The sequence below is a fragment of the Hydra viridissima genome, unplaced genomic scaffold (genome assembly GCF_058129835.1).
Source record: "Hydra viridissima isolate aposymbiotic clone 2 unplaced genomic scaffold, HvirCarnegie_v1 scaffold_5, whole genome shotgun sequence".
In the NCBI taxonomy this organism is placed as follows: Eukaryota; Metazoa; Cnidaria; class Hydrozoa; order Anthoathecata; family Hydridae; genus Hydra; species Hydra viridissima.
The window spans coordinates 17930693-18002781 of NW_028324304.1; the positions used below are offsets into that span (position 1 = coordinate 17930693).

At 29.4% G+C, this 72089-nt stretch overlaps 4 protein-coding genes, 1 long non-coding RNA gene and 4 pseudogenes across 6 annotated transcripts; 5 read left to right on the plus strand and 4 right to left on the minus strand.

Annotated features, from left to right (window-relative positions):
- Positions 1 to 638: 638 nt before the first annotated feature.
- On the minus strand, positions 639 to 3098 carry LOC149889100 (uncharacterized; annotated as a pseudogene).
- Positions 3099 to 6534: 3436 nt separating this feature from the next.
- On the plus strand, positions 6535 to 8961 carry LOC145190580 (uncharacterized; annotated as a pseudogene). Its single transcript, XR_016452724.1, has 2 exons — positions 6535 to 6670; positions 7113 to 8961. The product of XR_016452724.1 is annotated as an uncharacterized LOC145190580 (transcript).
- A 13370-nt stretch (positions 8962 to 22331) lies between these two features.
- On the minus strand, positions 22332 to 26535 carry LOC149889101 (uncharacterized). The gene is made up of 2 exons (XM_090088188.1): positions 25077 to 26535; positions 22332 to 24911 (listed from the first exon to the last, which is right to left on the minus strand). The coding sequence occupies exons 1-2, from the start codon at positions 25282 to 25284 to the stop codon at positions 24115 to 24117; spliced, it is 1005 nt and encodes a 334-aa protein (XP_089944314.1). The 5' UTR covers positions 25285 to 26535; the 3' UTR covers positions 22332 to 24114.
- A 9035-nt stretch (positions 26536 to 35570) lies between these two features.
- Positions 35571 to 39822, plus strand: LOC149889102 (uncharacterized; annotated as a pseudogene).
- Positions 39823 to 42406: 2584 nt separating this feature from the next.
- On the plus strand, positions 42407 to 42985 carry LOC149889103 (uncharacterized). Its single transcript, XM_090089186.1, has one exon. The coding sequence runs from the start codon at positions 42407 to 42409 to the stop codon at positions 42983 to 42985; it is 579 nt and encodes a 192-aa protein (XP_089945312.1).
- A 485-nt stretch (positions 42986 to 43470) lies between these two features.
- LOC145188574 (uncharacterized) lies at positions 43471 to 44037 on the plus strand. Its single transcript, XM_080065049.2, has one exon. It carries the CDS (start codon positions 43471 to 43473, stop codon positions 44035 to 44037), a length of 567 nt encoding a protein of 188 aa, XP_079921175.2.
- Positions 44038 to 62894: 18857 nt separating this feature from the next.
- On the minus strand, positions 62895 to 63869 carry LOC149889104 (uncharacterized). The gene is made up of 2 exons (XM_090088196.1): positions 63548 to 63869; positions 62895 to 63472 (listed from the first exon to the last, which is right to left on the minus strand). The coding sequence occupies exons 1-2, from the start codon at positions 63645 to 63647 to the stop codon at positions 63132 to 63134; spliced, it is 441 nt and encodes a 146-aa protein (XP_089944322.1). The 5' UTR covers positions 63648 to 63869; the 3' UTR covers positions 62895 to 63131.
- A 3995-nt stretch (positions 63870 to 67864) lies between these two features.
- Positions 67865 to 68659, minus strand: LOC149889105 (uncharacterized). The gene is made up of 3 exons (XR_016452741.1): positions 68541 to 68659; positions 68190 to 68339; positions 67865 to 67996 (listed from the first exon to the last, which is right to left on the minus strand). It is a non-coding gene; the product is annotated as an uncharacterized LOC149889105 (long non-coding RNA).
- Positions 68660 to 71321: 2662 nt separating this feature from the next.
- Positions 71322 to 72089, plus strand: part of LOC149889106 (uncharacterized) — a 2344-nt pseudogene continuing 1576 nt past the window's right edge.

Sequence of the window (72089 nt, forward strand, 5' to 3'; positions counted from 1 at the left end):
AAGTTGGTCCTACCTGGAATGGTTGATCACCAATATAAAAATAATTTTAAGCACAAAAATTTTAATGTCACGTGACTTTTGAGGTCCCCGCCAGCCAAATTTGTGTATAAAAACATAGCAAACTTCAGGGGTCTGGCGGTCACCTTTAAAATCAACACGGAAAGCCAGCTTTTCTTCTGTATGGTATATTTTGGACTACTTATTTATAATAGGGTAGGACCAAAAAGAAATACGGTGGTATTTATTCCACATGATGTGGAGAAAGTGGCCGAAAAACCGTTTTTTTCATAAAATGACGCATTACGATGTATAACTGACGCTGGTTTATTCTTCATATTTAGATCAAATTATGAAAATTAATATTAGAACTAAGCATTAATAATGTTTATATAGAAGGGGCATGTCAATAGCTACCCGCCCCCCTCACCCTAATAATAGGGATTTATACCCCCTCTATCCATTCTTCATTGGAAGGAGGGGGGGCTAAGTTATTTAAATTTTGTTATAAATCATATAATTTTAAACTACTATATTTTTTTTAGCAAAAAAAAACATTATTTGGCAAAATAAATATAAAAATCATAATATTTAAATATAATATAATTATTGCAATGCATAAATATGGTATATAAATCATGTTATTTTTTTCTCTGCTTTCCTATTGCTTCATACGAAAGCTGCAACTGTTCATTGGTTTATGACCCACGGAGGTGATCTCGTCTTTGCTGCACAGTTAGTATAAGTTCTTGACGATCATCCTCATTGTGAACATTGTTCACAAACTCTAATACAAGCTTTACAGCCCATTCAGAACAATCGTTCACTACTTCAAGTTTACTTACAAAATTGGAGAATGTTTTGAACTGATCAACATAGCACCACATAGGAGCAGGACAGTTTAACCAAAGTTTGTCCTCCATTCTTGTCAGGTTTAATAAACTGAAGATGAACCAAGAGTTCTCTCCAATTAATGGAGTAAGTCCTGGTGGCACTTCTTGTTTAAATTTTAACTTGTTTATCAAGTTTGACTTCTCTGAATGCTGAAAGTGATCAGGAATTGGTTTGGAGAGTAATGTTTTTGCGATGTTTTCTTTCTCCACATCAGGAAGGGTAGGGTTTAGGAGAGCAAGTAGAACCAAAGTTTCATCTAAGTACCAAGTGTGCCTTTTCATTGACATCATTGTACTTTCAATTCCGTTTAGAACTCTCTTGGAATCAGAGTCGCGTTTTTCTACATTTTCTTTGTACTGCATCATTTGCCAATAGGCTTTTACATCCTGAAATGGTGCCGCTGAGGGCAATGAGGTTCTCAGAAACCAGACAGAATAGAAAATTGCGATAAATTCTGCCATTGTCTTTAACTCTTTATTCAGCCTGGAGCTCGAACTTTGAAAAATATTTTAGGATACAGATACATCAGGGTAAGTTCCAATAACTCCCTATAATCCCCTCTTGGAAATATGTCAGTGTTTAATGCATCTTTGAAAAACTGGATAGTTTCCTCAATCTGGGTTGCCAAGAAAGTAATGCTGATGGAATTGGTATCAAACCTTATTAAATTGGAAGAATCAACAGTTTCCTTGATGTCACTCCAGTTTGTCTGAAACCGTTTGAACATTAAATTTTCTGGAACTGCTGTTTTGCCTGAGATAATTTGCTCCCAGAAATGTTTGAGATGAAGTTCATATATATGCCTCCTGCAGGCAAGCTCTAATAAAATAGATTCCTGTCTTTGACTGAACCTAATATTGGTTCCTGAATGTCTTCCAGTATTTAAGGCAGTTGTGTCAAAACATAGTCCCTTCACATCGTCACGTATTCCATAATCTTCAAGTACATTATACAAAGCTTCATACTGAGCAGCTCCAGTCCCATGCTCCATTGCTGGAATTCCAAGAAGCTTAATGTCTCCATCAATATTAGCTGAAACAGCAAACCTGTCTCTTTTCTCTTTTTTCCCATTAGTAATATCTTCCATAATTTTTCCATCAAAGTGAGCTATGATGGGGAAAAGTGATTTCTCAGCAGCTTTTTTAACCCCAATTTTGAGCTTTGCAGCATTTTGCTGGATGGTTTTCTTTTGTGCCCGCCAAATAATAGATTGAGACAGTAAAAAGTCTTTAACATTTCCACCTGAATTAACAACCAAATCTGTATACACATGCAGCAAATCTCAAGAAGGAAATATTTTTGGAAACTGAAGTCATAGCAATATCTTTTACAAAATCCTTGGCTAATTGTGGCGTGTCATTACTTGGACCTGGCTGATTGAAATCAAACAAACAATCTGAGTCTATGGTGGTATTTACATCACTGGTTTCTGAGGAAAACTGAAGCTCTGTAGTAAAATCATCTCTCTGAGAAAACTGTTCAACACTGTGTACTAACTGTGGATGTTTCAATCTTCTCTGTTCTCTCTTCTTAATTCTCCGGTTATAAAGTTTGTCTTTTTTACCCAGAGTCATTTTACGACTGGTTTAATGATCTCTCAAAAATTTCATATCGGTACAATACGAATCTTAATCAAGACAAGTCTTCTTTAGAATATCTTAGATATTTGGTTTAGCAATCCAAAAAACTTTCTTTCCTTTTTTTTTGAAATTTTGTCAAGCTTTTCCTGCTTCTTTTGAGTTCTTACACTTACTTTTCTTTAAATTCTCCCAGCTATTGATCAGATCAGTGATATGCTTCCTATAATAATATATATAACAGGTTTAGAAAATATTATATTATCCAAATTTTGTGGTTTGTTTATGGTAACCTGTCCCTTTAATTTGAATTAAATTTTGTTTGGTGTACCTTATAAATGGATCAGTGAGTATCCCATCCTTGTATCCTCCGTCTACCCATGGTTTCTTAACTGCGAACATAATGCAATTTTCAGGACAGCTACCAAGACCAGAACACTTTGCTGTTTGACGACCAATGGTACAAGCAATCAGCTTTTTTGTTGGAGTTATTTTGTCTCCAGATCGTCTAAACTGAAAGTAGAGAATAATGTCTTTATTTGTTGAAAACATTATTTCTGGAAGATTTACTTTAAGATCCTCTTCTTCAAAAAGATATGCCCTTGTTTTAAGTCTAGTCGATCTTGACATCTTGGTTTCTAAAAAGTAATTTGATTAAAGAAAACAATTGATATTCATTCTTTGTTTAAGCCAAATGTATTTTACAATAATAGTTTTGTATATAACCGCAGATAGTATACCTTTTGTAGATTGTTATGGATACACCACATACACACAGAATGTAAAATTACGACAAAATGTCTTCCGCAAATACGACGTTTATAAAACCGCGGAAAAGAATAATTATTCCAAAGTATTAAGGAATCAAAACGTTATCATAATTTAATGTTTATATTGTCTTTTTTACTAAAGAAAATATTTATAACAAAATTTAAATAACTTAGCCCCCCCTCCTTCCAATGAAGAAGGGATAGAGGGGGTATAAATCCCTATTAATAGGGTGAGGGGGGCGGGTAGCTATTGACATGCCCCTTCTATATAAACATTATTAATGCTTAGTTCTAATATTAATTTTCATAATTTGATCTAAATATGAAGAATAAACCAGCGTCAGTTATACATCGTAATGCGTCATTTTATGAAAAAAACGGTTTTTCGGCCACTTTCTCCACATCATGTGGAATAAATACCACCGTATTTCTTTTTGGTCCTACCCTATTATAAATAAGTAGTCCAAAATATACCATACAGAAGAAAAGCTGGCTTTCCGTGTTGATTTTAAAGGTGACCGCCAGACCCCTGAAGTTTGCTATGTTTTTATACACAAACTTGGCTGGCGGGGACCTCAAAAGTCACGTGACATTAAAATTTTTGTGCTTAAAATTATTTTTATATTGGTGATCAACCATTCCAGGTAGGACCAACTTGATTTTCAAAAATTCGTCAAATATGAATCACCCTAATATATATATATATATATATATATATATATATATATATATATATATATATTAGGGTGATTCATATTTGACGAATATGAATCACCCTAATATATATATATATATATATATATATATATATATATATTAGGGTGATTCATATTTGACATTTATATGTATATATATATATATATATATATATATATATATATATATATATATATACATCAACTACCGCAAGTAACTACCGCAAGTAACAACCGCAAATGCTTCAGTCACAGCATTCTCAGCTTTAATATTATGTATTCTCGTTGTGCTTTTAAAAAGAAGCAGCTTTCTCCAATTTTAATCAGAAGAAAATAATCGAGACTATAAATTACAATAAACAATATCAAACAGGTTATTGAGACTGACTTGAAACACTTGCTGATTTTTCAAGATGACTTGATTTGTTGATGTGTAGTTGACTTGAAATTGATAAACTTTTTAGCTCCTATCATTCTAAAGGAAACTTAAGTGGGAGTTGATATATTCATATCTTTATCACATTTTTATATACAATTTATATCAATTTATTTATTATACTTATACATTTATTTATTTGCTATATGTTATTTGACAAAAACCATAACTAAATGATTTATTGCTTTTATTGGTGTTCGTGAAGTTTCCCATATTATTAAAAGAAATTATGTTTTTTGACACTTCCTTCAACTCTATTTATAACCCGATGATAAAATAACACCTATAAAACTCTCGAAGGAGGAAGTTTTAAACGTTTCCTTCAGTTTTTCCATTTCACCGTATTGCATTTGTTGCCTGAATAAATTTAGCCGATATGTTTAATGCTGACCTGTAAGTTATATACGAAAAATTGCTGTTAAATGACTTATTTTTTGTTAGTTCAATATCGCATTCAATTTCTTATGATCTTTTAAATCAATTTTTAAATATTTTCAGATAGCAGTATCAATTTCAGAGAGCTTGATAGTCATGGTGAGTAGTAATTCATACCAAATTCAGAGTTAGGAAGCCAGAACAAACCTAAGTATAGATTAAAAGTATGGCGCGAAAAATAACTCAGTTTAAAAAAATGTTTTCTAAAAGAATTCCTTATAGAAGTTCTTATCTAATAAAAAGCCTCTATATCTTAAAGAAGTGTGAACTTGTGAAGACATAGAGACTTTTTATTAGATAACTATGACATTCACTTGAGAATAATGAGATTTACTTCAGTGTAATCAATTCCTTAGATAATGTAATCAAATCTAAAGCTAATAAAAAAGATAATATAGCAAAAATAATAAGTAAAACTTAAAAAGCTACCTTCTACAAAGAGTAAATAAAATTTTTCCATATGTTAAAAAAATTGTTTAAAATAAACAATAAAACAATTGAAATGTTATTTGCAAACAAGAATGTCTGAGTATTTGCAGACTGAAAATTTTACCAAATAAATTAACAAGAAGTATGATACTAAAAAAAGGAAACTGAACACAAAAACATTGAAAAAATTTTTAAAGACTTTAAGAATAAAAGCATTAAATCCGTTGTGCAAGTCCTGAATGCTGTTCTTGTTCTAAATATTGTTCTAGTCCTGAATATTGTTGCAGACCTGATTATTAGTGTTTAGAAAACAGTTTTAGAGTAGGTTATGTGTCACTTGCCTTATGAGATGGTAAGTTGGAGAAACTTTTAATAGCTTTCATTGTAAAAAAAAAGCTATTCTAGAATATACAATGTATGAAAACAGTCTTTTGCACGAATGAAAGTTTTAATCAATACAGTTTTATTAAAGTTAGTAAAAATGTGCATTATTCAAAAAGAAGTTCAAACAATTTTTTTTATGCAAAACTGCGTTTTGTAAATCTATATAAATGGTTGATGACTATTACATGCTTGTTTTTTATTGATTAATTTAAAATTATCTTGTTACCGGCTCATTTTAAATCAGTTTTTATGTCTGCTTTAGCATGACTACATTTAGGTTAAAGGCATCTAAGGTTATGGCGCGTCGGGTAATTCCGTGTCAGGTTATTCCGCAGCACGAATGTGATCGGACCTAATCTTATAAAAGAGTACATCTATTGCCACTTTCGAAAACACTTATTCGAAGAAAATCATTTTATTCTGCTGAAAATCCTGATATCTTAATAAACAAAGTCAAGCGATTGAAATTAGGACAGCAAAAAAAAATCGAAAGTAAATAAAAAAACAGTTGTTAAGAATTGAAAAAGCTATTTAGACTGAAAATAGCGAGTCTGGGTCCCTAGCTGAATCAGTTATAGTAAAAAAGAGACCACAAATACGAAACATTAGACAGAGGTTGAGGTACCCACATGATAAGGCTGTGCATGTTTTTAGAGTCTTGCATTTCTTGCTCTAAACAAATCGTCCCCTCAGTATTATCTTGTTCTATCTACAAATTTTTTTTTTTTGCAAAAACTAATTTTTATTGTTTAAAAAAGTATAATGTATTATTTCCACTTATCAATAAATTATTACCTTCTCTGCTTCGTCAAGATTTATTCAATTTGACTTTGTTCATATTATAATTTTACGTATTTTGTTAGTTTTATCTTATTCTATTTAACTTTTTTAAAACATTTTAGTATTATAATGTTCTAATGCCCAAATCTGCAAATCAATGTTGTAGCGCAAGTCACGTGGCTTTTTATTTTGATATTTTCAAAATGTCGTCAGTAAGTTTATTGGTTTAGTTACAAAAGAAACAGTTGACTTTGAATTACTTAATACCGACTCGTAAGTAGTTTCTATTACTATGGTAATTTTAAAATTTGAAAATAAAAAGGAAAATTTTATTTTTCCGATAATTGGATTCCATTTTATGTTCTTTTAACGATAAAATAGTCAACTATTATATCGTGCATTATCAACTATTATATAAATATCGTGCATTAAAGGGTTAAAATAACTTAAGACTAGCTCTCATACACAGTACTAGTAGTTAACTAACTATAAATCTATATATATAACTATATATATATAACTATATGTATAACTATATATATTGTGCCTTTAAATAACTATATATATAAGTCTTTAAGTAAGACTAAATTCTTTATATTATTTATTTCCAAACTGTAAAAAAATAACTTATATTACCCTGCTAATTACGATGCTTATGAAATTCCAATTGTCATTAATTTTTGATTTTTTTTTAATATTATGTTGTTTTTAACAGTGTCGATTCAAGTTTCCACAATAAGCTACTACATACGGATTTAGAAATAGTTGTGCCAATAGAGCAACTCTCGACAAAAAAAAAAGTTGGACGTAAAAGAACCAGAAATCCAGATAGCTGGAAATGCAATGTCAATAAAAAAAGGCGTCAAGCTGGCCAGGAGTATAAAAGCAGGAATAAAGTGATAAGAAGAAAGAGAGAGATCAATAATGAGAAGGACTGTACTAACTGTAAATTTAAATGCCACATTTATTTTCCGCAAGAGCAACGGGAGTTACTATTTAACAAATTTTGGGGACTCAATGATGACCTCAAAGCACACTTTTATAGTGAAAATACAACACGTATTGTGAAAAAAACTAAACGAACACTTGCAATTTCATCGAGGCGGCAATACTCATTTGCCTACTTTTTTCACCTGGCAGGGATTCCCGTCAGAGTTTGCAAACCTTTCTTTTTAAACACTCTTAACATAAGCCAACAAAGAATTTCATATTTTTATAAACATTTCCAAACAGATACAAACACGCCTACCCCAAGAAAACAAGGTAAACATACAAAAAAGAAAATTCCTGACGCGGTCAGAGATGGCGTTAGGAAACACATATATAGTAATCCGGTTATAGACTCGCACTATTGCAGTGCTAATACAAATAGAAAATACTTTGAGTCTGAATTGTCTATTAGTCGACTGTATGAGCTTTACCAAGACTTTTGTCAGCAAAAACGATTTCAACCGACTAAAAAGCACTTATACTCTGAAATTTTTTTAACTGAGTTCAATATTTCTTTCCAGCAAAGAAAAAAAGATAGGTGTGATAAGTGTGAAATTTTTAAAATCAAAATTGCTGAAGGTATTTTAAGTGATTGTGAACGGGCTCAGCATCTAAGTCAAATTGAACAAAAAGAAGATGCACGCGAAGAGCGCAAAAAAGACAGACAGTCAGGACATCCTGTTCTCTGTTTTGATTTACAAAATGTTTTAACAGTTCCCAAGGCTGAGATATCCAACTTCTTTTATCTTAGGAAGCTGTCTGTTTATAACATGACAGCACATCTTTCTTTAGATAAAGATGTTTATTGTTGTATCTGGTCTGAAAGCCAATCTGGCAGAGCCGGAAATGATTTGGCATCTGCAACCCTACGAATTTTAGAATCTGTGCTTACCACCCGTCCACAACTTAAGAACCTCATTTTATGGTCAAATTCTTGCGTTCCGCAAAATAGAAACAGTATTATGAGCACGGCAATAAAGCATTTTTTAAATGCTCATCCTGATGTTGAATCTATCACTCAAAAGTTTTCTGCAAGCGGACATGACTGTGTTCAAGAGGTTGATGCGATTCATAGCAGCATTGACCAAAAATTAAAAAAAACTGAGGTATACAGTCCACTGGGTCTGATCAGAATACTAAAGTCTGTTAGGCGACAGAAACCTTTCAATATCCTGCAGATGACAGATGTTGATTTTTTAAATATTCAAGCTGGAGCTAAAAGCTATAACTTTACCAAAGTGCCCTTTACTCAAGTAAAACAATTAAAATACTATTCCAATCATCCTTTTACTGTTTCATTTAAAACAAAACATGCAGACGGCTTCACCTCAGTTTTTGCAGGTGCCCAATCATTAAGAAAAAAGAAATCTACAGCATATCCCATAACTGCACCAAAACTGTCAATTCAGACCAAAAAAAGCCACTTACTTTCAAAAGAAAAGAATGAAGATATTAAAAAAATGATGCCCTACATGCCTGAGATTGATAGAAATTATATGGCAACTCTTTGTGTTTAGTAACTCATGTGCATCTCCCATGTACTTTTCTTAATTATTTTTATGTCTTAATATAATTGTTTCATGAAAAAAAAAATGTTTTACTTGAACACAACCAAATAATGTCTAAAACAGGGGTGGATCCAGGTCATTGTCATAGGGGGGAGGGGGTTATATGACCAAAAAAAATGATTTTTTCAGCTAAAACCACTGTTTCATTTGATCATTTTTCTAACTAAGTTCAATAATTCTTTCCGGCAAAGAAAAAAAGGTGTAATTAGTGTAAATTTTTTAAAATCAAAAGTGCTGAAGGTACTTTAAATGATTGTGAACGGGCTCAGCATCTAAGTCATATTGAACAAAAATAAGATGCACCCGAAGAGCGTAAAAAATGCTTATAAATTAGTTTACTAATAAATATATTAAATGTGTATATAACTAACTTTCTTTTGCCAAAAATTCAAATGTTGCAAAATAATATTTTGTATTCTTATTTTTTTTTTAATTTCTATCAATAATATTTTGAAGATTGATAATTCTTAAGATAGGGGGGAGGGGGATACTCCCATCTTTGTATCCGTCCTTGGTAAGAAATACATTCAAAACATTCACCAAATAAGACATTTGTGCATGTTTGGACAAACTATAATTAAAAAAACCCAAAGACATAGAACATTATACATCGACATTGACATTATACATTGACAAATTGACATAGAACATTATACAATTTTTTTATTTTGTAAAGTTTGTCAGTAATTTGTTCTATCTCAAAAGTCAAAAATCATTTTTTTAAACACTAAATACACAATAATTTTCTAAAAATGGTTTATAAGGGTATTATATATTGACCTTGACAATTTTATAATAACAAAATTAGGTGCAAAGTTTGTTTTGAACATTTTTAGGGCTTTTGAAAATTCAAATGCCTTTTTTTCAAAACCATAGTTTAGCGACATAGAACAAGATAATACTGAGGGGACGAAATGTCAACACAAATCGGTTTAAGATAATATAGTATTTTTGAAATAAAATCTCTTTTTGAAATTTCTTTTTGAAATAAAATCAACAGAAAAAAATTCGATAGTGTCGTAGAAACCAAATTACTGCTAAGATTTGTATGCTGTAAAAAAAAAATAACATGTCGTTTTAATGCTGAATGCTTTTGTATTGCTAATGTGATTGCATAAAACGAGTTAGCCGCCATTTTAAAATGGAGACAGTATCATTCTGTAAGACGGTCAGCGAGTAAATACTATATCTTTTAAAGCAAATGTTCAAAGCAAATACGGAGACTCAAGGTAAATACGACCTTTTTTATACCTTTTAAAATGATAAGGTTCTAAATAATGTAAATATTCAAGGGAAGTTAATTTTTTTCTTAGTGAAGTGAATAAAAACTTGTTGCACCAAGATTAATTGAAGTTTTGAACTTTGCTGCGAGTGCTTAGCATAAAAGCAATATCATAAAAAATATAGTTTGGTTGTTCACATTATTCAAACCAATTCTCCCAAATAAACCATCTTCTACATTTTGTTAACCAACAAAAACAGGATAGAAAAAAACAACTAAATATGAGCAACCACCAGTATGCACATATTTGGATGCATTGCTATTAAATTCCTGTCAACAACCTAATTTTTATAAAATGTTATTGAAACTATCTAAAACCAAATCGTGCCCAAAAGTCAAAAAATTTCATATATTAAGTGCTAAAAGTTTCATATATAATAAAAGTTCTGTAAATTTCTTAAGAAAACGTATTCAAAAAAGTAACGTTAGCTTTATTTAATCAGTTTTAAACCAAAATTATTTAAAGTCGTCAACCTTAATTCAAAGAAACTTCTTTGAAAAAGCATTTATATTGCTAAAACTAATCTTTGTTGTAATTGATTTAAAATAAACATGCACACAAAAAAATTAATAATAATAAGTCAATGGTAACTCGGCTCAAATATTGAATATCTATCTCTATTTCGCTTTGAGGCGTTTAAATTGTGAAGAAAACATCTTCGTAAATTATAAACTATTTTTAATGCCATTCAGAATATCAGGTTTAAAAAAAATTATATGAAAATTTCAGCTAATGATATGAAAACTAAGGAGCCCAAGCAGACTTCAAAATTGATTTAAAATTGAAAAACTTTGCCATAACAACTTTTAGTTTTACAGAAAAGGTTCTTCTAAATATAGTCCAAAATATGCATTTATAAAATGAGAAGAATTTTTCTGCTACCAGACCTCCTCTAAGATATTTAAAACAAACTTTCTGAGAAAAAGGATAAATCAAGAGATATCTAGTATTTTTGTTCAATTTGCAGAAAACTTTATAAGGAGAAAATCAAGAAGCAAAAACATAATATTATTAAAAATGCTCCGATTCCGTAGAAGGCGAAGTTCTTCTAACTGTTCTTTATCCAATTATATTTTGTTACTTCCTTTTAAATTCCACCTTCTTGAATTGATTTCGCAGATGAATATCTAATTTTAACTTTCGTGATAAATTGTACATAAAAAAGCACTTTTTAAATAAATCTTAATAAGATTGATTACAGTATACTGCTATAAGACTTTTGTAAATTGCTTTTGTAAATTGCTTATAGGAGGCTATTTACTTTTTTTCTCTCAGTAAATGTGTTGATGTATATTTACTCTTAAGGTGCAAACTTTAGTAATATTCTTATGCAAACGATTGCTCTAGCCGTTGCTAGCTAAAAAAACTGAACCTCTCTTATTCATATGCTTAATTTGATCATTTTATACCCAAAAATGACAAAGAAAGGTCCCATCATGTTCTACAAAGTTTGAAATATATCTCAATCATAAAAATTTCAAAAAAGTTCAAACAAAACGTTTTGAAATGGGGTTTGCCACCTTAATCAAAGTTTAAAAAACAAATAATTTTTTTTTAGCTTTCAATGTTAACGTAAAAAAAAGTATTGAAACTACTGCATTCAAAATGAATGAGTCCAAAGATGTTGCTTAGATAAATGTTTAAGTGTCTGAAAAAGAAAATATAGCATTAAAGAAAAAAAAATAGGCATAAAAAAGGAATCACCGTTGGGGAGACCGGGGCTAGTTGGCAACAGGGGTAAGTTGACTGCGTTTAACTTTGGAATTTTTCACCAAAATTTCTAAAGTTCACTTAGAATTTTCCTACTTAACAAATTCATCTTTCAGTCTAGTATCAGGGCTATAAGCGCATTTGCATAGAAGTTATATCAAATTTTGTGTTTTTTTTTACTAATTTTGTAACTTTTGTAACTATACTACTTTTTCAAATTTAAAAAGCAAGAGCATTAGCTACAAGTAAATTCAAATAGATGTAATTGTTGTATGGTTCACTTAACCAGTTACATATTGTGTTTCTCATTATTTCGCGGTTTTGGGGATTTATTAGCCATTTTGTGAGTAAAAAGCTTTTGGGGTTAGTTGGCACAATGATCGCGGAACTAGTTGACAACATTTGTCAACTTACAACTTTTTTAATTGGTCGTAAATTCACTAAAGTTATATAACATTGAAAATCTAAAGGCATGCGAAATTATAAAAGAAAAGTAAACAGGCCTGTATATTCTAAAAATGTTATAAAAAATGCAGTTGATGCGCTTTTTATAAAAGTAAAGTCTACTCAATCGAGTTAAGATCAAAAAAAAAGTTATTGGATAAAAATTATCAAGACTTTCCATAAAAAAAAGACGTTGTTAAACTTGTCTCTTTTTATATGGTGAGCCAACTTAAAATTAGAGAATAGATAGCTTACCCCGGGTCGGGGTAAGTTGGTACATAATTTTTTGTTTGTTTTTGAGGCCCTTTTTGGGCCACCAATATTTTTTTTTTATAATGTTTAGCACTTGCACATTCTTGCCAAATTCATAGTCATTTGAACTGCAGTTTGATATCTTCAAAAAAGTTCATCCAAAAATGCACAGAGCTCAAAATCTAAAACTTTAGCTAGCTAGTCCAGGTCTCCCTTAAGCTATAAAGGTACAAATAATTGGAATTACTGAAACAAAAGCAGGATTTTCTAAGCAAAAGATTTAAAAGTATTGGAAAAGCAATCAGAAAACCAGTTCCATCACCTTCAAACTTGCTAAATAATGGAAAGTTTGTCCAAGCAGTACTTTTCAAAGAATGGGGAAAACATATCACAGAGCAAAGCATATCTAAGAGTAAAGCTTGTTGACGAGGATAGTATTTTGCTCAGTTTTTTTGGTTTCGAAAAACATCGACAAGACAAATATTTGTTTGAGTTTCTGTTTTTTACTAATCTCTAGAAAGTCAAAAAAATGAGGTGCAAGCTCATCGAAATGAGTTTGCAGCTTTTTTCTTTTAATTTTCTTTCTTATAACAAACCATGATTGGAATACTACAGGTTACACTACGCAATGGAGTTAGATTTCAGATCTTTTAATATTATTTCGTCAAACAGCAGTTGTTTTTTTTTTGTTATTTTGCCAAGTTAAATTTTTTTTTTTTTAACTTATCGAATGCTCATGATTAATCCGTAGAAATAGAATAAAGTTGATATTATGAAATAAATGCTGATGAAAGTAGAAAAGAAAATAAGGAATTAAAAAAATTTTCCGAAAAAGTGTGATGAAAATTCAGATTCTTCGTAATCAACAACTTTTCAATTCTATTTCAGAATGCTTGAAAAGCACTAAAAATGTTATCATGTTAAATTTGCCGATTCAATGCTAGCTCTTTATCAAGTAATAGATGCGTAACACGATGTTAAACATTGATAAAATAAAAAAAGTTGAAATCATGAAACAAAATTTAACAAAAACTAAATAAGAAGAGTATAAAATAATTTTAGTTTTTAAAGATGTTATTTACAATAGTTAAAATGGCACTAGTTTAGACATTTCAGCAGGATAATGATCCTTAGCAGACGGCGGTATGTGTAAAAAGTATGTTTAAGAGAATTTGCTAACATTACTTAAGCAATTTAGATGGCCATTCCATAACTGGACATTTACTCCAATTATTGAATGCCCATCCAAATCGCTGGATTTATTCCAAACAGAAACTTATGGAAGATTTTTGAAAAAATCAAAGATGGAAACTCAAAAAGCTTTAAAGAGATCAGTTATCATTCAACATATGTTGTTGTTGTTTCTACATATATGCATCAAAAACAAGGTCTGTGAACGAGAGTCACTTTCGCTGAATGGACATTGTTTTTTCCCATTATCAAGTAACTCTATATAACATCTAATAAACTCAGACCAATATTCTAGGCTGTTAAATTAACATTATTTCGTAAATCATCATTCATCAATACCATCAGAATGGCATTGAAAAACAAACTTAATAAACTTACAGCTGTTGCAAGTTTATAAAGTTTGCTTTTTTTTTATCATTATCCTTTTTCCATCTTTGATGATTTTCAGCACTAATTTTGAATCAAATGCTTCAAACCCGTTTCTATATTGTGCAGTATAACTTCACATTGTCCAAATAAAAATCCATTGTATCTTTTCATAACAGCAGCAAGGAAGAAATGTTATCCAAGCAACCCCATCTTGATATCAGAAATTTCTGCGGAAGTAATTTTACAAAGCCCAATAAATCATACAATATCAAAATGATTGAACTTTACCTCAACAAGGAGTTATAATACATAAGTATGGGAATGTGATTGTAGCAGTATTCATTTTACATGTAAGCAAAGAATGCATTTTAACAATAACTTTGAATAATAAACGAATTTCTATATTCTGGTTTTTAAAAAGCTTTTGATTGCATCTTGATGTATTAAAACGTAAAAGTCTTGACACAGACGCCCTTCCTGGCTAGGAAAGGATATTTGTCATTGCTTTCAATGTCATCAACTTTTAAAGATTTGAGCCTAAAAAAATGTAACTTTTTTTTTTGTGGAAAAACACAACTATTTTGTTTTGCAGTGTCTTGGAAGTGGTACATATCTTTAACAAGCACCAGTTGGCAAATCTCCTGTTACGACTAGTGATTGCGTATGAATTCATTTGAATAACAAGAACATCAACTTTGTTTCGAGATTCTCAATAGGCGGAATTAACATTGAACATCAAACTTTTGGGTCTAACACCTGGGATTGATGTTATAAAACAAACGTATTTATGTGAACATTCTCCTACTTAGTGTAAAAATATAAATATTGTTCTCGAAAACGTAAAACAATTTTGTCGCTATTAAAAATTAATGGTGTGGTTAAAAAAGAAATAGTGAATTCTTTTGTTCCTTTTTTATTGAAAAAAAGTAGATTATTTCATACCAAAATATTTTGTTTCTAATCTCAAAGATAATTTCGCGATATGATGGCTTCTTTTTTACAAAATTCATAGTTTTACAAAGACTAAAGTTTAATAAAACTGACCCCAGAGTGCATTAGCGCTAGTTTGGTGTTACGCTAGTTTGCTCTGAGGCAAGATTACTGTTAAGCCTGTTTGTACTGACTAGTTTGCTGATACGCACTGAACTCAGTTCTCCGTTATGTTATTGTTACCTCCACGGTGCATATGAACATGCTCTAAGACCTGTAACACATCCCCGGAATTTTTTTTTTTTGATTATCATCAGAAAATATTTCCTCATTCAAAAAATGTAAACGACAACTTTTTCAGCGTGGAGAAATCACATATCTTAAGGGAGTGCCCAAAAATTTTGTTGTTTAAGATAGGTAACTAGAAGCATGGAGCATACTCAAATTTCTAGTATGTCGATACTGGTGTCGAATGAGGATGACTTGCAAAAAATTAGGGTAGTTGGAGCTAAACCAACTACCCCCCGACCCCTAACTGTCCCCTTTATAGAAAAACGTCTCCTTTAATCATAATTTTTTTTTTTGTTCTATCATAAACTAGATCAAAATTCATCGACAGATTTCAAGTTTCATCAAAAAATCTCTTTTTGTTTAAGATTTATAACCATGCAAATCATAAAGTTACCTCCAATTACCCCCTGAAATAACTTTAAATGGTCTTAATTTTCATGCGAAAAAGTTTTTTTGATATAATTTGAAATCTGTCGATGAATTTTGATATAGTTTAATATAAAAATAACAAAAAATGAAAAGGGTTTTAGGAACCATACCCTAGGGGAGGGCTTTTAGGGTCAAGTAGGGTTTACTACAATCACTTAAAAAACATCTAAATTACATTTAAAAAAAAAATTCTGTTTTTTATGGTTAAATTATAATTGACATTTTACATTTCAAAATCATTCTAAACGTGTATTCATAGGAGGTTCAATCTTTTACTTTTTACAAACTACATTCCTGCCAATAGAAAGCTACTTTAAAAGTTCTTGTAGATGTAAGCAACAACCACGTTTTTTAGCGCCTCTATATAGCTTGGGCTGTGCTCTCCAACTTTTCTCATTTGTCAAAATTGATTGAAATCCTGATGAATGGATTCAAGAGCTTGTTCGGTCTAGTAACCTAAGCCTATAGAATATAAGAAGTACAAAAGAAATGCAAGTTTATTTATAAATATTTATTTATTAATATTCGTCACAACTTATGCAAATTTCACGATTCAACTGTTGAAATAGAGTATTTAATTAATAATATTATAAATTATTTTTTTATCAAATTTAAAAACTATTTGTCATACTGGAGACTCCGCCTTTCATGTCAATGAATTTGATAATATGTTGCTCAACTATGTGTACCTTTAAAGGAATTGTAGCCCTTAGATTTTAATAGCTCGTAGAAAACTCCTCTAAATCTTTGACATATGCGGACCTTAATGATTTTCCAAAACAACCATGGACTATTTTTTTAAAATTTCTAATTACCTTAATGTATTTGGCAGCGGAAACTCCAAGGCTAGACTCCTGAAAAAACAGTTCAAAGCTGTCTATGTTTTTAAGCAACTTATTGCAAGCATTGTCTTCCAAACGATGCTGGCCTAGGTAGGATACTCTTCAGATATTTATCTTAGACAGATATTGGTTAACAAACTGTAACCTACACTCCTTGTTTTCAAATAAATTTTTTCAATCTCTTTTAAAGTTTTGTCGACAACACCTAGCAGTATATGTAGACCAGGAACATTTACAAGTTCTGGTATTTTTTTATTTTTCTCGCCTGTTAATAAAGGGTAATTAACAACATTTGTGTCCTTTTTTGCTTTTTTTAAATTTGCGCCATTTATTGGTCGTACAATCTACACAAAACTTCTGAATTATAATGCTTTTTGAAAGTCAGGAAATGATCACATGCAAAACGGACAAGGGTGCTTTTATGTTGCAGTTTGTTTTTCAACCATTTGAAGCAAAACCTTTAGATCTTCAGATACTGTGTAATCTAAGGATGAAATGTTCAACTTATCCAACATTAACCGTAAATTATGGTATTTTTCGTTCAATGAAGGCAAAATGGCCAATATAATAGTTTTGTGGACACTTGAATCTTTAAAATCTTTGCACGCATATCCGTCACACTAGCTCATTTTCTCTGAAAATTTAATGCTTTTTAATTCTGGTTTTTGGGTTATTGACAGTGTAACTTTAAGGAATCCCTGCACCACATCTTAACCTAGTTTGATATCAACACCATTTTATCCTTGACTTCTGTGATGATGTACCATTGCTACAAGCTCTTCAATGTCAATAGAATACACAATAGGAGTATCTTTTTCTACCTTTTTCTACCTTTATACATCCATAAAAAATCAAAATGAATGACACAGATCGCAATCTAGTTATCAAAAACTTTTTTTTTTTGGTCATAGTTTACTTACCTCTTTGCTTTCATTTAATTCTTATAGCAATGGGAGTTTATTACCATTTAATAATTTTCTAATCATTTCATTGCTCTCAATCAGTTTAATATTGAAACTAGATTCCAGACTTTTCTATCCTACCTCACTTCACAGAACTTGTGCAACTTCAATGATGTTGTGATTACTTAGAAATCATAATGAAGTTATAACAAAAACTTGTTTTAAACTCATAACAAAATTATTTTTAAAAGTATTTTTAAGCCACAAAATCTTACTTGAAATTCTGAACCCAATCCTAGGATTGCCAAATACTAAACAAACTTTTTTCGTCCCAAATCATAACACTATCTGGTGTTAATGCTTCACCATCTGCGTTGAAACCGATAACTTTATTTTCATCATTATGCAACCTGAAAGAATAATGACTTGGATCTAATTTATCTGGAACGTGTTCAAAGAGCGTATCTGGATTGATAAAATCAATATTAAGATTTAGATTTGGATTACTGTAACCAACGTTAGCCATTTTTGGGCACATTTTGTTTCCAGAAATGGCAAAAACCAAGTTGTTTGCAGTGGATTGAATCACGCAAACTGTTTTCTTCTCAGCACTGATGAAGTCTAAATAAACTTTAAATTCGGAAAACTTATCGTTTATTTCTCCATTACACGTAACTTCTTGATTCATTTGTAACCAGTAATCGCCTGCATCTCCCTCCTGGTGTTTAGCGAAAATACGGCAAGGACGTGAGTTAAGATCATTTTTAAGAAACTATAGTCACAAGCGCTTCAGACATTCACTCTTATTATTTTGATTTCTTTCAAATATAAATATATTAATTCTTTTTAGGTATTATATAAATATGTCACAAAAGTTTACTTAAATGAGAAGTTTTAATAATAAAACTCAGTCTTGTATTTACACTCAACCCAAACGAATTTATTCACCTAATTATTCGAGACCTTCTTTTTTATCGACATTTTTCATCAAAAAAAAATGCAGACGTTTTATACTTCAATTAAAACAATGACAAGTGAAACGTTTATTTTGAGTTTCTGTTTTTTTATGTAATCTTTAGAAACTAAATCAAAAATGCTGCCTACTCATTGAGAATAATGAGGCGCAATCTGAATTCCGTTCGCGTTTCAAAGTTTTCTATCTTAACCCATCTTAACTAAAAAGACAGATTGAATTACAATACTTAATTATTCCGTTGAGCTGAAAAACTTTTCCTTTGCATACCGTATTTTAATGTAAATTAGAAAAATAGATACAAATAAATAAATAAAAAACGACCTAATGCTAAATAAACTTAATAATCATTATAAATATTATGAAGTGTTATATATTTATATTATATATAGTTACATTAGATATATTTACATTATATATATTAATATTATATATATTTATTTTTTACATATTTATATTATATATATTTACATTATATAAATTTATATTATATACTATATATTATATTATATATTATTTATATTATATACTATATATTATAAATTTATATTATATATATTTATATCATCTTTATTATATTTCATCTATGTTATGTTTTATATATATCACATTTTATATATATTTTATTTTATATGTTTTTTATGTATAACTATTATAGTTAAGAATATTCATTTCAAATAGAAAAAAAGAAATAAAAATAAAAAAAACTATCAGTTTCACCGAAAACTAAACAAATCCTATAATTCTTGAAATCTAATAATTTTTGGCCAATTGTTATTCCAAGTTAGGGAGTTTAGCCTCGTGACTTTTGTTACGGAAACCAAAACGCCATTTGTTTTTTTAAAAACTTGATTTATGGGCGATACTCAAGTGAGTTATTTTCAGAAAAATAAATTTCAATTATCGTCAAAACTCAAGTCATATTTATGTTACTTTACGTTTGAAGATTCTTTATTTTGATTTGTTAGCATTATTTGTGTTTGTTTTGTATTTTTAATTGCGACTTAAAGCTGTGCGTTAATTTTTATAAATAAATTGTAAATAAGCTGCCTATTGATTAAAGCGTATAGCATTAAGAGGATTTTTTTTTTAAAAATTAACTTCCACAAATTTAATACTTCATATTTGAATTTTAAAAGTACAGATTTCTTAAATACGCTTCATTTATTTTAACAATATATAATACTTGTTTTATTTTTCCAACAATGTGACTATCCCGTAAGTTACAAATATGTAAATTTTATTAAGCTTTTGCTTAAAAAAAGTATCCAATAAGGGAAAGGATTACAAAAATCACAATAAACTACTTTTTATATATTTAAAACTATAAATCTGATAGTTGAAGCATTTCCTTATCGCCTGCAGACAATGTTTATTTTGTCCTGTAAGTAACGTCTCAATGTCACGTAAGTAACTGCTCATTGCATTGTCTTTAATGTCAGAAACTTATCCAAAACACTTTGATAATTAAAAAATTCAAAATACAACAAACTATTTACAAAACTATATTTTAATGGATAGAAAATCTTATGGAAAGTATTTTGAACATTTACACAACTTATCGACAATCTTTATTTTCATTTCAGACCAAAATAAAATTTAATGGCTAAAACTAATGCAGAAAGACAGAGTAAACGAAGACGATTGAATCCTATTTTAGCAAGGGAAAAAAATAAAGAATATGTTTAGAAACACAGAGAAAAAAAGAGGGCAGAATACAGAAAGTTGTCAAATGATAAAAAGCATGAAGCTGATACAGAAAGAAAGATTAAAGAAAGGGAAAAAAAAGCTAAGAGGAGAAAAGAAACTTTAAATAAAATTAATGAAACTATTTGCTACAGGAAGCCATATAGTAGAAGTTCTTCTCTGTCAAGAGCTGCAAATAAAGTAAAAACAATGTTACCTAATAGCCCCTCATAGCAAAAAGCTGTTATTACAAAATTAGCTGTTGAACTAAGTTGCAAAATTGTAGAAAGTTCTATTGAGTGTAGAGGATTAACTTTCTTAAATGAAGAAATCAAGCAAAAAGTCTTTGAATTTTATGAAAATGATGATATTAGCCATATGTCTCCTGGAATAAAAAATAGAGTTGCTATCAGAAATAATGCCAATAAAGAGCATATTAAAAGAAAACACATGTACATGAGCCTAAAGGAGACTCATGCCTCGTTTATAACATAAAATGAAAATATCAAGATTAATAGAAGTAAATTTGCAAGTTTAAGGCCATTACATGTTCTCCTTAATCAACAAACACCAGCTAATTTATGCAGATGCATCTATCATCAAAATGTAATTCTTTCACTGAAAAAGCTTTCTGTTTGCAGTGCAAATATATCTGTTTATTCTAACAAATTTGCAGACTACTGCCTTCAATGCCCAGATGAACCAGCATGTTGGTTTAGTGAGTATCAGCACGAAGGATGTGGTTTCAAAAAAAAGGTATTAATTGCAATGTAATAGTGATACTTCAGCAAAAAATTGTTCAGTGGAAGCAGTGGCAAGATGATAATGGAAGGATAAACCAATTAGTTCAAATCACTTCAGTAGTGCACTTGTATGATCATCTGTGCATATTGATGCCTAGCTCACAGTTTTATTAAAAGACAACAGCACAAAAGTTTAGAATCTGAAAAAAACAGCACAAAAGAGGTAGGTGGAATAGCAGTGAAACAAATGGATTACGCAGAAAATTATAAATGTTTTTCTCAAGATGAGGTTTAAAATGCACACTGGAACCAACAGCAGGCAACTATCTATACTTCTGTGACTTGGTTTCAAAATACGAAAAACTGTCATGCAATTGTTGGTGATTGTACTACTCATGATAAAGAAATATCATTAGAATATTTTGATAATATAAATCAAAGCCTACCAAATGATGTTTTTGAGTTAAGAGTTTGGACAGATGGTCCATCAAGCCAATTTAAGAACAGATATATTATTGCAGGTACTCAAAAGCTCCAAAAAGTATATTGGATTGCCATCAAATGGAACTATAGTGCAACTAGTCATGGAAAGGGACCTATAGATAGCTTGGGAGCAGTTGTTAAAGGAATTCCTTCTAATCAGGTTTTAAACAAAAAGGCTATTATTAACAATACTGAAGATTTTTATCACGTAGTTTTAAATACTAACCCAAATTTTCAAATTTTATAATTTTTATATGATCATATTCATCAAAGAAGCAGTGAGCTAAATCTACAAGAAATATTTCAGAAATCAAATTATGTAAAAGGGATTTCCACTTTTAATTACTTTTCCTTTTTTGATGATTGCCTAAAAACAAAATGATATTCCTCTGAGTCAGAAACAACAACTCCAAAAATCAAAGTTGCAAAAAAAAAAAAAAAAAACAAATTTAATGGAAATGCAGGTTTTTATGTATTTCGCTAATTAGTTTTTTGAATTTTTATAAAATGTATAAAATTAGGATGCACATAAAATATAGACTTTAGACTTTAGACTTTAGTTTAGACTTTAGACTTTAGTTTAGACTTTAGACTTTAGTTTAGACTTTAGACTTTAGTTTTACTTATTTTTAATCATTTTTTTAAAATACTACAGCTAATCCCAAAATTGGAGTGAAGAAGTATATGCAACGAAAAAAAATAGATGACAAATTATCTTTCTTGATGATTATGATGAATATTGAACACACAAAGTTTTTTCATAAATATATGTTACATGTCTAGACATATGTAATATGTAATATACAGATGTAATATTTAGAAATATATGTCTATATACATTAGGGTGTCCCAAAAATATGAAGTTTTAAAATGTTGATGTCTCACCCCATTAAATATGTCTGTATGGTAACAGTAGTTTACCTGCCAAATTTTAGCCCATTTGGACAATGTTTAGAGGTCCCCCAAGAGGTCGAAAACTTCCGATTTTGGTGTTTGATCGTTCGCTACCAATTTTTGATACAGTGTTATATGATTTGATTATAAATGTTTTATGATTTGTTTATACAAATGAAACAAAATATATAATTGTGAAAAAATATATAAATCTGCAATGCCTTTTTATTTTTAATTTCAAAAATTAGGTCAAAAATGATTGAAAAACAAGATTTGATTGAATTTCAGTTCGCTTGAATAGTAATTAATAAGCATTTATGTAGATTATGCAAATAATTCAAATTTTAGCTAGCAGTTCACGATTATATTCTGCAAAGTTTTTTCTATGCTGTTCAACTACTTGAAGCAAAAATTGTTTCTGCTTTTCGTCTTTGGTGATGGTTTCATTGAAATGTTGTACCAACGCTACTCCCTGTTCTGCAGAGTCATTGATGCAAACCAGATTCCTTACAAACACTGCTGCAACTTGGAAAGAAGGAGTACCTGACCAGTTTTCAACAGGTACATCAAGAAAACTGGCATCAATATTGTCAAAACTTTGTGGTAGTGTTTTCATCAGATGTGGGCCTCGATCTGCTTGTATTGTGCGGACAAGATCAGTCTTTTCTTTGTCAGACAGGAGAAATGAAAAAAGAGCAAGAGTTGCCAATTCTGGACTCATGTACCAAGAATGACGCAGCATCATTTTTAATCCAGTCGAACCAAAACTGCATCTTCGTAGTCATGCAAACGCTGTATCAACAAAATATCATTCACAGGTGCATCAGCAGTGAGCCTGCATGAAAACCATGACTGAAGATAAACACGAATGATAAACCGATTTAAACGTTGAATACCTTGTAATTCTCGAGCTGTTAAGTTAAAAATGGTTTTATTTACGGTGAATAATAGTTCAATTTTTAATGCGTAGATGGCTTTTGCCATCCATCGTGCCCTGTGCAGTGCACCAGGTTTGCGAATGGCTACATCAACCTGCAGCCCAACCATTTGTGCAGCAAGAAATAGAAGCTCTAAATAGTCATCTCGTGAATGTCTGACCTGAAGTTGACATTTGATGAATGCTTTAATTTCATCTGAAACAATTATCAAAGGGGTTGATCTGGCTTCTGGTGTGTGATTCATTTCTGTCCGTTTTTCACGAAACCTTTTGAAAAATAAAATTTCTGGTCCAGTGGATGGTCCAAGACAAACATTGAATACATCGGCAAGCAGCACTTCAAACATATGATGACGGCAAGCAATCCATAATAAATTACGTCCCATGGCTTTTTCTAGAAGAGTGCAAGCTCCATTGAGTTTTCCAGTATTGGAAGCTGTCTTGTCAAAGCACATGCCAATAACCATTGATTCACACTTCCAAGATTTTATATGCTGATGAACTGCATCAGCAGCTGCTCGTCCTGATCCAGATGCTACCTTTGGAACTCCAAGAAGTTTTGTAGTGCCATCAACAAGTGATGAGAGCAGGACAGGTTACCGATCTACGTTGACCACACCAGTAACATCGGTCAAAAGTTTCCCATCCCAATGAACAATGGATTTTTGAGGGAAAATAATTTTCTTTTATAAGAGCTGCAGCTTGTTGACGACGGCGCTGACAATGTCTATGAATTGTACTCTTGGAAAATATTGTCTCTGATATCGGAACACCAGCTTCGTTGAATGCCGATGCAAGAATCATAGTTGACTTTCTAATGCTGGTATTTGTCCTATCCAGTACAGCTGCAACTTTGGGAGATATAATGTCTCTGCAATGTCTGCGTTGTGTTGTAGAATTTGTTTTACTTGAGCATGCTGTTTGTACAAGAAATTCTTCATCAGATTTATCATCTTCATTAGAATCATGGCAAACGGATGGTGTTGTTGAATGTGTTGCACTGTCCAGTTGTTGGTCTGCAGCTGACTCTGCTGTTGATGATTATCCACTCCGTCTACGTAAACAATATTTGATAAAGCATATTTTGCTGCATTATCGACATCCCTTATAAATTGTTTTTGACGTTTAGCAGCTCGTTTTTCTTTAACCATAAGTTTTTTGTTCACAGACCTAATCGATCCCGTTCTTAATTGTTGCTGTAATTTCAATAACTGTCTGTCTTCATCAGTTTTTATCAACTGTTCAGAGTTGGCATGGCTGATGTCAAAAAGTTGACTGAACTTATTTGTGTATTCTTTTTGGTTCATTTGATCGGTAGAGTTATTTCTCTTACGATGCTTCATAAAACGAGCTTGGTCAGCATACAGATCTTTAATTTTCTGTATTATGTGATGTTTTTGTCGTACAGGCAGTCTTGGTTTTACCCAAAATGGGAGCAGTTGCTCGTGCACTTGTTGTGCAGCTTTATTAATGTTTAGCTTCTGTACAAGGTGATAGAATACAAAATTTTTCATGACATCTTGGCCTGAAGGGAGGCGAGCACCTGAGATGGTTTCTTTTGGAAAGCCGATAAGCCATATGTTGTTATTGTCATACCCTAAAAAAATGATACAAGTACCAATGACAGTATAAGTGTTATTAAGTATAAGTAGTTTAATATTGTATTTAAATATTTTAACATATTTTAGAAATATTTGGAGAATACAGTTAAAAAATGATTACATCATTGTTATATTATTAGTACAATATCTAACAAACTTACAAATTGTTGCTGTATTTCTTGTTTTTTTCACCAATTTATATACAATAAAACATGAGCAAATTGTGTTTACTAAAAATAAAAGAAAACAAAATGGCCACTTAGTCATGTGACAATAGCACTGCAGCAAATAATAATAAGTAAAAGTAAAATTTGTTTCTAAACTTTTGTTTAAAATAGCGAGTTGGTCAAAAATATACATTTTTTGCATTCTCTAATAAAGATTATCATTCTATAGGTAATTGTTAATAATATTTTAAACTCTAATTAATGTCAGCAGTGAGATAATTAAACTAGTTTGCATTTCTAGCTTTATTTCACTCATTTTGTGCATATTGTTGATATGGATTTTGATTATTGATATGGATTTTGAATTAACTCGATAGTAAAATTTTTAAAAGCCCTTGGGGGACCTCTCAAACTTGTTCAAATGAGCTGTAACTTCACCAATTTAATTATTGTACCCAAGAGACACTTTTCAGAGGGTGAGACATCAACTATTTAAAAAAAAAAAAAAATTTCCGCGCATTTCTGGGACACTCTAATATACATATATATGCCTGTGTAATTTATTACTGATATATAGAAATTATTTGATAGTTCTTTAACTTTTCATGTTAAAAAATCTGTTTGTTATGGTTATTAATAAGCTATGTCCCGTAAGTAACGTTTATTTCTGTCCCCGTAAGTAACGCTAACTAATTTGATTTTTAATGCTTATATAAATTGATAAAAGTTTCTATTAATTAATTTATATAGAATGAAGACTACTAGATTTATTTTGAGAAGCTCGTTTACATAGATTAAATAATTTGCTTGAAGTATCCAAATAAAATTAACAAGTTTAACGTAATGTTTTTTTAAGTCCCGTAAGTAATACACCTTATAAAGAAACATTGTTCCAAAACAATTCATAGTTGAAAGAGTTTAAAATATACATTTGAACAATTAAATGATTTCGGGATGATACATACCTGTATGAACATCTTATCTTTTAAGATAAAAAATATATAACTAAAAGATTGGCATTAAGAAAATTGAAATGTCCCGTAAGTAACGGTGGAATCGCCCTTACATGCCATTTTTTGAGCAAAATTAAAATGTCCTGCAAGTAACGGTGGAATTGCCCTTATATGCCATTTTGTGAGCAAAATGTTTTTGGGATTAGCTGGCACAATGATCGCGGAGCTAGTTGACAACATGTGTCAACTTGCAACTTTTTGAATTGGTCTTGGTTTGTATAACACTGCATATCTACAGATATTATAAAAGAAAAGTAGACAGGCCTGTAAATTCTAATAATGTTATAAAAAATGCTGCTGATGCTATTTTTATAAAAGGAAAGTCTATTAAATCGACTTAAGGGGAATAAAAGTTAAGGTCAACAAAAGTTATTGGATAAAAATTATCAAGAGTTTTCATAAAAAAAGGTTCAATTGAAATAGATGCTTAACGTTGTTAAACTTATCTCTTTTTATATGGTGAGCAAACTCTTTTCAGCACTGATGAAGCCTGGATAAACTTTAAATTCGGAAAACTTATCGTTTATTTCTCCATTACACGTGACTTCTTGATTCATCTGTAAGCAGTGGTCACCTGCATTTCCATCCTGAAGTTTTGCAAAAATACGGCAAGGACGTGCATTAATATCAATTTGAGCGTCGTCTATAATCGTTTGTACAACCGCTTTAGACATTACTTTTATTATTTTAATTTAATTCAAATATAAGTATCTTAGTTCTGTTTAAGTATTCAAAAATGTGACAAAAGCTTACTTAAATAAGAAGTTTTGTAATAAAACTCAAAGTCTGATATTTAAACTCAAACCAAACGAACTTTATCACCTAATAATTCGAGACCTCCTTATACTCGACATTTTTCATTATGAAAGAAATGTTTGAAAAAAATACGCTGACGTTTTATACTTCAATGAAAACAGTGACAAGTGAAACGTTTATTTGAGTTTCTGTTTTTTTAAGTAATCTCTGAAAGAAAAGCAAAGAAGCTGCCTACACATTGAGAATAATATGGCGTAATCTAAATCCGCTCACGTTTCAAAGTTTGCTATCTGAACCCATCTTAGTTAGACGAGCTGATTTATAATAATTACAATACATAACTGTTCCGTTGAGTTGAAAATCTTTTCCTTAGAATATGCCAAGCAGGCAAAAGACGTCTATAGATCATCTAAGACAACTCTTATTTGCAACTTTCTTAGATGCGTATATTTTAGACGTATATTAGACATCGAAAAAAGGTCTAATTACAGTGATTCTATTTATATCCAATTTTAGACGCATATTAGATGTATAAACAAGATTAAAACATAGATATCTCTTTTCGGTTAAATATAGGTGCATTTAAAATGTCTTATATAGATCAGTTAAACAGAAAGAAGAAATTTTAACTTAAGACAAAATTGATTTTACAAAACGATTATTATAAATGACCGCCATTAAGGAAACGTGCATGGCGGAAACTTATCTCTTGAAAGGAATAGAAATTTATGTGTTGCTAATTTATACTAAGCTATTAACGACATAAATCATAATGATAATAATTTTTTATGAGTTTTAAATAATAAAATTACATGCTATTATAAATTACTTGCTAATAAAACGACAAAATATTTTCATGGTTTCAGTGCATAACATTTTACTAAAATCACTTCATGATCTGAAAGATAAGAATGTTATTCTTAAGTTGATATATTCATTTCTGAATTAAAATGTAATTTTAATATAAATAGGTATTTTTATAATAATATATTGTATTTTTAATAACGCCAATAGCTACTTTAGTTGGTTGGCTGTGCACATAACGTTTCCGTAAGGAAAAATAGTTAAAAACAACAGTGAGAGGAAGGAGTTTTTAGAAGTTTGACTGGTGTGAGCTATTTGCCTTTTTTTTTGTCTTGATATAAGAACATTTTTATTTAGATAAATATATATATGATGTCTTTGTTGGTATGAACAAAAAGTTCATACCAACAAAGACGTCATATATATATTTAAAAGGAATACAAGAACTTTCTGGAATCCTCATTTTTTTCGGGGTTTAAATTTAATGATTATAAAACTTTATAATTTATATTTGATTCACATTTTTTTCATGTATTCAAATATGTCATTTTATTAACATATTTAAATATATATGTCAGTTTATTGTAAAAATATCTGTCAGGTTATTTTCCAATCAGCTACAATCTGAATTAAATCGAAAAGGCAATGCGGAAAAAATAAGTTTGAAAAACCTGGTAAATATCTGGAGTGTTTTACGAGGTTTAGTTTTAATGTGTATAAAACTGCTCTCTGAATTAAAAATATACTCTTCAGGTTGTTTTTGTGCCATACTAGTATTTTTGTCTCCATCACCTATCTTTAGCTATACCAATGTAAATTATGTTGACTATTTTAAAATTTTTTCGTTTTGACAGATTTCTGTGAATACAATGGTGGATCAATAATAGATCTAGAAAAATTCGTAACTGATGTTTTGCAAAATGCTCCTGCTCGTAACCAGAAAAAAAAAAGAGTTTAATACAGGCATATGGTGATACCTTGTTGTTAAAATCAATAACAACAAGGTATCACCATATTGAATTAATCATTATTAATATTATTATATATTATATCTTCTTCAGATAATTGAAGATGAAGAGATTAATAAATAGGAAAAAACAGCTACATAAGGTTTCTTTGTACCAGAAAGACGTGTTATATCGCATATCTTTGATGTTGTTATGAAATTTAGCAACAAGCCGAGTGAAAATTTATATATGTTTCATGTAAACAAATTTGTTAACTATTTTACTTATCTTTCAAAGCATTAGTGCATTTATTTACATACTATAACGTTATATTTTAGATACCGATGCCGAGGAACAGCAAGTTGGCGGACTCAATACAGAATTATAGTTTTTTAATGTAAACATTTTCTTTGTAATCGTGGTAAACAAATTTCAACAATTTGAACCTAATTGTTTCTTTACATGTGTAGTTTTTAAAAAACTTTTTAATTTTAACTTAGTCGGTAAAAAGATATCTAAACTGCATCTAATATGCATCTGAAAATTAGTCTAAAAGATCTAAACTCAAGTCGTGAATGAACGCTAAATAGATGTTTATCTTATAGATGTCTTTTAGATCCATTTTATTTGATAAAGGTGCATCATTTTAGATGCAGAAAAGATGTGCTATATACGTCTATTTTATTTATTTTCTTATGGAATAAAATGCATCTAAAAGACGTCTATAACATAGACGTCTATTTAGCGTTCATTCACGACGTGATTTCAGACATCTTTTAGACCAGTTTTCAGATGCATATAAGATGCATTTTAGATATCTTTTTGCCTGCTGGGTGGAATGTTCATGTCAAATAGAAAAATGGAGATAAAAAAACAAAAAATTTATCAGATGCTAAACAAGTTTAATAATTATTATGTTTTATATATGCTTTGTTTTATATATATTTTCTTTTATATATATTTTATTTTATATATATTTTCTTTTATATATATTTTATTTTATATATATTTTCTTTTATATATATTTTCTTTTATATATATTTTCTTTTATATATATTTTCTTTTATATATATTTTCTTTTATATATATTTTATTTTATATGTATTTTCTTTTATATATATTTTCTTTTATATATATTTTCTTTTATATATATTTTATTTTATATATATTTTATTTTATATATATTTTATTTTATATATATTTTATTTTATATATATTTTATTTTATATATATTTTATTTTATATATATTTTATTTTATATATATTTTATTTTATATATATTTTATTTTATGTATAATTATTATAATTATGAATAATCATATCAAATAGAAAAATAAAATAAAAATAAAAAAGACAATCAGGCTCATAGAAAAATAAACTAATCAAATAATTCTTAACCAACCAACTTCATTTCTTATTCTCTCAAGTTAGGGAGTTTTTACTTGACCTTTGTAACGGAAATCAAAAAGTCATTTGATTCTGAAAAACTTCGTCCGAAAAAAAACTTTGTCTGTTTTGAAAAAATTCGTCCGAAAAATGCCACAAATGTTTTTAAGTGTCAATGTATCAAACCCGCCCATGAAAATTGTTTGTTGTTAAATGTTTTGAATGGCTTTTCAGAAAAGAATGCACATTTATTTATGCGGGACGACATTTTGCTTTTGAATTTTGAAAGTTATTCGCATTTGTGCCCATAATTATGAAAGGGGTCAAAGTCAAAGTTTAAAAAAAATAAATTAATCACTTATATCACACGACATGATTTTAAACTAAATATATTCAATGTAATTTTTACGATGTCGTCAAAAATGAACCTTCAAAAATTAGTTGTAATTACGTTATACGGAATTTCTTAATTTATTCAAATGCGAATTATTAAATATCTCGAAAAAAGAAATATATGACTTAGACCACTTTCATAATTATGGGCACATTTAAATGTTTCAGTTTCGTTTGAGTACTATTAAATTTAAATCATTCTGCCGTCACGACATGAAATGAGATTCTGAAAGAAGTTTATTTATTTTGCTCATGAGTTCTTTTTAATGTTTTTCGTGTTTTTTTTTTGTTTTGTTTTTTGTTTGTTTGTTTTTGTTTTTTATCTAGGTACCGATTTACAGATTAATAGATTTTTCCCCATTTTTAAGAAGTTTGCAAGCTCAGTCTAAACTATTAACAAATTTCCTTCAACACGTTAGAAATTTCTCGGTGCTAAACAATATACAACTTACTTAATGAAACATATTTTAAAAGTTCAACTTTTGAAGTTTTAAAATAAGTTTTAAATTTTGCCCATTTGTTTGCTTGTTTTTTTATTTTTTTTGTTTTTATCTAGGTATCGATTTGTAGATTTTTCCCCCGTTTTTAAGAAACTTGCAAGCTCAATCTAAACTATTTACAATTTTCTTCAACACGTTAGAAATTTTTCGGAGCTAAACAATAAACGACTTACTTAAAGGAAACATTTCTTAAAAGTTCAACTTTTGAAGTTTTAAAACAGTCATTTGTTTAGAACTAAATTTGCTAAAAAGATTGTTGAAATCATTTAGAATTAAAACAAATGATTTAAATTTTCAATGAACATTGCTTAAAAAATCCCAACTTAAGCCGAACAAAACGAAAGAGTAATAGCCATACATATTAAAACATACACAACACAATCCAAAAAAGTTCTAAAATCTCATTTCAGAATTGCAACATTAATGAAGTAGACTTCCGGCGACTTTTGATACGATTAGATAACTTCTCTTAAACAAAAAGAGGACCTCTACGTAATATTTAAAGTAAACCAGTCTTGAAAATAAACGATAAAAATGTACTTGTAATCCGGCTGTAGTAAATGTAATTGCGTTACTGAAGATGTGTTAAAAAATGCACGCTGTTTGTTTGAGCTTGTCGCTTCAGTTTCAACTTGAATAAATAGAGGACGCGTCATTTTTTTTTAAAACTCGGTTATTTTATTTGTAAAAAAAGCGCGTCAAAATTTGCGGGTTAAAGTGGCGCATCGTAGTTTTCTAACTTTCCGTCAATCGATTTGAAGCTTTTTTTTAAAAGCAATTTTTTATCTTTTAATTCAAAAAAAAAAAAAAAAGAGAAACATCAAGTAAATTCAAAGTTACAATTTTACTTACTCAATGTCAAAATTTTTGCGCTAGACTTTTTTAAACAAGATATAAAATAATTTTATTAACTGAAAGATTATTTGTAGCCTTACCGTGGTATTTTTTACCTCAAGAAAGATATTTGGCAAACAAGATTAAGTCTATCTATTCAATAATAAAGGTTGCCACATATAACTCGATTGTTGCAAACGCTTTTTACCAGCGATGCAATTAAAACTGGTCCACTTTTTACTTAATTTTTATCATGACAAATTGATGGTAATGTGTTTTATTCGCAATTCATTCCCTAATTTCATGAAATATTGAATTCATTAAAAATATGGCAGACAGTCGATTGTTGTAACCAACATGGCGATTGTTCATCAATAGTTCATAACAAAAAGCAGCGTCGGGGATTTCAAAATTCCGTTGGCTTTACCCTAAACGATTGCAATTGCGATGACAAGTTTTATGAATGTCTTATAAAGGTAATGTTATTTATCAGCGTCACTTTTCTTGAAAATTATATCAGATTCAAAATGTCATGATGCAGCATGAATCACCTTTACATGTTAGACATTAAAACAAATTTGTAGATGCGACATATTGATAATGTGAAACTTAATAGTTTATTTAGTTTGTTAGTTTGGTCTCAATTCTGTTTCTTCTTTTATGACGTCTCTTACTTCTCTGGGCAACGTTATCTTAAAACCTGGCTCACGCTACACAAAAAAAAATAACTGGCGGCTGAGGTGAGATTTTATCATACTAATTAGGTAGAAATAGGGAGCTTAGGCAATTTTTATAGCCAATGTAAATCTTTTTTATTTAAAATGCATCGGATTCCTATATATATTTAATTTTCAAAATGGTTTCAACCACTTCTGTAGCTTATTTACATCCAAAGATATTCATGTTTTAATATTTTCAATTCATATACATTTTATGAAATATTTCCGTAAAGTTTCTCGTTAAACTTTTGGCACCGAAAAAAAAAACTTTATCTTTTTTTTTTCTTTCGTAAAAAGTTGCGTTAACAATAAAATATCTAAAGACGGGGGAAATTTATAAAATTTCCACTTAGAAAACAAAAAATCCACCTTATTAGACTACCAAAAACAAAAAAAAAACTGATTGACATAATAAATAAATAGTTGCAGAATCTGTTTTTATGTGGGGACGTAAGAATTAGCTTAATTTACTTGTAAATAAACAAAACTGAAACATTTAAAGTTAAATAACTTTATCAATTCTAAAGCAAAACAACGTCCCGAAAAAAATTATTGTCGTGCAACCTTTTCTTAAAAAAATAACATCTATATATGCATATATACTATTTATTTTCATGGGTGGGTTTTTATTCTTCTACACCAACATAAAATCATTTGTTGCGTTTTTTGGACGAAGTTTTTTAAAAACGTTCGGTATATTTTTTTCCGCGATAAAATGTCACGTGAAAAAACTCCGTAGTAGAAAGATTTTTTGTTTTTTAAATAACTAAAATTGATTTTTAAATGCGTAATCGTACTTGAAATAATTTAATAACTACCAACAGTTCAGACAATGACGCAACTACTCCCCCCCCCCGCTTTTCCCGTGAACGTATCGTGAATATTTCTTTTTCTGGGTCTTGAAAGATCGTAGTTTTATATGAAAATTAGGTTTCCATTTTTTGCTTGTGCAAAACTATTTAGAAAGTGCTAATGATAGCTATTTTCTAACATGATTAACTTAAATTCCATAACTCAATAACCACATCGACGCCTTTCGAGCAACTTAAAAGAGCTTTGATACGCCATAAAATACTACTAATGCACTGAGAGATTAATGTTTTGAATATCTGGATCTCAACACAGTTGTCAACAACATTCTCAATTAGCTGTTCTGTGAGTTTTATTTACTTGTTATTATTGTTGACAATGAGTGTGCATTTGAAAAATGTTATAAATTTATAAATATTATTACACAATGTAGTTAAACACAAAAAAGATATTGTAGATCACAGCTTGTAGTATATGAAGTTCTCGAGCCTGTTAATGTTTAATAGTTGACTGCAACAGAGAGAGATGCTCGCAGAAGCCATTTATACATATTCCCAAGGGGAAAATTAATTTTTTATACAATACTAACCAATTAAAGCGTCTAACATGCCTTGATCAGCGCAAACACCAATCACGGTCGTTTGGTAGCGCTATGTTATTGTATGCATGCGCAAATTTTACGGAAAAAAATCAACGCTTTTAAAATGGTTACGGCCCTTAGCAACGAAAATAATTTTTCTCTAGAAACCATGTGATTGCATATTCTCCTCTATAAATAAATTTTTTTGTTGCTGTTTTAATTTAAATTAGTTTAACGATAACCCAGTTGTATACTAAAACACTTAAAACAAGAGAAGGAACATCTAAACTTTCGTTAACATTTGTCGTTGAGAAAGATGGCTGGCTAACTACACGTGTTTTGTTCACATTTTTTTGCCCCTTCGTTCTAGGTTTTTAATCGTGAAAATGGAACCATATTTCCTGAAAAATGTTGAGGAAATCTTCTTCTATTTATTTCTTATGGCTGTTCTTAGCATACAATTTTTGTAATGGACAAAAAAGGCGCTTTTCTGCATTACCTTATTGACCATTGTAGCTACATTTTATTTGCCTTTAGTTGAGACAAATAAAAGAAAAAAGGAACTTTATATTATTAAGAAATGTAAAATGTTGTTACCAAAAGTGTTTTTAACTATGACAACTTTCGTTTCTTTCTTTTTCATGATTCTGGAATTAACACCCTACTTTTAGGATTAGTTTTCTGATGGTGAAATTTTAGGATGCTTTTTAACCGCTTTGTTGGGCAAGGGATAGATTGATAAATACGCTTTAAATTGTTGAACTCAAGATAAATTGAATCTCTACCTTTTTCGTCATAAAATCCAAAGCCAGCGCCCATTTTTTCAAAAGTGGAATAGCAGGATCTTCCAACATGAGTTACTTCGAAGGCACTAAAGCCTTCGGCGAAGTTGTGAGATAAAAATGCATCAGTTCAACAATTTTTTTTCTAAAGAAAAAATGATAGCAACATGAATCATGTTGTAGTTTTGATTCCAGCTTTATAAGTTAAATCATCATAAATCAACAAAATTATCTTGCTAGGCATTGTTGTAGTTTAAGTATATTCTTCAATCTCAATAACTATAAACAAAACAAAATAACAAAGAGCTTCGAGAAACTCATTATAAACCGAGAGAAAAAGAAAAAAATCAAGTAAAACTTATTAAGCTCATTTCTATTGTCATTGTATTTTTTGAGTAGGATACGCTATAGCATGCGGAAAATTCATAAAAAGTGTAGTTTATGTTTTGCAATGATTTCGACTACTGTCTTGTGTAGATTTGTCCCAGAGAATCCTTCATCATAAACTAGCTTTGGAAGAGAATTACATAACTTTAGCATAGAGTCTTTTTAAAAAAGAAATGTCTCATAAAAAAAATATTGCATGATTTTATATTACTTGTTATAATTGTTGTTAATAATATTGTTTCCAATTTGGAATAAATTCATTTATAAAAGAAATGGATCCATGCACTGATTTCCGATAAAACTTTTTCCATGATATGCTTGTCACTGAAATTGTTGAAATTTGTTTTTTTTTTTGATTTATCTTAAATATTTCAAACATGTTGAAATATTTAAGATAAATCCAAATAACAATGTGTAGACTTGGTATAGAAACCTAGATATATGACGTTGTTTCCTATACTGATTGGTCTGGATTTGTAACAGGGCATTGTGGTTAATCCCACGTTTTTGTTGTAACAATATTTTTTTGTGCAAGTTATCCATGTTTGTATCTTGTTATAAAGTAAATAGATTCAGTCTGATTTATAAGGAACGCTGGTTTCTTTATGGTGCCGAAACCCGTACATTTACTGATTTAAAGGTATTGTTTAAGAGATATATTGATTAAGAGATTATTTTCTACCGATGGCTTCCTTAGTTAAGAAAAAGCAAATAAGAAATGGACATCGAGTTTACCTGAGAAGGTTGTTGAAATTAAAAGGATAAACTTATTATTGACTACTATAGAGACCAAGCATGTGATAATAAAGACTTTAGACGACGAAATTATGGACTTGTTGGCGGATGAAGATGACATTATGTCCGAAATTGAGGATACTAGCTCATGGACTAGTGATATATTAAGTAACAAAATTTCTATGAAGCTTCCAAAATTTCTCCGGGGATATATTATCATGGAAAGGGTTTTCGGATCAGTTTTCAACTGCAATTGACAGTAATGAAGATCTTTCAGATAAAGCGTGTACACGAAATAAATATGAAAGAATAAGCACGTCATTTATTTTTCAGTGGTTGTATTAAAATCTTTTTAGTTGTTTTGTATTTTGTTTACAACGTGTTGTGGTTACAAAAAAATATGTTAGTTTTTTGATTTAACTTGAAATTAGTTTTAAAAATAACAAAAGAAGAAGACGTAAGAGAAAAAATTATGCAAAGTCTATGAGAACTTTTCAAACGCAAACTTAGTGTTAACATAAAAATAAGCAAATATAAGCTCATAGATAAAATCACACCTTAGCAACCAGTTTTTTGTTCGGGTTTTTAAGATGGAATTAAGCATAACGTTGCCCAGAGAGCGTGTTGAATTATTAGTGTGAAGTAAAAGATGTAATAAAAGAAGAAGCATAAGTGAGACCAAACTTTGAAACTTAAAAAACTACATAATTACCTTAATAATAAATTCATAAATAAACTTAACCATAACCATAGTTATAAATTTGATAATAAACATTAAAATAAATATAAGTCAGATTGCTTATATAAAATTTGTCATTGCATTTGCAAACGTTTAGAGTAAAGCTAACGGCATTTTGAAATTCCCAACGCTATTCATTGCTATGAACAATTGATGGACAGTTATCATGTTGGTTACAACAATCGTCTAAGTCTGCCATATTTTGCGGTACTTTTGATCTTTCCTTTGCTTCAAAATATCTTCTGCACCATTTACTTCCTACGATTTTTTTAACAAGATGAAAAAATATATTTACAGCTGGGTCCGCAAAATAAACAGTTTAAAAAGTAACAAAAATGACCATTATGTTCAAAACTTTCTACCGAACTTCCACGAAATTTTAGTTCGGGTTTTTTGTATTGAAATGGAGATTTACGGAGTTATTTACAGTTGTAAGTCGGCCATTTACAATTCAATTACAATTCTATTCAATTACAACTCCCAATGCTGGAATAAACTTATGCATGTATGTATGTATGTATGTATGTATGTATGTATGTATGTATGTATGTATGTATGTATGTATGTATGTATGTATGTATGTATGTATGTATGTATGTATGTATGTATGTATGTATGTATGTATGTATGTATGTATGTATGTATGTATGTATGTATGTATGTATGTATGTATGTATGTATGTATGTATGTATGTATGTATGTATGAATGTATGTATGTATGTATGTATGTATGTATGTATGTATGTATGTATGTATGTATGTATGTATGTATGTATGTATGTATGTATGTATGTATGTATGTATGTATGTATGTATGTATGTATGTATGTATTTATGTATGTATGTATGTATGTATGTATGTATGTATGTATGTATGTATGTATGTATGTATGTATGTATGTATGTATGTATGTATGTATGTATGTATGTATGTATGTATGTATGAATGTATGTATGTATGTATGTATGTATGTATGTATGTATGTATGTATGTATGTATGTATGTATGTATGTATGTATGTATGTATGTATGTATGTATGTATGTATGTATGTATGTATGTATGTATGTATGTATGTATGTATGTATGTATGTATGTATGTATGTATGTATGTATGTATGTATGTATGTATGTATGTATGTATGTATGTATCGTAAAACTTCGGTAGAAAGTTTTGAACATAGTGGTCATATTTGTTACTTTTTAAACTGGGTTTATTTTGCTGACCCAGATAAATTTATGAATCATAAGTTTAATACTTTTTGTTAACATTTTAAATGGTAAGATAATGAAAAAACAAGTGTAATTAAAATGCTTATATGATTATTAAGGTAATTTAATATTGAAACTAAATTTTTGTTTTACTTCTTCTAAAAAAAAAAAAAAATCATATTGATTGATGATGAGGCTTACGAAGCATCTTGATTAATGATGAGGCTAATGATAATCATGCCCTTACTTACGTAAAATAATTCGCTCTATTTAAAGCGTGTACACGAAATAAATGTGAAAGAATAAGCAGGTCATTTTTTTTCAGTGGTTGTATTAAAATCTTTTTAATTGTTTTGTATTTTGTTTACAACGTGTTGTGGTTACAAAAAAATATGTTAGTTTTTGGATTTAACTTAAAATCTTGAAATTAGTTTTAAAAATGACAAAAGAATATTTACAAAATCCTAATAGTAGCTAAAATTCGATAGCAAAATTGTTGCAAGTACATCCATACACCGTTAGTTGTGTTATTCAACGTTTTTCTCAAACAAAATCGATCAAACGCAAATCTGGTGGTGGAAGAAAGGAAGGTTTTAAAGATATAAAACTAGTTATAAAACTGGTTAACAGTTTTAAGAATAACCCAAGCCTTTCACTCAGGGAACGCGCAAAAATATATGGAGTTTCTCATAGTTTTGTTGCAAAAGTTAGAAACAAATATAGTTTTCATTCTTTCAAAGCACAAAAAGTGCCCAACCGTTCTGAAACCCAACAAAAAAGTGCAAGAACCCGCGGCAGAAAGTTGTATGACAATTTTATTTCTAAAAATTTCTGTTTTATTGAAGATGATGAAACTTATATCAAGTACGATCATCAACAAATTCCTGGTGCTGTTTATTATATTGCCAAATATAGAGGAAAAGCAGATAAGAAATTTAAAAAAACATGACAAGTTCGCTAAAAAAGCTTTGATTTGGCAAGCTACTTGCAGTTGTGGCAAAAAATCAGCACCTTATATTTCTCAGTCCACACTTTCTGGTCAAATATATGTTAAAGAATGTTTACAAAAACGCCTTTTACCTCTCATTAAATCACACAATAACAGACCTGTGTTCTGGCCTGATTTAGCATCAATTCATTATTGTAGACTAGCTATGAAATGGTATAAAAAGAATAATGTGAAATTTGTGCCTAAAACAGAAAATCATCAAAACTGCCCAGAATTGAGAGTTATTGAAAAGTACTGGGCTATTATTAAAAGAAAAATGAAAAAAACAAAAAAGCTTTGCAGAAACATTAAAGATATTAAAATATCATTTAAAAAAGCATCAAATAGTTTTGATTCTTATTCTGTGCGCAAGCTTATGGGTACCACTAAAGCAAAAGCTCGAAATTTTATTAGATTCCCACAGAAATAATTAATTTTTTTTTTTTTAATGTTTGATCTTCTTATATTATTGTATTAAAATTAATACTTGGTTCGAAATAAAAATTGAGGAGTACTTTTTTTTAGTTGTTTTTCTACTTTCACATTTATTTCGTTTACACGCTTTATAGCAAAGTTTAATTATTTGAAATCATATAATCATATTTCTGGTAGAGCACAAAAGCTAATCGAAGGGCTTAGACTTAGCCAAGACGATTATAGGGAAGCAATACAACTTTTAAAGGACAGGTTTGGTAATACTCAAAGTCTCATTGCAGCGCATATGGATGATCTTCGAAAAATAAATCCAGTGCGAAGTTTAAAAGAATTAACACAACTCCGTCAAATGTATGATAAGCTTGAAATAAACATAAGAAATTTAAAGGACCTAAATGTTGAAACATGTACTTATGGATCACTTCTTATTGCTATTATATCAGAAAGAATTCCACGTGAGTTATGCATTATTATTTCAAGACATTTTAAAAAAGATGACTGGAACTTAAATGAATTTATGAATGTGATTAAGACAGAACTTTCAGCTCTAGAGCGTTGTGAAGCTGTTACTAATACAAGTATCGAAGTAGAAGAAAATATACCAATTACATTACAGAATATGCACATTAATAGTAAAAAATATAATCAGCACCATTTGAGCTATAATCAAAAACATTTTAACCATAACACTATCCCAAGAAATAATCAAGAAGCTAGAGACACTTGTGTGTTTGTAAAGAACGACACTTATCATCTAGATGTAGAAATATAACTGATGTAAAAAACCGTCGAAGTATAGTTCAAAAGGAGAATAGATGTTTTGTTTGTTTAAAAAGAGGACATAAAGCAAGTTTTTTTCGATTAAATTATGAGTGCATAAAATGCAAAAAGAAGCATAACATAACTTTATGCGATGCTGAAAGTAACAAGGTTCCTAATAAATTGTTATCAGAAGTCCAGAGTTATTCAATTACTCATCAAAACCAGCATACAGCTACCAACAACCATGTTATTCTACAGTCTGCTAAAGCTACAGCTACAAACCCATATAAAACTTTATCCAGTTGTATTAGAGTATTATTTGATGGATGCAGTCATCGAACTTACATTACAGATGCATTACGTGAAAAATTGAAGTTAAAGAAGATACGCACAGAAAGTTTAATAATTAAAAGATTTGCATCAGATGAAGGCTTAATCAAAACACTAGATGTTGTTTGTGTTTGTTTGAAGGGTAGAGATCCAAAGAATAATGTTTGCATGGAGGCATAATGTATTCCTTTCATATGTTCACCATTAAAAAATCCTAACTTCAATCTTTTGCAACAAAAGTATGTTTACTTAAAAGGAATCCCTTTAGCTCAATCTTACCCATTAAAGAACAATGAATCTATTGACATCCTAGTGGGTTTAGACTATTATTACTCAATAATTACTGGAAAAATAATAAGAGGTTGCATTAATGGTCCAGTTGCTCTTGTAAGTATTTTAGGATGGATTGCTTGTGGTCCATCTGACATCGGTACTCATGAAAATTTTATTCAAACTAATTTGGCGTCAACTTCACAATCAGTTGACGATGTCTTAAGGTTGGAATTACGAAAATTTTGGGAACCTGACTCCAGTAATTTCCAAGAGCAAGACAATTTTTACCAGCAATTTAAAAATGACATTACTTTTAATGGGGAACGATATGTGATAAAGCTACCATTAAAACCAAAGTGTGAATTTTTACCTGATAATTACAATATTAGTTTAAAAAGATTTATTTCATTGCAGAGAAAGTTTGAGAAAAATACTGGTTTAAAACAACGATACCAAGAAGTTATAACTTCATACGAAAATGAAAACATTATTGAGCGAGTCTATGATCCAGGTGAACCTGGAAAAGTTCATTATCTACTTCATCGTGCAGTAGTACGAGATGATAAAGAGACAACAAAGTTACGTATAGTGTTCGATGGTTCTGCAAAAGAGGGTGGTCCTTCAATTAATGAGAGCTTGTATACTGGCCCATGTTTGCTAACATGCATATATAGTACACTTTTACGTTTTCGCATGTTCAAGATAGGACTGATAACTGATATCCGTCAAGCGTTTCTAAACGTTGGTATATGCAATAAGCATAAGGATCTATTGCGATTTTTATGGTATGATGATAAGAACAACATGTTAATCATTTACCGTTTCTTGCGAATAGTATTTGGAATCAATAGTAGTCCTTTTTTGTTAAATACTACAATTATAAAGCACATGGAAAATTATTCAGACACATTTAAAGAGTTAACTAAAGAGTTTCTAAGAGATATGTTGACGATTCTACTGTTGGTGTGAATACAGTTAGTGAAGGTATTCAAATTTATGAATTCATAAAAGAAGCTATGAAAAAGGGAGGATTTAACCTGCAGAAATGGTTTAGTAATTCACCTGAGTTAAGCAGGTACATTGCAGATAAAGAAAAAGAGAAAGCCTTGCTGAATGAGGAAGACAGTTATGCAAAATTTGAATTAAATAGAAGTAATGATATGGAACTTAATTGCGTAAAGGTTTTGGGATTAATATGGAATGGGAAAAGCAATGAGTTCCATTTCAATTTTTCAACTATTGTACAAAAAGCATTGAATTTACCTTTTACTAAAAGAAATTTGCTTAGCCTTGGAGCCAAATTTTATGATCCATTGGGTCTTATTTCACCGATTGTTATTGTGACAAAACTATTGTTTCAAGCTTTGTGTATTGATAAACTTGATTGGGATGATAAATTACCTTCTGAAATCCATGAAAAATGGTTAACGTATTTAAAAGGACTAGAAGTTATTTCCAGTATTACTGTACCAAGATACTGTTTTAAAGAACTAGATGATATAGTAAAGTATGTTACTTAACATGGTTTTAGTGATGGTTCTCAAGTTGCTTATTCAGCAGTTATATATGCCCAAGTGAAAACCAATGATGGTTGGATGTCTAAGTTGATAACCTCAAAGACCAAAGTTGCTCCAATAAAAAAGTTAACAGTTCCACGTTTGGAATAACTTGGCTGTTTGTTATTAGCGAGTTTGATGCACAAGGTTGTTCAAGAATTTAAAGAAGTTTTAATTGTGGAGAAAATTTATTATTGGATAGATAGCGAAATAGCTTTATTTTGGATAAAAAATTCTAAAAGGGGGAGAAAACAACCCAGCAGATATACCGACTAGAGACTTAAATCTGTTAACGTTTCAGACCAATTTCTTGTGGTGGGTAAGTCCTTTGTTTTTAAAAACTAATATCACACCAAAACAAAGGAAATATTTTGATAGTAATATGGCAGAAAGTATTAGTGAGTTAAAAAGTTCTGTAACTATTTGTGTTAACTATTTTGATGAGCCAAAAGATGGAGTTCAGTATATTATTAAAGCAGAAAATTTTAGCAGTTTAACTCAGCTATTGAGAGTTACAGCAAACGTTTTACGATTCGGAAATAATATTAAAAATAAAGTTGTTAAATACCAAGGGGAGTTGACAACAGAAGAGATAAATTCAGCTGAAGAATTATGGATAAAGTCTGAACAAAGTCTGCTGAAAGGAGAGAATGATTCTAACCAGGATTATGAAAACATTAAGCAACAGCTGGATTTATTTATTGATGAACATAACATTCTACGGTTAAAAGGGCAGTTTGAAAATAGTTTGCTAGAATATACAGAGAAGTATCCAATTATATTGAGAAGCTATAGTCATTTTACAAAGCTAATAGTATTATCTGCACATGAAAGAGTAAAGCATTTGCGACTGGGAGGAACGTTAAATGAATTAAGAAGTAGGTTCTGGATTCGTAAGGGACGACAAGTAGTGAAGAAGTACATTAAAAGTTGTGTCAAGTGCAAAAGAGTGCTTGCATAGACTTTATATGGTCCTGGACCTCCACATTTACCTAACTTTTGAGTGGCAACACATAAATTTGCGTTCACCAATATTGGATTAGATTATGCTGGCCCCTTGTTTGTGAAAAATATATATGGACAAGAAAACTCTATGTATAAAGCTTATGTGTGCTTATTTACCTGTGAAACATCCTGAAATGTCCATGTGGAATTAACACCTTCCATGGAAACTAATTCGCTTATAAGATGTTTAAAGCGTTTTATAGCTCGAAGAGGAAGTATAGAGATAGTAATTAGTGATAACTTCAAAACATTTCTAAGTGAACAGTTAGAACAATTTTTAGCAAATGAACGTATATCATGGAAATTCATTTTGCCTAAATCACCTTGGTGGGGAGGATTCTATGAACGACTTATTCGAGTTGTCAAGATGCGTTTAATAAATGTGTAGGAAAAAGTCGATTGTCGTATGAGGAATTAGAAACAGTATTACATGAGATTGAAATGACATTTAATAGACGACCACTAACTTATATTTATGATGAAGTACATGAACCATTGACCCCATCTCATCATGTAATTGGAAGAAGATTGCCATCATCTAATGTAAAAACTCAGATGGATGATTCTCAAATTGATAATTCTGACGATCACAACAGTAGATTGAAGTATTTGAAAACTGTTATTGATCAATACTGGAGACGTTTCAGTCGCGAATATATTGCACAATTACGAGAAAAACACCTCTATGATAGTAAAAACCAAATGACAAAGTGCAGTGAGTATCTACAGGTTGGAGATGTTGTTTTAATAAACGATGATCAGTTAAAGCGAAATTTATGGAAGCAAGGTGTCGTGGAGGAATTAATTATTTCTAATGATAAAAAAGTTAGGGGTGCCATTTTAAAGACTTGTATAAATGGACATATATCCTTTATAAAACGTCCACTTCAACGCTTAGTTCCCCTGGAAGTAGTAAAGATTAAAAACACAGAGGGGAACTCAGCTGAACCTAAACGTCAGAGAATGGCTGCTATTCCTGGTGAACTAAAAAGAAAATTTAATACCTAAAAATTTGTTGTTCTGGGATACTAAAAGTCCGTGACGTTGTTTCTTATACTTATTGGTCACGTGACGTTATTTCCTATACTGATTGGTCTGGATTTGTAACAGGGCATTGTGGTTAATCCCACGTTTTTGTTGTAACAATATTTTTTTGTGCAAGTTATCCATGTTTGTGTCTTGTTACAAAGTAAATAGATTCAGTCTGATTTATAAGGAACGCTGCCATTCAAAGTAATGCAAGAAATCATTGTCCTGTTTGCCGAGGAGCAACATCAGATTTTATCAAAGTGTTTATTTAAGAACTTTTTTTAGATAATGTATAGCATTATAGATTAATACTTTCATTTAATTAAGAAATTCGATTTAAGAAGATTCGGTTCTAGATGGAGATTCTATATTATTCTACTGAAACAATTTTTAATAATTTAATTTTAAAAATTTAACTCTAAAAAATTCGGTTGCAACAAATGCAACCGTTATTGCATTGAATTGCAACCATTGAATGCAACCGTTATTGCAATAAATATATGCAAAGGAACATTAACAAGGAATATTGATGTTCGATTCTGAATAGTTTTTCAATAAAAAATTCAATTTTATATTTCTATTCTATTTTTATTCGGTTACTCTATATGACACAATGGCATTTACCTTAATCTGATTTCTTGTACCTACCAATAAGTTTGTTGTTCAATTTGATTAATTTTTTAGTTGATAAATTTCTGTCATTATATAGAAAAAAAATGTAGAAATAGAAATTTTAAGTACAAGAAGAATCAACTCTCAAATGGAGAGGAAAAAATCTGAATATAGAAAAGAAGTATCACGATGATTTTCACGACACATAGTTCGGATTGGCACAAACGAAGAAGATACTACCAGTCAGGTCAAGAAAACTTTCTAAGATGTAGCATCGACGTTATTAAGTATATTGTTAACAACGAATAATAGCATAATGGTACCGGCAACATTTATACAATAACCGATATTTATACGAAAAAAACCGAATACTAACACTTTTCATAAAAAGAATCTTACTTACATTTTTTGTTGGAGTTTTTAAAGTTTTTAAAGTTTTTTCATTTAACACAATTCAAATTTTGTTTGATTTGTTTAATTTGTTTAATAATTTGTTTTAATTTGTTCAATTAAATGTAAAAAAAAAATTTGTTTAATTTGAATGTTTAATTCTAAGTATTGCTACACAAAAATTTTGTTTTCGTACGTGTATTTACTTAATGATTATTTACATAATATATAACACATAGTATATAACATGTTTATATATAAAAAAAAACTTCCACAAAAAAAATATTAATAGCACTTATCCAAAATATTCTTGGACTGTAGACGCTTGGAAGTCATACTTAAAAATTGTTCGAAAATGACAGAAACGCTCTAAGATTGAGTAAAAGTACACGAGTTAAGTATATATACATTACCTTTTATACATATTTGAAAAACATGAATATTGTTTCTTTTTCTTTACTTGTACAAATTTAGTGCAAATCTTAAATCTTTACTTGTTAAATTTACTTATCTTTTCAATTTAATTTTTGTGAAAATTTAGACAAACCCTGTCTAATGCTACTACTTGTTATATCTGGAGGTTGTTTTTGTTATAACGAAGTTCACTCTGTGATTGTAATAAATAATTAGTCTATTTTTGAAGACACAACTTTTAAGATTTGAAATAAAATCCCTCAAATATAAATGAAAACTACCTTCCTCTCAGTTGAAAAGCTTTGATGGCGCCGTTGAAAACAGTAAAAAAGCATTTAAAAAGACCAGTCTTCAATTTCAACTTATCTGCATCACAAACAAGGCCCAGTCAACGACAACCACTTTCGCTTTGATTAAATTGATTTTACTTAAATTAGTAAGTCTATGTAACAATTAATAAACTAAGACCAATATTTGCGGCAGTTACACCAACTTACTCAGTAATTAAGTTGGTTTATTATTCATAAGTAACCATCAGTATGACCTTAAAACCATCAGTATGACCTTAAAATCTTTTTGCTTGGATTATGGTGCTTTGTTCGTTGTATATCGAATTTTGAGTTTCTTGTTCATAAAGTCCTTTATCATTAAACGTCTAAGTGACCCAAGATTGGCCACCCCAAATATATATTCGTTTACCTTTCGTTTTATAAGCTGAGATTACAACAAAAAGTTTAAAGTTTAGCTCTTTCAACCAAAGCTTTTGTTTCTCAATCGTCAGCTAACGTTACACTTTGAGAAGTTACTTTAAACAAGCTTTCAAAAATTTGATAAAAAATTTCTTAAAGTTGATCATTAATTTGAGTCGCTGTACAACCATTGCGACATAACTTTATACAACAATCTAATATAATTCCATATAAAGATCTCGCTACCTCCTCTGCATTTTTTCTGTAAAAAGATTTTGCTTGAATCCACTTTAAAAAGTAATCAGCAACGACAATCCAGCTAACACAAAACGTTTAAGAAACGGTCGGGCAGGATCTAAGAACGTTCTAAGAACGTTCTAAGAACGCTTCCAACGTTCTTTGAACGTACTTGAACGTTTTGTGTTAGCTAGGTAAGTATTAGATTTTTGCGTAAATGACGAATAACAAAAAATATAAATAAATTTTTCAATTTTTATATTTTTCAAGATAAAATTACTACTCTAGCAACAGAAACAAGACTCCACCAAGTGTTAAATATCGCAAAAAGCGTAAGTTCGAACCCAAGGTGCTTGTCTGGTTGGCCGCTTCTGACAAAGGTATTTTAAAGCCACTTTTTGTCCCCAGCGGCCTTGCAGTCAATAAAGCCATCTATGAAATTATTTGTATAAAGAGAAGATTAGTGCCGTTCATCAACGCTCATCATGCCAATGGTAATTATATATTTTTACCGGACCTGGCGTCATCGCATTATGCCAAAACCGTGACCAACTGGTATAAGACTCATAACATCAATTTTATCAAAAAAGTTGACGTACTGGAGTGTCGTCCAATAGAAAAATTTTGGGCTATTTTGAAAGGCAAAGTGTATAAGAGTAACTGACAAGCAAAAGACGTGAAGCAACTACAAACCAGAAATAAGGCTTTGCCTGAAAAAAATTGACCTTAACCTTGTATTTCCACATTTTGGGTCAACTCGTGTTAGAGTTGGCCGAATCCGAAGAAATAGACTGGTTGAAGACAAACTTAATTAAAATAAATAAATAACTAAAAACTCTTTTTAATGATAGTTTCAGTAAATCTCAACCATAAAAACGATGCCCATGAAAGTTTGTCCGGATTTTTAGTAAACACCCGTTATGTTGTCAAAACGCCTTTTATTTCTTCTTTCTCTCCATAAATTGAATATATCATCGCAAATAAATAAATCGATCTTATTGAATTGAGACAGAAAAAAAATACGGGTACCATATGTGGTGATCCAAAGCTCTTTTTATGCTTTGGTTTTTAGAATAAAACACTCGTGCTTGTTGAAGCATGCAAAAAAAGTTCATAAATCTCATTAACTTTTGTATCACTTCATCGTTCTTGTCAATGTCAACGAGCTCCAGAATTAGTGCAATTAATAACAGCTCGAACCATTTGTTGTGTTTAAAGGCAGCATCCACATTCATACCACAAGTTTTAGCTGCAAGTTGTGTTAGGTCACTATGTTGTTAAATAATATGGTGGGGACGTGGTTGAGCACTGGAAATAAATTGAATGGATTGAAGAATTTTTGTTGTTAGCATTTTTATTGCATCGAACTTTATCATAGGATTCGATAAGTAATGCATACTATCCCTGAATTTTTTCTCGACGTGAAATTTTTATAATTGGAAGCAGAATTTTATGTACTTTGTCGCTTATTTTGTTGAGCCATTTTTTATAAAGTTACTAAACACAATAAATAGCAAAACAGGGTTCATAGGTACTTCATCCTAATAATTCTGCATTATTTCCAATTCTTAGAAAAACTGCACTACATCACCAGTAATCTCTTTGAAAAGTAAACAAAAAGTAAAAAATAGAGGAAAAATTTTTTTATATTTTTAACAGGTAAAGACCACTGAATAGTAATTCAAACCATTTTTAGAATTACAATACAGCGATCTCTACTGGTCTACCGATTTCTACCAATCACTGAAGAGTAATTCCAAACATCTGTTTTGAATTACTCCTCAGTAATCTCAATTGGTTGAGTATTTTGTACCTCCCTCATCGCCGTGTGAGAAGTATTCTATACCTCTCTGCAGGTTCTACACATCACATACATCCCTTGTAGTGATTTCTATTGGTTTTTATATACCATTGCAATCAAGAAATTAGAAAAAACATCAATTGGCAATAACTTCTTTAGGGAACCAAGCACAATAATAATATTAATAATAAAAAAGAAAACACAACCACAAATAGTGGCCAAACTCACCCATAATTGTTGGTAGCAATTTTGCCAACAAAGTTCATGAAAGTAAAAATAAACGAATTACACGTTTTTTACATTTTTGATATTTTTTTCTTAATCTTTTTTGTTAGTTTTTAATGACTTTTACAGTTTTCAATTTATTGTTTTTATTTTATTTATTTATATTTGTTTTACAGTTTCTTTATTGTTTTTATGAGAAATTTTGTTGAACTTTCGTTGGCCAGTTAAACCCAGTTGATGGTACCAACAAAGTTTATAAATATAAATTTAAACGAGCTCGTTTGAAATCTTGAAAACAAAAAAATAAATGGAAATTTTGGCAAGAAATTTGAATGTTATTATTTGTACAATGAAATCATTAAGATGGGATCTTCTTAAGTTATTTCTGGAACTTCGGCCAACTTCAAAGTTTCATTTTTATGCGCTTAACGCATTGCGTAATTTTTTGTCATATAATAAGTTTCGTTTTTGTTCAGATTACTAAAATTTGATAACGATCAAATTTACTGAACATCCAAATCCCGTTTATTTGAATTTGATTACAATTAAACTTGAAGAATAAAGTAAACAATAAAAATAAATATAAACTAACAAAAATAAATTCGAAAAAATAAATTCCTAGATGTTTCGTTGTTTGTTTTTTTTTATATCAAAGCTACTTTCGTAGAAAATTTTTTTCGCAAAATTCATAATGTATCGAAGGTTAAAGTTTAATAGAATTAACAATGCACTGATTCTATTGTAGCGCTACACCAGTTCGCTCTGACACTTGTTTTCTTTTATGTATGCTCGCACTGAAACCAGTTGTCCGTTATGCTATTATTATCTTTTGTACAGACAAAAATATTTGTGCTAAGAAATCTCTAAATGCAACTTTTGAGAAAAAAGAAAGCAAAAAAAAGAAGCACAAATTTTTATTTCCTTTAATTTGTATTTTTATTACATTTTTAAAAAATTGTAAAAAAACATTAACAAACTTTATTAAAATAGAGCGATACTTGCCACTGAATATTTACTGATCATTCTGACCAAACACTAAACAAACTTTCTTCGTCCCCAATCGCAACACTATCTGGTGTTAATGCTTCACCCTGTGTGTCGAAACCGATAACTTTATTTTCATCATGAAGTAACCTGAATGAGTAATAAGTTGGATTTGATTTATCTAGGACACGTTCAAAGAGCGTTTCTGGATCAATATCATCGATGTTGACGACTAGCTTGACATCACTGTAATCAACGTTTGGTATTTTTGCGCACACTTTATTCTTAGAAATAGCAAGAACCAAGTTGTTTTCAGTGCATTGTATCACGCAAACTGTTTTTTTTTCAACATCGGTGAGGCCAGGATACAATTTAAGTTTAGTAAACTTATCTGTTTCATTTCCGTTGCAGGTGACTTTATGATTAATTTGTAAACAGTGGTCACCTGCTTCTTCTCCAACCTGACATTTTGCGATTATTTGGCAAGGTACCACATTGAGATCAATTTGAGAATCGTCTATAATCGCTCGTAAACCCGCTTTAGACATTTCTTTAATATTTTTCAAGTGTAAATATGTTCTTTTTACTTACTCAAGAAGTAACTTTTCTTCAATGAGAAGTCTTGAACACCTTTTTTATTTTATTTCTCTTAAACTCGTATTGGTTTAAATCAAGCAAAAGACCTTTGAAGAAAAGGAAAGGGCAGACGTTTTATACGAAAGGAGAACAATGACAAGTGAAAATTTTATTTGAGTTTCTGTTTTTTTAAGTAATCTTTAGAAACTAAATCAAAAATGCTGCAAAACTCGTTGAAAATAATAAAGCGAAATCTGAATCTGTTCACTTTTCAAAAATCTAAACCCTACTGAGTTAGCAGGACAGTTTTACTTATCATACTTTAATAATTCGTTGAGTTTAATTCAAAATAGAGACGGTATGATGTAGCGAAATGAGAGCAATTATCATCTATTTTCATTTAAAATATAGACGGTATGGTGTAGCGAAATGAGAGCAATTACCATCTATTTTCATGTAAAATAGAGACGGTATGGTGTAGCGAAATGAGAGCATGTACCATCTATTTTCATGTAAAATAGAGACGGTATGGTGTAGTGAAATGAGAGCAATTACCATCTATTTTCATGTAAAATAGAGACGGTATGGTGTAGCGAAATGAGAGCTATTACCATCTATTTTCATGTAAAATAGAGGCGGTATGGTGTAGCGAAATGAGAGCAATTACCATCTGTTTTCATGTAAAATAGAAGCGGTATGGTGTAGCGAAATGAGAGTTATTACCATCTATTTTCATGTAAAATAGAGACGGTATGGTGTAGCGAAATGAGAGCATGTAGCATCTATTTTCATGTAAAATAGAGACGGTATGGTGTAGCGAAATGAGAGCAATTACCATCTATTTTCATGTAAAATAGAGACGGTATGGTGTAGCGAAATGAAAGCAATTACCATCTATTACGTTAAAAATAATTTATTTTAAAGTAAAAGTTTAAAGCAAACATAGCCTTTTCTATGTAGATATAAATTTTTTTAAACTTTTAGAATGACAATGTTCTAAATTATGCATACATTTAAGGGACGTCATATTTTTTCTGGCAAGACAAAAAAAAACTTGTTGTGCCAAGAATAGCGGAGCTGTTGAACTTTGCTGTGAGTGGTTTGTATAAAAGTAATATGTAAAAATTCTGGTTTGATTGCTCATATCAATCAACTTTCTTCCTTTAAAAACCCACCCCCTACAATATGCAAGTCATTTATGCAACTCAATTAAAAAACAGTCTAGTGAAAAATAGTTTACAAAGAGCAGTTATCTACATTTATATATTCGCATGCACCACAAACAAAGTCCTGTCAAAAACGCCTTCTTTAAACCTTCTAAAACCAAATCGCGCCTACGTGACTTCTAGAACTTATTAAACTTAAACAAAAGTTTAAGCTTTTAATTTATTTAGTGATAGATTTAAAATTCTTCTTTAAAAAAGTACATCAAAGTTTGACTCAAATATTAAATGCTTAACTTGCTTTGTGGCGTATATTCAGAAAAAGGTCTACGTAAATACTATTACTCATTTTTAAAACCTTCGGAATTTCAACTGTTGATAGGTTTACTTAGGAACATGAGCAAATTTGTTCAACTAGCTGCAATGATTCAAAAGTGAAAATCTTTGCAAGATCAACTTTTTGTTTACAGAATAAGTTTTGCTGAAAAAAGTTCAAAAATGAGTTTATAAAACATAAAATAAATAATCTGACCTCCAATTATTCCAATTGTTAAAAACAAACCGGGAAACAAGAAAACTACCCAATTAGGTAGATGTACAGACCTTTTTACAATACTTTATCATACAGCAGTTATTATTATTTTGCGAAGTTTAAACTTCTTTTTTTATTATTTATTAATAATTAACTTAAAAAAGGAATAAAAAACTGAAATTAAGAAATAAACGCTAACAAAAAAATAGAAAAGAGCATTTGCAATTATAAAATACTTTCGGAAAAATATCTGAAGATAGTTTAAATTCTTCTGTCAATTACTCTTAGAAGGAGAAAATTCTTCAAGACTCAAAGTTTTACCTAAAAAAGATAACTAATAAGCGTGAGGGATGTTTAATATATCTAAAGATGATCTCTTTTTAGCAAGAAAGATGTTTAGACTTTAGTAGAAAAGCCTTAGTCTACCTCAACCTTGTGACCTTTTAAAAAAAGATGTGACTGTATGTAACTGAAGTATGTTTGAAACATCAAGCTTGATAATTCAGGCTGTTTTATGTTATCTTTCAAAATGCTTTTAGAACCGTCTGGCTCGGCTATTGGAGCTCTTGAAAGTCCGACTTGTACAGGATAAAAGAAAGCAAGATCTAATGATTCAAATATTTGTTATGTAATACTGTTACGTAATATTGTTATGTAATAAAAAAAAAAACATAATAAATTTGAGATATATTGATATATTCTTTGATTATCAAAATTAGGACGGATGATTGTTTGAGAGTTTCTGATCATAGTTTAAGAAGTAATATTAAATACCACATGGAAAGAGTGGTGAACTACATTGAAAGAGCGGGGATGAAATTGCTGTAATAACTAGTGGGTGCAATTACATACAAAAAAATATCAAAACTGATTATTCTCTCGCAGAATGCTCACAATTTAATCTTGTGACCACCATGATGGCATGAAAAAGAATTAAACACTTTTTTACAATTGTCCGAATATTGTTTTGTTTGTCTTTAGAAAAACGCGTCGGAAAGTGTTGTGTGAAATATGACCAGATGTCAGGATAACAAAAGAATGTTTGACATGGAATCATTCGGTGTATTGCTTCAAAAAGCGGTTTCACTAACTACGACAAATGAGTGCACTACTTCAATAGACTGCTTAATAAATGCGTGTAAACTTGAATCTGGTCAACAAACATCAAAAGTTGTTAGGGATCTTAAATGATCTTCACAAAGTCCAGGCTTAATTCCTATCGAACAATAATAGGAACATTTCTGCGGGCAAAATCATGGAATAAAACCTTCAAATAAGCTTTCTATATTATTTAAGATGCTTGCAAAAACACCAAATATGATATCATGACTAAATTTTCTGATTCAATGCCAGCTCGTTATCAAGTAATTTATGCTATGCCACATGATATCAAACATAAGTTAAATATAAGTACTTAAAAAGATTAAACAGGATTAATTATAATTTGCGTTTTTGTAGATATCATTAACAATAATTGCATTTTTATTGTTGTAAAAGTGCTTAAAACTATTTGAGTTAACATGAAGTTTTGGACTTCGGTTTTTATGTTGAAAAGAAAAACTTTTTTAAAATTAACATCTCATGTTAGTTACAGCGGCTTTAACAGTATAGTGTGAGGAGGGAGAAAAGTTACCAACAATAACGAAGAAAAGTCGTACACAGAGACTTATACTATATACACGGGTCGTACTCAGAGACTTATCGTCATATAAATAAATGATGAATGAGTAACCGTAAATAAAAAAAAAGACTATAAAAAGCTTAAAAAAGTGGAGAGAGATGAGAGAGAAGGGGAAGAAGAAGAAGAAGGAGGAGGAGGAGGAGAAGAAGAGATGGAGTAGAAGATGGATAGAAGAAGAAAAGAGTTTTAAGGATTTTATAGACTTTAAGAGTAAAGATTTTTAAGAATTTTAAAGAAGATTGTATGAGAAAAGATAGTTAAGAGTTTTAAAAAGATTTTAAGAGCAAAGAATTTTAAAAGATTATATGAGAAAAGAGCTTTTAAGAGATTATATGAGAAAAGAGCTTTTAAGAGATTATATGAGAAAAGAGCTTTTAAGAGATTATATGAGAAAAGAGCTTTTAAGAGATTATATGAGAAAAGAGCTTTTAAGAGATTATATGAGAAAAGAGCTTTTAAGAGATTATATGAGAAAAGAGCTTTTAAGAGATTATATGAGAAAAGAGCTTTTAAGAGATTATATGAGAAAAGAGCTTTTAAGAGATTATATGAGAAAAGAGCTTTTAAGAGATTATATGAGAAAAGAGCTTTTAAGAGATTATATGAGAAAAGAGCTTTTAAGAGATTATATGAGAAAAGAGCTTTTAAGAGATTATATGAGAAAAGAGCTTTTAAGAGATTTTAGAGAAGATATGATGGAAATATTTATTAAGAAGAATAATTAAAAAAAAAAAAAAAATAAGCTGTAAGTATTTTATTTGCTTTAAGCTAATGTTATTATTACTTATTACTATAATTTTGTTTAAACAAGGTGGAAATTTACTGGAAAAAATAATAAATACAGAAATGGTTAATTTGAACGTATTTTTGAAAAAATCAAAAAAATTCGATGTTTATAAAATAAATATATAACAAAAATAATTAAAAACAATTAAGAACAAAAACAAACTTTTCTTTTTTTCTGAAAAAGGTATATCAAACACTTAACACATTATAAGCGGGTAGCGAAATAGACTAAAGTATAATATAATAGACTATTATATTATACTAATTTAGTCTATTATATTATACTAATAGTATAATATAATAGACTAAACAGGTGTGCGTAGCGGGCAAAAATTCGCATAAAACTACGCGTTTGAAATCTAATATGTGGTTCATAAAATAGATGAACTGATGTATACAAAAACATATTTTAATAAAAATTAATGAAACTGCAACAATTTTTTATAATAGTATAATATAATATATTGCTAATAGTATAATAAAATATTTACAATTTATTTAAACTAATTAATTTCTAAAAACTGTTTTTAAAAATTACGAGCTAGTCTTATCAGTTTCATATGTAAACCAATCGAGTAAAATTACTTTGTGCCACTTTTAAAGTAAATTCATTCAATCGGGTAAAAATACCCGACCCGCTATTAGACAGCAGTCCGCAAAGCAGGCATTTTTACCCGCCCCGCTTGTAATGTGTTAATATATTATTTACAAAAATTGCCTAATATTTTGTTGCATGTCCTTTATTTTTTTTAACTTTGATTAAACTTTTGGGCATGCTGTAGACCAAATTATGGCATGTTGATAGTGGAAAAGCGAACCATGATGTTTTCACAGCCTTCCACAGATCCCTTTTGTTCGAAAGCTTTTGTTTTGCAACACCATCCTTTAAAATTTTTCATAAATTTTCTATTGGATTTAAATCTTGCAATTGTGCTGGCCAGTCTTATACCATTACTTTGGAACCATCTCTTTTTGGTAGAAGCTGTATGTTTTGGATCGTTATCTTGTTAAAATATCCAGAGCAGCGGCATGTTATCCTCAGCATAAGGAAGCATTATTTCTTCAAGTATATTAGTATAAATCATTCAGTATGAACATTCATTGCGTCTGTTATTAAATAAATAGGACCAATACCAGATGACGAGAAACATCCACAAACCATAATCCTTCCACCACCAAATTTAAGTGTTTTTTTAGTGTAATGTGGGTCAAACTCTTTATTTGGTGGTCTGCGGACAAACTGCTAACCATCTGATCCAAAGATATTAAATTTAGATTCATCTATCCAGAAAACTGTGCCTCATTTCTTATTTGTCCATGTAGAATATTTATGACAAAACTCTTTTCTGGCTTTTACATGACGTTTTTTCAATAAAGGCACACTTCTTGGTGATCTTGAAAACAAATTAGCTTCAACTAAACGTCCTCTAATTGTTCGTGCTGTTACATTTAACTTTAAATTTTTTTAATGATGTTGCTGGAGATAAATAGATCGTTTTTAGCTTCACAAGTAATTAATTTAACTTCTCTGTAATTTGTTATTATTATAATAATGTAATTTATTATTATTAAGTAGCGTAGGAAGGTCATATCAGTTTATGGGGGAGTGACTAAAGCAGCCAGGGTTGGAGATTTGAAGGGAAGGGTGAGGGAAGTGACCCTCCTCTTAAATAAATATGGGGGAAGAGGCTATTACCCCCTCTAAATCCTCTTCCTACGAGTTATTAATAATAACCGGAGTCAAACACATATTTGAAAAGAAATAACAGTTGAAAATTAAAGAAAATAAAAAAATTAATTATAACCATATTTATTATTTTTTCCGTATTTATTATTTTTTCCGTATTTATTATTTTTTCCGTATTTATTATTTTTTCCGTATTTATTATTTTTTCCGTATTTATTATTTTTTCCGTATTTATTATTTTTTCCGTATTTATTATTTTTTCCGTATTTATTATTTTTTCCGTATTTATTATTTTTTCCGTATTTATTATTTTTTCCGTATTTATTATTTTTTCCGTATTTATTATTTTTTCCGTATTTATTATTTTTTCCGTATTTATTATTTTTTCCGGCTTTAAACAAAATTGTAACATGAGAAAAATTCAAAAAAAAATCATAATTTTTTTCAAAAATATAGTTTTTAGCAACAAAGTTTATAAAAATATAAAAATTAATATCAGTTAACATCAATTGCTGTGAATAAAACGATTTTTTCTAAATGTTTAGATGTATTTATTATTTTTTCCACCACTGTATAATCTTTTTGAATCCCTTTTTTCTTATCATTGTTATCATTATTAGAAACTCAAAAAGTTGCTAAAAATAATCATTTTACAAGACAAAGTAATCATTCATCAAAATTTGTTTCTTTAATTGGACAAAATATGTGGGAAATGATGTTTAATTGAATTTTTTTTACAATTTGGAACTTTGACTTGATCATTTTAGTGGTTTATCATATCCAAAAATTTAGAATTTATAAGGAATAAGTTTTCATCAGGAAAATGGGAAGACCAAGGAATTGCACTTTCAGGTTACCTAATAATGAATAATAAAGTTATCAGTTTTGACAAAGATGGTATTGCATCATCACCATACTGGTAGAAGTTCAGCGTTTTTGATAAAACCCTTTAACTTTATATCGAGCATGATGATAAGATGACACCTTTAAATCTCTCTCGAAGGAATTTTTTAACGTTTCTTCAGCCCCTCCATTTCAACCAGATTTTACTTTTTGCATGATCAACTTAAGCCGACATGTTTAATGCTAACCAATAAAGTGTCATTATTAAAGACGAAACCATCCTAGTATATATAACAAAAAAAAAAAAAAAAAAATTGCATTCTTAAACAAAATGTTTTTGAACGAAAGATTGATTAACAATAAGTTTTTGTAAAAAATAACATGGAAAGCAAAAGTTTAAGTTTTTAATTTATTTAGTGAAAATTAAAATTAACACTTTAATAATTAGATCAAAGTTTGCCTCAAATATTAAATACTTAACTTCATTTGTGGCGTGATTTATGGAGAAAAAGGTCTACGTAAATTCTAAAAGTTATCTTTAAAACCTTGGAACTTCAACTGTTGATATGTTTACTTAGGAACGCGAGCAGATTTGTTCAACTAGCTGCTATGATTCAAAAGTGAAATTCTTTGCCAGATCAACTTTTTACAATACTTTATCATACAACGGTAATCATTATTTTGCGAAGCTGAAAATTTTTTTTTTTTTATTATAAATTAATGATTAACTTAAAAAAGGAATAAAAAACTGAAATTAAGAAAGAAACGCTGAAAAAAAAAAAAAAAAAAAGAGAGAGAATTTGCAATTATAAAATACTTTCGGAAAAATATCTGAAGATATCAGGATAATAATGAGAGAATGTTTGACATGGAATCATTTGGTGTATCGCTTCAAAAAGCGCTACTTTTGAGCGCTACTTGTTTACATTTTAATGATATATATTCTTTGTGAAACCCTTTTTTCTTATCATCATTATCATTATTAGAAACTCAAAAAGTTATTAAAAATAATCTTTTTACAAGACAAAGAAATCATTCGTCAAAATTCGTTTCTTTAATTGGACAAGATATGTCGGAAATGATGTTTAACTGAATTTTTTTTACAATTTAGTACTTTAACTTGATCATTTTAGTGGTTTATCACATCCAAAATTTAGAATTTAAAAGGAATAAGTATTCATCAGAAAAATGGGAAGACCAAGGAATTGCACTTTCAGGTTACCTAATAATGAATAATAAAGTTAACAGTTTTGAAAAAGATGGTATTGCATCAACACCATACTGGTAGAAGTTCAGCGTTTTTGATACGACGCTTTAACTTTATATTGAGCATTATGATAAGATAACACCTTTAAATCTCTCGAAGGAGGAATTTTTGAATGTTTCTTCAGCCCCTCCATTTCAACCAGATTTCACTTTTTGCATGATCAACTTGGCCCAACATGTTTATTACTAACCAGTAAAGTTTCTTTATTAAAGACGAAACCATCCTAGTATATATAACAAAAAAAAAAAAAAAAATTTGCATTCTTACACAAAATGTTTTTGAACGAAAGATTGATTAACACTAAGTTTTTGTAAAAAATAACATTAATTTACATTATTCAAAAAGAAATTTGAAAACATGATTGTTTTTTATGCTCAATTCCTTTTTGTAAATCTATAAAAAATTGTCTATGATTATTATTCGCTTGTGATGATTCAAAAGCTATGAGCTTTAGCATTGTCAATGTTAGTTTTAAAAAATAAAACGTTAAAAAATATGAATTTTTTAAAAGTACAATGCATCACTCTGCCGCCAGATCTTTTTCAACTTATTTTACAAAATATTGGGATTATTTAAGTATAAAGGAAAAAGTAAATAGATATCTCGCACTTTTCTTCAATTTGCTGAAAACTTAACATGGAGATAATCAGATATAAATAAAGTTAATTAAAATAAAATAAATTGTTATTTAAAACGCTCCAGATTTGTAAAAAGGGTCAGGTTCTTTTACTTTTTCTTTACCCAAGAATCTTTTCTTAGTTTCAGCTTTCTTGCTTTGCTTTCGTTTGTGTATTTTATATTTTAACACTGTGTAGCTTCTATCATGAACCGTCTATTACTTACACCTAAAATTTAAACAGCCTCATGGCTCCTTGAAATCCATGTGCGTTTAGAACTCGTATTGATGTTTTTTTCCCATTTTCACAAAATTTTACATATCGAGCTAGAGTCAGAGGTGCATTTCTAAATATTCCTCTTGCTTTCTTATATTCTCACCTGAAAATACACTTTGAAAGGCTTCTATATATATTTTTTTTCACACGAACGCCTGGTAGTTGTGCATGCCTCTTATTGACTATTTTTGTAAATCTATACAATTAGAGTCAAATAGATTACAATTAATTTTAAAATCAATCTATTTGATTTAATTGTTAGCTAAGAATGATTTTAAAAAGTTCTACTTTCCACTAAAATCATTATCAAAGCTCGCAATCTTTAAGAAGTGATGCAAAATATCTTGTCCCCAGGACGGTTGGAACAGCTTTAAACCTCATTTTCTTGTGTCCAATCTCTTCTTGTTTGAAGTAAAAAAAAATTTTATTACATTTTCAAGATAGAGTAAATCGTAATTTGCTATTAGTATTTTAGATTGGTCAAGAGATTGATCACGAGACTCACCTAAAAAGCAGTAAGTTTTTGTTACCTCCGGTTAGTATACTTTAACATTATTATCAACATAATATTAGATAACATACATGAATCCAGAATCATGTTTCGCATGAACTAAGCTAAATCAATTGAAACTTGTTTTCAGTTTTAAAGTGTATCACTGTTGGATGTCGGTATTAATTGATGTTAAATTTTTATAAAACTTTGATGAAATACAACATTTTAAACACGCTTTGAGTTGTTCTTTTCGAAGATCCATAGAATTGTTGAATTAACAACCGCAGACATCTTTCTCTGCAGCTACAAAGGATGTAAGATTGAAAAAGTAGATTGAGGTAGGCATCTACCTCAATCAGTTTTCTTGAACTTACCCTAACACTTTGATAAAAAATTTTTTCTCAAATTTGTTTTTTTTGTCATTCTTTCTGTCGTTTTATAGAAGACAAATGTATGAGAAGAAACTTTAAGGACAAAAGAATAAAATCTTAGAAGGAGAAGTTTATCAATATTTTGATGGTTTAGACCCTCCAGTCTACTAGGAAACTCAAGTAGAAGAGCCTCCTCAAGTAAACTATTATCGTTTCTAACTCTTGAATGATAGGAGTTAAATGCATTCTTTTCAAGATGAATATAAGCAATCAACTATTATTCATTACTTTGTACGCAAGTTCTATTTTTAAAGTTTAATTCAGATAGTAGGCCGCCATAACATGCAAATATTGGTTTTTGATTTTTGAAAGCATGATTCAATTATTACAACAGTTCAAAACATTTTTGCGAATATTGTTCTAAGGCGCTCAAATAATACGTGTAATCAAAGATAAAAATATAACGTGTAATCAAAGATAAAAAAATAACGTGTAATTAAAGATTTCCTTTAAAAAATATAAGGACCAAAGTAAAACATCAGCAAAAAGTTCAAACGAAACCGATGCACATCATACAATAGTTCTGCATCATCTAAATCATACAATAGTTCTGCATCATCCAAATCATACAATAGTTCTGCATCATCCAAATCATCAATGACAGTTAACGAGGTTTTTAAAATTCATTAGAAATTGCGAAATTCCTAAAAAACTAGACTGCGCAATTGCTCACTTTATAAAACAAAAAATGGTTAAAAACAAATCACATTCTTTTGAACTCAATTCTAAAGGGTCTAGTGTAAGATATAATTATTTAAAAATTTACTTTCAAAAAGTAGTAAATTAAATATTTGCATGTAATCAAAAGATAAAACATTTGTTATTAACAGGCTATTACAATGAAAACTGAAAAAAAAGGAACATTACAAATGATGAAATAAATATCTAACTTAATAGGTTGTCATTGTTGCTTATTTTGCGAAATCACAACAATTGAAATGCAATTGAATGCCGATCATCAAAGTTCTTCTCATTATAGGAAACTCACCCCGCCGTCCTTTTAGGGTTAATCGAATATACATTTAAATGTGAAAAACTTCGTTGAAACTCCCATTCTCTCGAATGGTTTGAAGAAGTTTCGTTGCCGGCATTTTTGTTTCATCTAACTTTATTCTGGGATTTTTTTTTATTATTGGAAATATAACTTGTAGTACTTTGCCATTAATTGTGTTTAGGAATTTTTTAAAAAGTGATTCAACGCAATAAATGGCAAAGCTTGGTTCACAAGTTCTTCAGGTTAATTATCCTGTACTATTTTTTTTCTTTTAAAAAAGTCCACTACTTCACCTGTACTCTCTCTTTGAAAAGTAAACAAAAAAAGTAGTAATAAAAAAAGCTTTTTATTTTCTTAACAAATCTGAAAAGACTACAATACGCAAACAATTTCTTAAATTATCTTAGCACAATAACAAAACAAAACATTTTCAGGAAACCATGTTTGCAAATAGTGGCCAGTCAACCCAGTTGGTGGTAGCAATTTTCATTTTTTAATTTTTATTCAATTATTTCATTTTTATTGACTTTTATAGCTTTTAAGATCCGTTTTAAAATTTTTAAAAGAAATTTTGTGGTGATTTTGTGGTCCAGTTAACCCAAAAAATTGATGACCAAGAAAATTAAGCAAAGTAAACTTAAATGAGCTCTTTTATTTTGGAATTAGAAAAGGAATGTAAATCATAGAAAAGTTTTAAATACTACAATTATTATCATTTGCATAATGACATCATTCAGATGCGATATCTTTAAGTCATTTCTGGAATTTCTTTTGAAGGAAAAAAAATCTTTTTTTGGAAAACTCATTTGACAGAAAATTAAAAAAATGTGCGTAATGCATTTCGTAGTTTTTCATATCTGTGAAACGCTCCATTCGGCTGTAAGTCCAACTGGTAAATTAGGAGGAACTGAGTAAATGTTTGCGCTGTCCGGTTTTAAAATTTAATGTTCGGCTTGAGTTTGTCAGTTTTCAAAATATTTGAAAAGTTTGATTACAATTAAACTTGCTGAAAATCTTAACTAAATGGTAAAAAAAAAACAAAAAAAAAAACGAACAATTATCCTGTTTAAAGCTTAGGCAAGAAAAAAAAATTTTTTGTCTTTTTTTCATTAATTTTTTTGCAAAATTCGAAATACGGCGTAGGCTAAAGTAATATGGAATTAATCCCAGTTTGCACTGACGCTGGTTTCCTGTTACACAATGTCTTTCTGACCTTTGTTTGCTTTTATATCTGTTCGTACAAAAACTAGTTATCCGTTATGCAATCATGATCTTTTATAAGATTTTTTTACAGACGAATTTTTTTATTGTAAAAAATCTCTATATGCGATTTGTGCGAACACTTACTAAAGTCCATTTCTCATTCAACCACAATTATTGACAAAAGAATTTCAAAAATAAAGAAACAAATGTGAAATAAAAAACTCTTAAATTAGTTTTCCTTTGATAAAATCAACCAAGCCTTCAACTTTGAACTTTATGGCTTAGTGGAGAAAAACTTTGCTGATATTAGTGTTCGAAAACAAGAACTTTGCTATGATCTTCTCAGACACAAGTATCAGATTGAGTGAAATAGCCATTTCTTAATTTGTCTAGAGAGTGAAAAAAATATTTTAGAGGCACTACTTTTATTTCTTTTAATATGATTATAATTCTGATTTGCTTTAAACAGTATTCTATTTGTTGTCCAAAAAGCAAATGAAACTTTGATGTCCATTTGACTAGCATTTTTAGTGGAATTTTTAAACTTTCATATTTTTTTAGGCAAAATATTAACATTTAAAAGTTAATATAAAACCAAATTATCATATTTTATCATACTGTAGCCATTATAACCAGTATTACAAAAACAATGATCAAAAAGTGGAAACCTTTTTACACTACCAATCATAAAACTTAAAAAATAGGTAGCTTTTTTACATGACTTGTTTTTTGAGTCAAATAAAAGTCAAAAACCATTTTTAGGAATAATATATTTTTTCAACTTGAATAGAAAAAATCAAAGTTATATATGTAAATGTGTATACTTTATGCCATACTGATTCATGTTACTGGATTGATTCATTTTACTTGATTGGAAGGTTGGAAGGTTATAATAACAATAAACAATGTGTAATTACAGAAGAAAAGTCTATTAGTTATGTCACTTGTTTATTTGTGTCTTTGTTAGGAAGTATAATGCCCGTTTTAAAATGAATAAGGTTTTCTTATCACGATTACAACGTACAATAGAGTTTTTTTAATTTGAATACTTTAAGCGTTTTTTCATCAAAAAAATTATATTAGAATATTAATAATAATACGATAAAAAGTCTCATAAAATATTCTAAAATGATAAAATTTTTGTAGCTAAACTTTTATTGATCATCTTGGACCTAATTAAAGGTTTGCCAAACACTAAACAAACTTTTTTCGTCCCCCATCACAACACTGTCTGGTGTTAATGCTTCACCATCTGCGTTGAAACCGATAACTTTTTTTTCATCATTACGCAACCTGAAAGAATAATGACTTGGATCTAATTTATCTGGGACACGTTCGAAGAGCGTTTCTGGATCGATATCATCAATGTTAAGTTTTAGATTTGGATTACTGTAATCAACGTTAGCTTTTTTTGGGCACACTTTGTTTCCAGAAACAGCAAGAACCAAGTTGTTTGCAGTGGATTGTATCACGCAAACTGTTTTCTTTTCACCACTGATGAAACCTGGATAAACTTTAAATACAGAATAATTATCGCTAATGAATCCGTTGCACGTGACAGTATCTTTTATTTGTAAACAGTGGTCACCTGCATCTGCCTCCTGAAGTTTTGCGTATATTCTGCAAGGTACTACATTGAGATCAACTTGAGCGTCGTCAATAATTGCTCGTAAACCTGCTTCAGACATTACTTTAATATTTTTCAAACATAAATATTAGTTTATGTTAATAAGTTTAAGTGCTCAAAATTATTACGAAAATTTACTTCAATGAGACAACATTAAAATTTTTCTTGCATTAAAACTTAGTCTTGCATTAATACTTAAACAAAACAGTTTTATTCACCTATTTATTTAAGACCCTCTCTTAAACAAATTTCACTTTTCATGAAGTGAGGAAGTTTTGAAAAAGTGCACGTTTTATACTTAAGGAGAACAATGACAAGTGAAAAGTTTATTTGAGTGTCTGTTATTTTAAGTAATCTCTTGCAAATAATCTCTTAAATGTAAAGCAAAAAAAAGCTCCAAGTTTATTCAAAATAATAAAGTGAAATCTGAATCCGTTCACGTTTCAAAATTGTTGACCACTACTGAGTTAGACGGACAGATTTAATTAAAATACTTCATTATTTCATTGAGTTGAAAGACTTTTGCTTCGCATATCGTATTTTCATATAATATAGAGAAATAGAAACAAGAATATAAAAAACGATCAGATACGCAGAAAACAAAACAAATTAACCATTCTTGACCGATCGTCAGGAGTGGTTAATTTGTTTTGTTTTCTGCGTATCTGATCGTTTTTTATATTCTTATAAAAAACGATCAGATACGCAGAAAACAAATTAACCATATAAACAAATTAACCATTCTTGACCGATCGTCAAGATTTTTTCTGATAAATGACTTCTGCATACTGCTAATTAAGAGAGTATTTTCAAAAACCATTTAAATTGATTGTATCACGACAAGTATTAAATTTTAATTTGAGTAAGATTGAACAACAAGAATTGTAATTGATTAAAGTTATTATTACTATTATTATTATTATTATTTTTATTATTATTATTATTATTATTATTATTATTATTATTATTATTATTATTATTTTTATTATTATTATTATTTTTATTATTATAATTATTATTATTATTATTATTATTATTATTATTATTATTATTATTATTATTATTATTATTATTATTATTATTATTATTATTAGTATTATTATTATTATTATTAGTATTATTGTTATTATTATTATTATTACTATTATTATTATTATTATTATTATTATTATTATTATTATTATTATTATTATTATTATTATTATTATTATTATTATTATTATTATTATTATTATTATTATTATTATTATTATTATTATTGTTATTTTTGTTATTATGATTATTATTATTATTATCATTTTTATTTATATTATTGTTATTATATATGCATATAACATACATATAATACAATATAATATAATTCAGGTCTATGTTTTTATACGATTCTTAAGCATAAAATTATCTACCATAATCAATCATAAAAATAGGATGGGAAACCTGCAGTAGCGCAATATAAATTATAAATTAAATGGTGTAAGTCCAATCCTTTTTGTACGTTTTTCTGACTAAGTTGCTTTCAGTCAATTGTATGTAAATGTAGGTTTTCTTTTCATTTTAAATGTTCATTTAATAATTTCTAGTTTTGAATTTTAATTGTTATTTAAGGTGATTCGATTGGTAATTTATGTTGATGATATTTCCTATTTTTTTGTGTATAGAAAATAAAACGAATGATAATAATTGTTGTTGTCAACGGAAGTTTAGACGCCTGATTTTCTTGAGTCTAGTGATAATGAGTTAAATGTTATTGAAGATATAAATGAAGGACAATCTTCATCAATCAACATCAAACCTTTTTTACCAAACCAATTTCTTCTGAAAAAGAAAATTCCTGTCCAAGACATTGGATATACAAACCAATATTTCTTGATTACAAATAATCAAGAATCATAGGCTCTGCTGAAACAACCATGTTTTCATTGAAGGAAGAGATTGCTGCATGGGCAATAAAACATAAAATTAGTTGTTTATGTTGCAAGGAACTTCTGGATATTCTTTGTATAAATAATATTCCTGGGTTGCCATGAGATAGTCGAACATTGCTAAATGCACCAAGACATGTTAATATCCAAAAAAAATGTGGTGGGGATTTTTTATATTTTGGAATAGAGAGTGGTGTAACAAGGTGTATAAAAAAAAGTCAAAAAATTGTTTCTTGTGACATAAAAATAAATGTAAATATTGATGGGTTGCCTTTATTTAAATCCTCTTCAGTTCAATTATGGCCTATACTTGGACTATTTAATAAAAATGTTTTGTGATTGCTTTGTTTTGCGGATCATCTAAGCCAAGTCATCTTGATGATTACTTAAATGAGTTTATCATGGAGTGTAAAAATTTACCTAAAAATGGAATTTATTTTGAAAAACATCAGTACAACTTTAAAATAAATGCTTTTATATGTGATGCTCCAGCTAGAGCATACTTAAAAAATATTATGGGTCATACTAGCAAACATGGTTGTGAGAGATGTGAAATTGTTGGAGAAAGTCTGAACCATCGAATAATATATAGGGGGAGTGGTTTTCCACTTAGAACTACTGAAAAGTTTAATAGTCTTGGATACCAATTTCATCAAAAAGGGTTCTCCCCTCTTAAAGAAATTAATGCTTTGTTTAACTGTTTTGTATTGGATTACATGCATCTTATTTGTTTGGGAGTTGTCAAACGAATCCTTGTATTTCTTAAATATGGCCCCAGAATTTGCAAGTTATCTAATCTTTTATAAGCAAAAGTTGATGATAGTTTAATTAGATTGGAAAATTCAATTCCAACTGACTTTGTGGGACAACCGCGCTCTTTATTATTTTTAGAAAGATGGAAAGCAACTGAATTTCACCAGTTTTTAATGTATACTGAAATGATTGTATTAAAAGGTATTGTTAGCAAAGAGTTTTATATACATTTTCTTTCTCACCATGTTGCAACATCAATTCTATTGAATTCCAATAGAAAAGTAAGAGAACACTATTTAGATTATGCTAGACAATTGTTTGCCTATTTAGTAACAAATGCAGAAGATTTTTATGGCAATAGTTTTTCAGTATATAAAGTTCACAGTCTACTGCATATTGCTGATGATTTGGAAAAATATGTTTCACTTAATAAAATTTCTGGTTTTCCATTTGAAAATTTTTTGCAGACCCTTAAAAAAGATGTTGGAAACCATAAAAGTCCAGTTTTCCAAGTTGCTAAAAGGTACATAGAATCAGAAATTGTTATACAAAATTACCTTTAAGAAAAACCTATCATTTTTCCGACAAAGGATTGAAAGATTCTTGCTTCGTCACAAAATATCTGTTAAGTATTGTCACAAAACTAAATCTAGGTGCCGAAACCAGTTATTTTTGTCATGTGTATAAATTAAAATATTTCGAATCATTTTATGAAGAACCATTAAATTCTAAAGACTTAGGTATATATTATATTCGCAATCTGCAAAAATATAAAAAGTGTAAAGTAATTAAACAAAATGAGATTGAGAGAAAAGTAACTCTATTACCAAGTGGCAGTGTTTATGTTTGCATCCCACTTTTACATGAGACAGAATATTAATGATTCAAATATATAAACTTTGTAATTAATATTTAAGACTAAATAATTTTCAGCAATGAAAAATTGTTATGTTGCTTGTTTAATTGTATTAAAATAACTTAAAAAAATCAACAATTTGAACTTTTTGATGTACACAGTGATATATTTAAGTTTTGTGTATCTTTATATCCTGTTTAATGATATTTACTTGCTTAGTGTTAAAAGATTATATATGCATTTATCTGTATATATATATAATATATATATATATATATATATATATATATATATATATATATATATATCATCTGTATATCTCCCTTTCTCTCTCTCTCGCGCGCGCTCTCTCTCATCTGTATATCTCCCTTTCTCTCTCTCTCTCTCGCGCGCGCTCTCTCTCATCTGTATATCTCCCTTTCTCTCTCTCGCGCGCGCCCTCTCTCACCTGTATATCTCCCTTTCTCTCTCTCTCTCTCGCGCTCTCTCTCATCTGTATATCTCTCTTTCTCTCATTCTCATTCTCTCTCTCTCTCTTTATATATATATTTATATATATACATTTATATATATATGTTATCAGATAAATTAAGAGATGTACTTATGCAATCAGGCTAGAACTAAATAAAAATCATATTATTAAATGATATTTACTTTAACAATTACATTTAGCAACTGATAACATACATTTATGCATAATTAAAATCACATTAAAGAAATTTGATAATCTTAATAACTTACATGTGGGAATGGAGATTGAGACATTCAAGTTTTGTTTTCACTCAAACTCAAACAGAAATAACAGCTTTATATGAAGAGATAAAAAATGACACTAGGATTCTTCTTTACTTTCATGACTTTCTCTTAATGAAACTTTACCTGAAAAAAACAATTTTTTTAAAAATAGGCCTTTTAGCACTGTAAGGTACAGGGGTGTATGAGTTTGTTCAATTAGTTTGACTAATTACTCTTAGTAAAAAAACTGACATCAATCTTTTTTGTAGCATGTGTTTTGTGAGTATTAGTCTCAAAAATTAATAATTTAGATTAAACAAAGGAAATCCTAATTTACATTCATTGCTTTTGTGCTCCATTTATTCATATAATCCAGTCGCACCATCAAAAATAGTAGGCACACTTCTATCAAAGTTATCTTCACCAATTTTAATATTCTCCTCCTCTGCAACAGGCTCACCCTGCGTCATATAATTGGAAGATTCTCCTAAAATGAATATATTTGACCAAAAATATTTTAAAAAAAAGTTACAAAAGTTTAGATAAAAAAAGGCAGTCAGATATTTGTCTGACAGTCTATAAATAGGATGAGATAAAAGTAACAATGTACTATAATTACTTTATAACATTACTTTGATATTTTTAAATTATCAAGATTATTAGCTACCTATTTATATTGATGTATTACCTTTTCATCTTGAGACAAAAATATCAAGTTGATTACGACGTTTTCTTCTTTCAGTTCTTGAAGCCATTTTTAAATTAAACAACAAATATTTTGTTGCTATTATAGGATTATATCTTTATTATATTAAATAACTTATTAAAAATAGTTTTAATAAAAATTGATCATCATGATTAATGTCTATCAATACTTAGAAGCTATATGAATGGACAAAATCTTTGAAGCAAATTTATTTTCTAACCATGTAGCTTTCTCGTAGCGAACACAACGGTTCAATTCTACATTTCCTCTTATACTAAAAAACTCTTCTCTACTTAAGTTTTGCATACAACTTAAGTAGAGAAGAGTTTTTTAGTATAAGAGGAAAAAAAATATCTTAATTACTATCATAAAAAAGCCACTCAAACTATATTTACAATTTTTTAAGGAAATTTCAATATACGCTTTACGGAGTGTCTTTCTGAATGGTTCAAAATTGTTCTGTTAAATCGTTTTTTTCCCAGTTTTAAAACTCCAGAAAATTAGAGCCGATTTCGGGATAGCCCGAGTTTAGCCCTAAGCCACCCCTTATTAGGATCTGCCCTAAACATACCCTAATTTTAAAAAATCATCAAAAATATACTAATTTTGTGCTGAAAAGAAATGTAAGCTGCTATTTTTTAGTTTTGATAAAAAATTGTTTGAGAAAATTCGCCCTTAGAATACCCTGAACCACGAAGGGACCCTTAAGAGGCCCTTAAGTCATTTTAAGGCGGGTACCTTGTTGGTCGGCATTTTACTCTAGTCACCGACCAGCGCTCTGTCTCTTTCATGCTTGACAATAACAAGAGTGGAAAGATTAAGAATGACAAGACTTTGAGATGGAGGATAGAACTTTCTTCATACAGCTTTGATATAGTTTATTGCCCTGGACGTAACAATTTTGTTGCTAATGCCCTCTCTAGATCTTGTTGCTCTATGACTATAAACCGACCCTCTCTTAAAGAACTACATGAATCTCTTTGCCACCCTGGAATCACTAGAATGTATCATATAAAATCTAATAATCTGCCTTTTTCAATTGATGATGTAAAAAAACCATTTCTTCTTGTCAAATTTGTGCTGAAATAAAACCTAAATACTATGTAAGCAATTCTAACCACACTTTTATAAAAGCTACTCAACCTTTTGAGCAACTAAGTATGGATTTTAAAGGAACTATTCCGTCTTAATCTAACAATAAATATTTTTTAACAGTTGTTGATAAGCATTCAAGATTTCCCTTTATATTTCCTTGTCATGATATCTCTACTCCAACTGTAATTAAATGTTTAACTCAACTTTTCAATTTATTTGGTATGCCAGCTTATATACATTCAGATCGAGGCACTTGCTTCATGTCTACAGAGCTCCGCAATTTTCTTAACTCTCGAGGTGTCAACCTAAGTAGAACTACTCCTTATAATCCTCAGGGCAATGGTCAGTGTGAAAGATACAATGCCATAATTTGGAAAGGAATTTTACTTGCTCTTAAATCAAAGAATTTACCTGCCATGTACTGGGAACATGTTTTACCCGGTGTCCTTCATTCAATGCGTTCCTTACTTTGCACTTCTTCTAATGCTACATCTCACGAACGATTATTCGGATTCAGTCGACGTTCTTCTAATGGGCACTCTGTTCCTACATGGTTAACTAACTCGGGTCCTATATTGCTTAAAAGGCATGCTCGAAACTGCAAATATGAACCTCCTGTTGAAAAGATTGAGCTTTTAGAGGCTAATAGTAAATATTCTCATGTAAGAATGCCTGATGGGCGTGAGACCACTGTTGCTACAAGACATCTCGCACCAATGGCTGAGGAAATCAGTGATAATGATAGAAATAATAACTACAAAGATAACTCCTATGAATCTGATACAATCCCTTCATCTAAGCCTCTCCATTCCAAAAGATCTCAAAACTACAAAGATAACTCCAATGAATCTAATATAATCCCTTCACCTGAGCCTCTCCATCCGAAAAGATCTCAGAACTTTTCTACTTCCTCCCCAACAAATCCTAAAGGAATTTCTATTGAAGAATCAATCCCTAATTGTTTAGGAAGATCCCGGAATCCTCCTAAATATTTAAATGACTATAATTGAACTATTTGAACTTATTTCTTTATTTTGTTTACTTAGTACAGTAGAATGTGGTGATTCTTATTATTATTATTATTATTCTTGTTGAGTTTAATTATGTGTATACTAAAACTAACCTGTTTGTATATTTTAGTTACATATTATTATATGAAGAATAAAGCCCTCTATGTTTGCTTAGAACTATTAATAGACTATTGAATGAATTACACTACAAATAGTAATCTTATTGCATAAAATAAATTTTTAAAAATGTTATTAAAAAAAACCTTTTAAAAAACCAAACTTTATATTATGTGTAAAAACAAAGCTTTTATCCAATAAAATCTAAAAAAATAAGTTTTTTATGAATTCACTATTATTTATAAAATTTTGCTTTTTTTAGTACCAGGTTGACTTTAAAAGAACTTTTTTTTTAAAATGTTAGGGACACACTAAATAATCAAAGGTATAGCGCCACCAATTACAAAAAATTTTATTATATGTTCTATTTAATAGAACACATTTTTGGGTCTATTAGATAAATATATAAAAACCTTGCTTTGATGTCACGCTACAGAACATATATTTGTGGAAATATTTTTGAAAATGCATAGTTTCTACCCTCCAAATTAAGGTTTGTTAATCCATTACAGCTATTCTGTAACTTAATAGTAATAATATTATGTTCTCTTTAGGCCTTCCACCTATACCTGAAAAAATAAATCAATTCAATGAAATGGATGATTGTGATTTTAACATATCCCAATCTAGTCAAAGCTTAAGATCTAATAATATACCTAAAACATCTTATAAGAATGTATCTACATGTCATGGTTCAAATTACCGATCACCTTCTAGATTTCCTATTCATTGTAACTTAAGATCTCCTTACAGACGCAAAGGTGCAAATTACAATACCCGATCCCCTTCTATATCTCCTATTTTTCACATCTCAAGATCTTGTTACAGACAAAATAGATCAACAGGCAATAGCCAAAGCGGAAAATCCTGATTGGAAAAGATCTCCAATTAGGTCAAGTTCTTTTTTATCAGAATCTCCAACTAAGATCATCATCAAAACAGTCATCAAATGTTACGTTAAAGAGATTTGAAGAATCGTTCAATGAAAAAGGGTTTTAATGATTTTTTTTTTAATAAATTAGTTTAGATAAAACATTTTTAAGTAAACTTTTTTTACTTAAAAATGTTATGCCAAAATAAATCTAAATTTTGATTTGTTTTTAATCTCTAAAAATGTTTTAATTTGATTATTTCTTCAAATTAATGAGGTTTTAATGGTTTAGAACTTTAAAGCACATTTTACTACTACTTTTTTTATTATTCTTATATCCATTGTGAGAAAATTAGTGTTAAAGGTAATGATTTTGTCATGTTTAGAACTTTACAGATGCTTTGCAAAAAATCAGTTATCCGATTGAGACTGGAAGTA

Excerpts from the sequence above, each read along its gene's own strand:
- LOC145188574 (XM_080065049.2), top strand. The coding sequence starts at position 43,471 with ATGACATTTAATAGACGACCACTAACTTATATTTATGATGAAGTACAT.
- LOC149889104 (XM_090088196.1), bottom strand. The coding sequence starts at position 63,647 with ATGTCTGAAGCAGGTTTACGAGCAATTATTGACGACGCTCAAGTTGAT. Across the intron at positions 63,473-63,547 it reads ACTTCAGGAGGCAGATGCAG|TTTATCCAGGTTTCATCAGT; the intron begins GTGACCACTGTT and ends CTGTATTTAAAG.
- LOC149889101 (XM_090088188.1), bottom strand. The coding sequence starts at position 25,284 with ATGCAAAAAATGTATATTTTTGACCAACTCGCTATTTTAAACAAAAGT. Across the intron at positions 24,912-25,076 it reads AAGAAATACAGCAACAATTT|GGTATGACAATAACAACATA; the intron begins GTAAGTTTGTTA and ends TCATTTTTTTAG.
- LOC149889103 (XM_090089186.1), top strand. The coding sequence starts at position 42,407 with ATGGCAGAAAGTATTAGTGAGTTAAAAAGTTCTGTAACTATTTGTGTT.